The 72,089-nt window shown below is 33.7% G+C and overlaps 1 protein-coding gene across 5 annotated transcripts; it reads right to left on the reverse strand.

The window, feature by feature from the left end:
* Positions 1–3,836: 3,836 nt before the first annotated feature.
* LOC141668148 (ABSCISIC ACID-INSENSITIVE 5-like protein 4) lies at positions 3,837–6,284 on the reverse strand. 5 transcript variants are annotated; one of them, XM_074474853.1, is made up of 5 exons: positions 6,082–6,282; positions 5,093–5,963; positions 4,541–4,612; positions 4,341–4,424; positions 3,837–4,264 (listed from the first exon to the last, which is right to left on the reverse strand). In XM_074474853.1, the coding sequence occupies exons 2-4, from the start codon at positions 5,927–5,929 to the stop codon at positions 4,389–4,391; spliced, it is 945 nt and encodes a 314-aa protein (XP_074330954.1). In that variant the 5' UTR covers positions 5,930–5,963; positions 6,082–6,282; the 3' UTR covers positions 3,837–4,264; positions 4,341–4,388. The 5 variants fall into 5 exon arrangements, with proteins under 5 accessions (XP_074330954.1, XP_074330950.1, XP_074330951.1 ...); XM_074474849.1 differs by having other exon boundaries at positions 3,839–4,276; positions 4,398–4,424; positions 6,082–6,284; XM_074474850.1 differs by having other exon boundaries at positions 3,839–4,264; positions 4,398–4,424; positions 6,082–6,283.
* Positions 6,285–72,089: the final 65,805 nt, after the last annotated feature.

Raw genomic sequence — 72,089 nt, forward strand, 5'->3', positions numbered from 1 at the left:
ATCGAAAATCTAAAACTATCAACAATATTATCAAGAAAATATAAAATTATCTACAACATATTATTACTTTCAAAATTATTATTTGTGAGACATAGAGATGAAGTTAAATATATAATATTTAATCTATGTTTTTAAGTAAGATAATAAATATATAATCTTAAATCTATATTATTAAGTAGGATAGTTGAGATTATGTATTATTTATTTGAGAAATAGTAATTGATTAATTGATTAAGTTGTATGGGTGCATAAAATCTATGAAAAAATATTGATTTAGAGTGAATAGTAATTAAAGCCATTGATTCAATTGATGAATTGATAAATTTATGAAGCAAACGGGTCCATATGCTCTTACATGGAATGAAATGCACAGAGTTTTTACACGCGTTACCCATATAATTCCCAATTCAGAGTTCTAACTTTTACACAAAACTCTTAATTTTCATCGTATACCTTTTTTCATAACCTTTTGTTGTTGGACGACGCCTAAAGTTGAATGGCCAAACATATCCCATGCACATAGAAGTTAGAACTTATTGGTTTGTACCCGGACTGTAAACACCATTAAACTCGGGTTCGAGTTTGACTAAACTTATTTCCGGAGCTTGAAATTTGAGTCGACAATGTTCGAAAAGCTCGAACCAACACTACTATGTACAAAACAAGTCTCAATAATCAAGATCGGCTACACTAAATTGTTAGTGTTTGTACCCTAAAAACAACACTATTATGTTTTATCTATGACATATGGATTATTAATGTTCATGTTCCATCACTTATTCTTTTAATAATTTATTAAGTCTTAATTTACTGCGACATAAATATTAGATTAATAAATGTCCTTGGAATATGATATGAATTATATATTTCTAAGTACGTGACATAGACGTGAGATTATGTAAATAGTATCAATATTACCAAATATCCCTAGTCGAGAATTATTATTAAGGGACAATAATAATGCATTAAAACTAGTGTGTTTGTTTACTGATGATTACATCTCATTGATCATAGGTATAAAGATACTAAAGTCGAAAACACAAGCAGATGTAAACATACATGGTGTTCAATAGACCCAATGTAAGATTCTACATGTCTGTTATGTCATAAGTATTCTCACAGTGATAATGATGTAATGTTCCTTCGACTTGAAATCATTATGATTAATATACTTTGATTACATCAAAAGTTGCCTTTGACCGGGTAATGATAAAAGTGGACTTCGGGTATAAATTAGGAATCGTGTGAGAAATATGAATGATTTAGAAAAGATTTAACCCTCATAATTTTGGAGAAATCTTATTGGCCTTTTATGTGAGCTAGATTATGAAATGCGTGGCGCCGTGCTCAAATGTTGGTTTGAAATGATAGTCTACTTATTGATCAAGGAAACTTGGATTAAACCATGAAGATGATGATACATAACATGCCTCAAGTTTAATCTATAATATTTGGTTAAAAGTATTATATTACATTATACATTATTCACGAAAGGTTTATCGATCACCGATTTAATTATTATTACATGGGTAACAATGATTTATTACTAGATGCCGCTCATTATTTACGATTTCAAATTAGATTTAAAATTGTTGCCAACGTAATAATAACCTAAAGGGTCACACAAAGAATGATTGGAGAATTATTTTATTTAAATTTGGATTTAAATTAAATGTAAGTAATTCGAATAATTTATTTTTAATTAAGTAAGAATTAATTAATTAAATAAATAAGAAATTCGAATTTACTATTAAATCCGAAATTGAGTTATTGAGTGATTAAGTAAGACTTAATTAATAATAACTAGGATTTTCGGATTTATTAAAACTCTAAATTAGTTTAGGGTTAGAAGTTTTTTCTCTTGCCTATATAATATTTTTTTAAGTCTCAACTAGGGTTGTGCGTTTTTATAGTAACTTGAGAGAGAAAGAGAGAGAGAAAAGGCGGCTTCTGATTTACGAGTTCTAGTACACACTCATCCTTCGTTCGATCATTCGTGTGGATACCTTCAAGCCGTAGATCGTTTCGCGACAGGATACATGGTGATTGTTGAAAGCTTGGACCTCCATTATACAACAGAAATCGTAAAACTTTTTAAGGTAAATATCTTAACCACGAATTCAATATCGTCTTTTCGCATTGATCCTGCGTCGAGTTTCGATTTTTCTGGTTTTTACAATTTAAAACATTGTTTCCATTGCGTTTTATGCCTCGAAACCCAACATAAATTTGTAAAATGCATAACCCTTCATCTCAAAATAAGTCGCTTGGACTTTGGGCTCATGTTTTATGGTGTACAAAAAAGTGACTTCCACATATTATTTATACAATTTTCTTTTTCTAATAAAATTATTACATTTAAATTTTTATTCATTAAAAGATGAAATTAAGAAAAAATGGGTATATGATATTTTTTTGCACCTTAAAGTACGTGCGCTGTAATTAAAGCAACACTTGTTTTGAAGAACAGAGTATTAATTATATCTATAACCCTTATTAATAATGAAAACCCCTTGTTTAAACGGTACCTTGGTTGGGAGGCTTACAATGTAAATGACTTAGAGAGCAAACCAAACCTCTGATTTTGCAAAGAAGTGGTGCCAGATTGATCAAAGTCTAATACAAATTTATATAAATGAAACGATCATTACAAAAAGTCAAAAACTACGGCGATAATTATACTGAACATTACAAAAAGTCAAAAACTACGACGATAATTATACTGAACAGTTAAACAATTTACTTCATAAATATCATATACTATGTTAGTCAACAGTTATTGATTAAATACATTAGAGATAACATGACATAAATGAATGAAAATGTCACAATAATGTTTAGTTGATAAACATGAATTATGCGTGGAACCAAAATAAAGTGTGAAAAGTGAGACATGTTTTTCTTAAGTAAGTAGAGGTCTAGTGAAATTAGATAAAAATAAAATTTCTTATGCGGTCTAAATTGTGAAGTAAATTTTTATGTTGCTAGACCATTCCCTGCTAGAACTTTAATCATTTTAATATTTCTTATACAAAACATTTTTTGTACAAATTGATCTAACAAATCACAGCACACAATGCGACATTTCAAATAACCGGGTCATACTTTTTTAAATATAATAAACTATAACAACCTTAAATTGTAGAGTTAATATCACTTTGCATTCCTTCGGTTTCAGCATAATCCGGATTGGGTCGAGAACTTTAATTATATGCAATGTGCATCCCTTAGATTTTCATATCCTTACAATGACTTACCCTCGACACGATTTTTCGTTAATTTTGATCGGTTGACTATGGGTAAAATGGAGATATTAGGTATAAAAAATTTAAAAAATATATTAAAAATTCAAAATAAATGTAAAATAAAAAGTAAAAATTATAGTTTATTTTTTTATAGTGTGAGTATATATATACAAATTTTTATAACGTGCGTAATAATTATAAATATATCAAAATATGATTTAACTTTAATATGTTAAAGATGAAATAATTAAATAGAAAGACTAAAAAACTATTATTAATTTTTAAAAAGTGCTAAAATCGATTTAAAACTTCATTCAATTTTTTTTAAAAATCATTATATTTTTTTCTAATATTTCCAATTTATTATTATTTTATTTAAATATTTTATATGTATTATTTCCGTTTTACCCCTAGTCAACCTGGTCAAAATTGACAGAAAGTTGACTAAAGGTTGGTTATTGTAAAAGTATAGAAATATAAGAGATGCATTTTGCATATAACTAAAGTTCTTAACCTGCATTAAGTTAACTCAAGGGATACAAAGTGAAATTAAGCCTAAATTATATGACAATAACAGCACATACTCAACAAAGTACACCTTTCTTACTTAACATTTGTTTATTTTATCCACACAATAGTAACACATTGCATGACATTTATTTATTTTACAATCCTCTAAAAGATGTGCAGCTAGACATGTCACACCAACACAATTTACCTTATTGTCATATTAATTTCATAACAGAAATGCACTAGAAAAACACATCCTAACGAGCACCAAATTGAAAGATAACTACAGTCTACATGCTTTCTCAGTTTACGGAGAACCACAAATCCATGCACAGCAATACGATGAGCGAAATACGACATTGCACTAGAACATGAGTCCACAGCAGCAGAACAGATTTTATTAGGGGAATATTGGCTTCGGTCTTGGTTCAGTACAACGAGCTCCAGCTCCTTTTGAGCCCCTTCTTTCCGCCTTTTCCCTTGCTAGCTTTCATGACCTCGTCCATTTCCTGCACGAAGTTCTGCAAATGTGAAATTGATTCATGAAAATGTGAAGGTATACATTTCCATTGAATGCAAAATTACGATGTATCTGTGTATTGCAATTTGTTCTATGAAGTGATTAGTGTGTGCTCAACATACTTGCTGCTTCATCCTCTTCATCTCTTGCTGTTTACAAATGTATTAAACATATTAATCTATTAGGCATTAGTCAACAAGAGAACTATAAATAAACATATAGATTAGTTTTGAAGAAACAAAGTTGTAGCCACGGTCTTGCATACCATTTTTTGTTGCAGGCGTGCCTTCTCTGCTTTTAGCGCGTGCAGTTGGGCTTCTAAATCACGAGTATACGCCTAGCCAACCAGAAATTATGTAAAATAACTTTAGAAACAGACTTGGTCTAGACCTTTTCCAGACCATGGTTTAAATCTAAAATATTTAAATTGCGAAACGTAATACTTAAATAGAGAAAAAACAATTTTTTTTACAACCCCTTCACAAAGCATTATTTCGGGTGAAGGACAAGTTTAGACTATTTCTATATAAAATTAACAAAAATGACCATTTTCTGAAAAGTTGATCAACTTTAGCCCATGGATACCCACCTGAGTATCCCATATATGATAGCCAATTACCAGTGGAATATCTTATACAATTTGGGATACCCAACTAACGGTGGAGTATTCAATCGGCTAAAATTGGCCATTTTTTCAGAATGGTTATTTTGGTTAATTTTTTTTAAAAAATCCGTTATTTTTATCAGTTTTTCCATTACTTTGCATCTTCTATGTTATTCTTTACGGTAAATTTATCTCAGTGAAAACATAGCGTACCTCTTTCCTAGCCCTTGACCTGGCGGCAAATTCTCTGTTTTTGATCACGCGACGCTGCTGCTTTCTCGACACCTCTTTGGATTCCGGATGACTGGACTTGTCCGCTAAATTGACATTTATATCAAGATTATTCACACTGTCGGAATTGTTTCCCCCGATACTGTCAGAGGAAACTGGAGTATCGGCTGACCCCTGCCTAAATCCACCTTCACGTGGTTGGTATCCACTATGTTTTCTTGCAATTGCAGCTGATGCTGCATCTTTGTCGCTTTTTTCCAGCAGTGTCTGATAAGCTGGCACATTTCTACCCCCTCCTGAAGCAATGACAGGCCTGACCATACAACCAGGTGTCCCAGATCCAACTGTTGTATTATTGTTGTTTTGGTATGACACACATGACTGCTGCAGAGGAGAAGAATAATCAGGTGCCCGCACCACACCAGCCATGATAAGAAAATCCTCGAGGTTCATCTCTTCGTTTGAAGGGATGAACTGTGGATTAATATTGGCTGTGGCTGCAGCTGTGGGGACTGTGGCTGCTCCCATGGGGGCAGCAGCGCCGAGGGCAATATCGGGGCTGGGGAGAAGTGTTTGTTCAAAAGCTTGAATTTCTTCTTCTGTCCAAACGTTGTTAAGGAGTTCATCTATGTTCATTGATCCAGAGATCCCCATGTCATCAGAGATTGTGTGTTGAAACACATCAAGGAGGGACAAGATTGACCTTTGGCGATCTAGTGATGGGAGGACATGGCTGTCAGGATGTTGTGGGTTTGTTGAATGAACAGATGAGTCAATTTCTCCTCGCGATAGAAAGTCTGAGTTGTCTGTCCTCACCATTCTGGGAGAGAGATCATCAGAACGTAACCAGTATCTGCAGCGTCACAAGGAAAGTAAAACTGAGCAATTACTTTAAGGATAATAGATATGTACAACTAGCATAAGGATTATAATAAAAATAACTACTAGGTTGGGGAGAGAGCAAACCAAACCTCTGAATTTGCAAAAAGAATGACCAAGTTAATTTGCAAGACTGATTAAAGTTGAATGCGGATTCATAGAGATGAGATGATCACTATAAAATGCAAAAAATTAATGCGGGAGTTCAACCGTGGACGGCTAAACCGTTTGCTTCATAAATATTTTATACCATCTGAGGCTATACTTATTTATTATATGCTTTAGAGATAGCATCGGCATAGATAAAGTGAAACTGTCGCGTTGACGTTCGGTTGATAAACATGACTTGTATAAAGAACTGAAATAAAGCGTGGAAAGTGACGAGGTTTGTTTGCTTTTTTGCGAAGGTAAGCAGAGGTTTATCGAAGTTAGATATAAACAAAATTGCTTTGTGGTTTGTAGGAATGATAATCATTTCGTATCGTGTACTTTCGTATGCATAATATTTTTCGCCAAATAAGAAAATCCACTAAATTGTTTTTTTTCGGGTTTTTAACCGATCGAATTGCCCCTAACGATTTTTTTCGGTTCGGTTAACCCAGGGCCGGCCCTTTGTATTTGGGTGCCCTAGGCGGGATTCAAAAATGGTGCCCCATATTCATAACCAAAAAATCACAATAAGATATATTCATTGTATAAAGAAAACTTACTTGAATCTAAAGTAGCAAGTGAATATAATGAATTTCTTGTATGCAAAATATCCAAGTTTTCAACCTCCTGCAATAATCTCCTGCAAGCCACTGATGTAGTATCATGAATATAGAACAGTCATCATTACTAGTACACAACAATGTCAAAATAAAGTTATAAAAATGAGTTTACCTTTATTGATTTTGAAACTTTTTTCTAGGTTTTTGAGATGTGAATCTCTCTATGATTTTGCTATAATCTAGAGAACTCGCCAGCTCACTTTCAATAGACAATAAAACCAATCCATTAAGTCTATCTTGAGACATCGAAGAGCGGAGATAAGATTTGATCAGTTTCAATCTAGAAAATGTCCTTTCCGCCTCTACCACTGTAAGAGGAATTGTCACAATGATTCTATAAGCTATCCAAGCATTTGGATAATTTATTTGTTTTGAACTAGAACTTAAATAATTAAGCACATCTATTGCCTTTGTTATCTCATCGGGTATTACCATTCGAAGTACTAGTAACTTGTTAAACAACTCTGCGCCAACAATGTCATATCGCATATCATGTCTAAGAAATCCCTCAAGCTTCATGCAACAAGATTTTAACCCCTCATCATCACCAGATAAATGCTTCTTCAGGTTAAATAAAAACCCAAATTTTTCCTTATAATCTTGAAATTGTTTAAACCGTTCTTTGAGTTGAAAAGCACCTTGATCAACAATATACAAGAAATAATTTCTTTCTCAGTCTCTTCTACATTATTCTCGACAAGCCCATCTTTTAAATTTTGAGTTTCTGGCTCCTCAGTTTCAGTCTCCTGCTCAAATTCAGTATATGTAGCTTCATTCTCAGATTCTTTTCTAATATCTGTATTCTCAATAGGAACCCCAATATCACCACTATTAGTTGTTTTTTTCCCAAAAAACTTGTCAAGAGAGCCCATTTGCAATTTCTCTGCTTCCAGCGCTTTCAATTTCTTTTGTCTTTTTTGATGCCCCGATAACTGGTTACGCTTCATTTTCAAATTATCTAGTCATCAAACAAAATAATGCAATTAATTTTAGTCACCAATCCCAAATCAGTAAATCACAAAAGATATACTACTTTTTACAAAAACAAATCTCAATTATTCTCTTATTATTCACATCAAATCATTAAATTGAAAAATAATAATAAACAAATAGTAAATTACAATATTATTAAAAAATTAATTAGAATAGAAATCTTTAAATCATACCTGTGTTATAATTGCTGAATTGCAAAGCACAGATGATCCGATCTTCACGATGAGTCGATGACTTCCAGTGTTTTGATAATTGATATTCAGAATGAACAGAGAACAATCAGTGTTCTGTATTTTATTCGGTAGCTAAGCAGAGGGAAGGAGAGGGTTTTGTACTTTTGTTATATGACTTCATCTGGCCATCTGGGGTAATGGGTATAGACGCGCATAGTCCAAAAACTCAATTTCTCCAAACCTTTCACATTTTTACTTTATTTTGTTTATTAAATAAATTTATTAATTATATTTTTAAAGTAAATTAAAGTAAATTATATTTTAATTTTAAAATAAAGTTATCACAAAGATAATAATATATTTTAAAATTTTAATATATCCCCCAATCACATATATGTTAATGTATTCTAATTAAAATTTGTATTTAAAATATAAAAAAATAAAAAAAACAAATAATATAAAAAATAAATACACATATGTTATTGAAATATTTTGGTGCCCCTGTGCGTGGTGGTGCCCTAGGCGGCCGCCTTGGTCGCCTTACCCAAGGGCCGACCCTGGGTTAACAGTTTATCGGTTTTGATTTTTTTTTCAGTTTTTTTCTCACCCCTACTAATTTGTGAATTAAAATTTTATGTTGCTAGTACGGATCATGCTAAAACTTTGATTTTCAGTAGGGAGGCTTTCAATGTGAATGACTGAAATTTCAAATTTGAATTGAAGGATTATAATGAAAATAATTATGGAGAGAGAAAACCAAACCTCGGATTTTGCAAAGAGCTGTCCAAGTTAATTATTTGCTAGACAAATCAGAGTCGAATGCTGATTATATAAACTAAAACCTCTATAAATTAATAGAGTTGGGACCGAGGAATTTATTAATTTAGAATTATTTTAATTTAGAGAGGTATTACTTAATTGTAAATTAATATTGATTAATTTAAAGATTGATTTTAATATTAAAAAATTATATTTTAATTATATAAATTAAATAGAATTATGTCATCCTGAGTTTCTAAAAATTATAACTTATTATTTTATCGAAATTGTTTTTTGAACGGGTTCAAGTCGGGACCGGAGAAAATCATTATTTTATAGAGATTTTTAATTTTATGAAGGTTTTACTATAGATGAAATGGTTAGCAGGAATGGTCAAAAATTACTGCAGCAATTGTACAACCGTGGATGGCTATACCACCACTTCATAAATATCATATACTATTTTAGGCGATAGTTATTTATTATATACTTTAGAGATAGCATGACATAAATGAGTGAAACCGCCTCAATGACGTTTAGTCGATATACATGGATTGTATATTGAAAACAATAGTGTTAAAGTGAGGTGCGTTCGCTTTCATGCAAAGATTAGTAGAAGTCTCTCGAATTCAGTTATAAACAAAATTCCTTTATAGTTTGTAGACAGGACAATTTTTTCGTGTTCTGTACTTTCGTATCACTGTATTTGTAACAACCCGCAATTTCGGACTATTAAATCTAAAATCGAAACTAATGCAAAAATACAATGATTAATCCAAAATTCTATTACAAAGGTACTATTACGAGTCAATTTATTCCAAAACTTAGGTCCACGAACTCCAATGCTATCCAAATCGAATCTCACACCGAACCTGAAATTGTAAGTAATGAATTATACAGCCTAGCAAGAAAAATTGACTAACTATTTAACTGAAAAATAATGGGTGTTTTAATAAAACGTTTTTTCTCAAAACAATAATAACTTTGTAAAATATTTTCTAAAATAAATCCAACCCAAAGTTTTATATTTTAAAATTCCGAATTTAAAACAGAACAAAGAAGATTTTATAACAGATTAGAACAGAGTAAAACAAAACGAAACAATAATTTTTATAAATACCACAGTCTTGATCTACGACCACACTTGCCAGTAGTCGGCATCTAATTCATATTCTTATTCTTTATACCACACTTTGCCAGTGGTTGACATCTAAAGTTCAATAATTACGCGCCCTTAATAGGTATCTAAAGTTGCACACTTGTGCGCCTACTAAGGGTATCTAAGACTAGTTCACTATAGCATAAATTACGAACAGGTTCGAAATGGTAGAGACTGGATTTCAAAAGATTCTCGTATCTTATTTCTTATACAGTTCAAAACAGAATTCTTATATCTTATACGAAATTCAAAAATCAGAGTATCAAAACTTTTCCGAAAATAAAAGTAAGTCAAAAAGTACTTACCTTAAAACCTGGTCAGATCTGAATATTGCCTTTTTGACCCTCTAAACGACGTTTTCTTGAGAAACATGAAACACGAAAGTTGTAGAGAACGCAAAAACCTTTCCGAAAAGTTCATAATCAACGAATTCTTACTTATGATGAATTAAATATGAATTTTATAAGACTGCTGATTTATGAGAGAAAAAGGCCTACGAATTTTAATAATTAAAACGAGTAAGATGAATATGGTGTATTTATAACGATATAAAATCCTGTTTCTTAACCACCAAGTTATTTGTATTAAATTCTGATCCAAATTTTAGGCCCATTAATCTAACCCAATTTTAAATCCTAGTCCTAATCTAATTTTAGTACCTTTTTCTACTATTCTATTATTAATCAAATTCTAAAAATTACAGGATATTGCAGTATCAAACACATAATATGATTTATTGCTGAAATTAGACCTGGCTATTCGTTCATTTCGTATACTTGCATGTCGCGTACTTTCCTGTTTCGTGCACGTAATGCCAAACCAAAACCCAAACCATCAAAGATTCGCTTCATTTCATTTCATTTCATTTGCCTTCATTTCCTCTATGTTTCGCTTCAAGTTCATGTAATATTTGAATGAAATAGAAATACTAATAAATAAATAAAAATATTTAAATATGAAATTTTTACTGGTAGAGTTTTAAATCAATATGTCATAAAGAATCAATTGTGGTCAAGTCTAGTGAAACTTAAAATTTGAAACTATTTTGTATTTAACTTATGTAAATATTATATTTACAATATGAATTCATAAAATTTAAATATTATTTATTTCGTGTATCTTCATTTCGTGTCGTGTACTTCAAGGTAGACAATAAATTCATGTGTATAATTTTGTGAACCACAAAGGTCAGCCCAAACTCATTATTTTCGTGTCTTGTACGGAATTGCCCACTAAATACTTGAACCAAATGTAGGGTGTTTTTACACTTCTACTCATCCCATCCTTTTAAACATCATACTCATAGAGCATACTCAACTAAATGCTTAATTGGTTAAGCTATAATGGTCATAACCTTAACTAAGACTAATGCTATCAAAAACACTTATTTACATTAGAATGAAGAATTGAGACATTAAATTGCATTTCAATTTCTTTCTACTTGTTAGTTACAAACTAATACACTAAGCATAAATTTAAAATTAAATCACATTGTAAAAAATTGGAATGATGGCTAGTAGGCAAGAACAATACGAGATAAATATAATTATATATAAGAATGCATGCATATGGATTAATGATGTTAGAATAGGCCTTGAATCAGTATATACCCTGAACGCTGGGACTTCGGAGGTCTTGATTTTTTTTTTAGTTTTTTTTCTCACCCCTACTAAATTTTGAACTAAATTTTTATGTTGCTAATACGGATCACGCTAAAACTTTGATCTTCAGTTGGGAAGCTTTCAATGCGAATGACTGACATTTCAAATTTGAATTGAAGGATTGTAATAAAAATAACTGTTAGGTTAGGGAGAGAGCAAATCAAATATCTGATTTTGCAAAGAACTGGCTAAGTTAATTATTTTCCAAACAGATCAAAGTCGAATGCTGATTTATATACCGTAAAACCTATATAAATTAATATAGTTAGAACAAAGAAATTTTATTTATTTAGAGAGGTATTAATTAATCATAAATTAATAACAATTGATTTAGTAGGAGTTTTTAATACAAAAAATTACATTTCAATTATACAAATTAAACAGAATTATATTATCCGGAAATTCTAACAGTTATTATTTTATTATTTGATCAAAATTGATCTTTTTTTGAACTGCTCCAAGTCAGGACCGGAGAAAATTATTATTTTAGAGAGAATATTAATTTATTAGGGTTTTAGTGTAGATGAAGTGGTCACTACGGAAGATCAAAAAATTACTCAATTGTTTCATAAATATATTTTATGCTGCAACAATTACTCAATTGTGGATGACTAAATCGCATGCTTCATAAATATCGTATACTATCTTTGATGATAGTTATTTTTTATATATTTTATAGATAGATTGACATAAAAGAAGTGAAATGGCCTCAACGACGTTTAGTCGATAAACATGAATTGTATATGGAACCAATATAAAGTGTGAAAAGTGATGCGCCTTAGTTTTTGTGCAAAGATTAAGAGAAGTCTCCGGAAGGCATATATAAACAAAATTTCTTAATGGTTTGTAGACATGGAAATCATTTCGCGTACTTTCGTATTAGCTGTATCAAACACATAATATGGCTTGTTACTGAAACTAGACCTGACAATTCTTTCATTTCATATACTTTCGTATTGTGTACTTTCGTGTTTCGTGTAGATAATGCCAAATCAAATCCCAACGCATTAAAGATTTGTTCCGTTTCGTGTTCGTGTACCTTTATTTCGTTTAAGTTTCCTGTCGTGTTCATGAAAATTTTGAATAAAATAGAAATTAAGATAAATAAATAAAAATATTTAAATATTACATTTTTACTAGTCGAGTTTTTAAATCAATATGGCATAAATAATCAATTTTGGTCAAAACTTGTGAAAATTAAATTTCAAACTATTTTGTATTTATTTTATGTAAATATTATATTCAAAAAATTATTTAAAAACATGTATTTATGTAATTTTAAATAGGTATTCACTTTGTGTATTTTCGTTTCGTGTCGTGTACCTAAAGGTAAACTCATAACGGATAATAAATTTATCAGTATAATTTATGTTCATATACTTTCATGTTCGTGAACCACAAAGGTCAACCAGAATCAGTTATTTTCGTGTCTTGTACGAAATTGCCAACTCTACCTGAAATAATTTAACCAAATGTAGGGTCTTTTACACCTCTACACGTCCCGTCTTTTTACACATATACTCGATGAGCACACTTAACTAAATGCTTAATTGGTTAAGCTTTAGAACCTTGACTAAGAATAATGCTATCAATAGAACTGAGTCACATTAGAATAAAGAAGTTGGACATTAAATTGCATTTCAATTTCTCTCCACTTGTTAGTTACAAACAAATACCGTGAAACATAAATTTAAAATTAAATCACATTGTAGAATGAAGAGTGCATGTATATGAATTAATAAAATACTAATTAGCAACTAAGCTCGCCTTTATTAAGCTCAAATCATAATCCCAAGAATTGAAATATTTTGGCTGTAAAATATATTTAAATTGTTAGATATTTTCGTTAAATTAACACATATATTAAAGAAGTAGAATATGAAACTGCCGATAGTAGTAGGTTGTAATGGATAAATGCGACGAAGGCACGACCGGAGATATCACATAGTAGCTAAGTTATCTGTAAGAAAAGTGGGCCCCAATTTGATTTATCTTGTGACGACGACATTTTGGTACAAAAAGGACGACATTTTGGTAAAAAAGGTATAGGATAATTTAATTAGCGAAAAAAGGTACAAGAGAATTTGAGTAGGAATATGTCATACGTCGGCATCACCAGTAGCATTCTTATCTTATTCGTATAGAATTTTTTTTTATTCACCTATAAATATATTATTTTTCAGATTTTATTTCTTCATATAAATTGTTTATAATAATTAAATCTATAGTATGATAGATAAGTATGTGTTGTAAGTTTGTAACAAAAGGAATGAAACAAAAAGCAAAATCGTGAGGGCCACATCAACTAAATCTTTTCACTAGGTTCTACAGAAATTTTTCAAAAATATTTATAATAAATTTTGAACTGCGTGAGTTCAAGAAATGATATGAAAGTGAAAACATTTTTTTCTAAATTCGTCAATGATCAATTGACTATACATTCTATAACTTAAAGTTTATTATTGTAAGATTGGATAGGGAGACCGAAAAATTGTGTTGACGAATATAATAGTTTAATTTTTATTCGATTATATATTATAATACTATGATTTTATTACTTACGCATAAACATAATTATTATTTTATTTTATTAAAGAAGTGCTATTGAGCCCTGATCTTAAACACAACTATAAATATATAAGAAGTAATATTTAAAATTACTATTCACTCAAATTATATTGTGCGAAGTGAAATGTTAACAAGTTAATTTGTGAAATTTTGTTGAATTACAAATCTTGTTTGTTGAGATCCGAACAAAATTATTAATATTATTATTTCATTACTTATGTATAGACAAAATTATTGTTTATTTTGGAAGAAGTGTTGGTCATCTTAAACACAACTATGAATATTTTATAAGTATAATATTAAAAAACTTTCATTCACTCAATTTACAAACGTGCGAGGTGAATGGTTATCAAACTGCAACGTAAAATTTCTTTGAATTGCAAATTCTATTATACATGTACGAGGTAAAATTTCATTGTATTGGAAATCCTATTTTTTGAAATGTGAAATTAATTGCGTAAATTATACTCGTTGAAATCTGAACAATACCTCATGATATATAAATTATATTTTAAGCATCTTACACCAAAATCAAATGGAAGGATTTAACATTAATTTAAAGACAATGACCTTAAAGATTTAAATAAATTTGGATATCACTTTATCAAATTGATATAACTAAAGTATTTGCAAAACCAAGCAAAACCTCTTATCAAAGTCTAATGGTGATTTATATGAATGAAAATGTCACTACTAACGTCTAAACCATCTGCTTCCTAAATATCGTATATTATCTTAGACGATAGTTATTTATTATATACTTTGGAGATAACATGACGCAAATTTAGCAAAACTATCAAAATGACGTTTAGTTGATAAACATGAATTATATATGAAACCAACATAAAGTGCAGAAAGTGAGGCGGCGTATCTTGTTTGCATACAAAGGTTAGTATAGGCAAGTTAAATATATAAACAAAATTCCTTTATAATTTCTAGACATGATAATTATTTCGTATCTTGTACCATTGTTAAAAATGATAGAGAATGACATGAAAATTTAGAGCATACAATAGTACCTTTATTACGTAGCATTTATTTGTATTACAATTCTCACAATGTAAGAGATTTGCAGTGTACACATTCTACCTCATTGTTATTTTAATTTCATAACAGAAATATACTGAAAAAATATCCAAACGAGCACCAATTGAAATACAACTACATGCTTTCTCTGTTCACGTAAAACGGCGTAACAATGATATAATCGAAATATGAAATACGACATTGTGCTATAGCAGTCTATAGGGGCGAAATAGATTTTATTAGGGGAGTATTGGTGTCGTCCTTGCTTAGTACAAACAGCTCCAGCTCCTTTTCAGTCCTTTCCCTTCGTTTTTTTGCCTTGTGAGCTTTCATAAACTCCTCCATGTACTGAAGGAAAACGTTTTCATTGTCCGCAAAATTACAATGTATGTGTGTACTGTAATTTGTTATATGAAGTGATTAGTGTATGGTCAACATACCTTCTGCTTCATCCTCTTTGTCGCTATTTGCTTACGTATGCATTAATCAATAAGAGAAGTAAAATAATTATACCAATTCGTTTTACAGAACTAAAGTTGTAGCCGGAGTCTTACTTGCCAAAACATGTTGCAGTCCTGCATTCTCTTCTTTTATAACCTGTAGTTCTGCTTCCAAATCACATTTATGAGCCTTGCCAATATGAAATTATGAAAACAAACATTTAAAATAGACTTGGCCTAGCCCTTTTAAATACCGCGGTTTTAATCTAAACATTTCTTATTTTTATGAACATTTATGTTGGAGTTAATCTTGAATATTTGATTACCTTATTTAGTCCAGCTGTTTGTTTAAGTAATTGATTTGGTCATTATGTTTCAGAGAGATTTTAGGAGTGCCAGCAAATAATGATAGGAGTGGAGTAATATTAAGAAGGTGGTGTGATTCTGTTTTCCCGATCTGTTGCCACAATGTGTGGTGTTTATTTTCTTTATAAGCTTCAATAAAATATTGAGAAAGAGTTGTTGCTCGAAGTACTTTGTCTTGTGTTTAGTTTTACATATTTACTCATCTGGTGTCAAATAATTACAATATTGTGGTATCCGAGCCATATAGGTTGCAGTAGTACGTATGTCAAAAACACAGACAATGGATATGGGAAAGAGCAAAGGAGGATCAATGGGCTTGAGTTACCCTATGTTGACCAGGACGAACTATACCGTTTGGGCAATGAAAATGAAGGTGCTTATGCAAGCACATGGTGTTTGGGAGGCGATAGAACAAACAGATCCAAAGGCACAAACCGATCAAAAGGCATGTGCAGAAGAACGGGTTGACAAAGTGGCTCTTGCAATGATCTATCAAAGCATTCCAGAGGAAATGCTACTTTCTCTGTCAGATAAAAAAAAGGCAAAAGATGCCTGGGAAGTATTGAGAATTATGAGTCAAGGCGCAGACAAAGCTAAGACGGCCAAGGTTCAGACTTTGAAGGCAGAATTCGAGACTCTTAGTATGAAAGAAACAGAGTTATTGGATGATTTCTGTATGAAACTTAATGGACTGGTGACAAACATTCGAGCCCTTGGAGAAGATGTGAAGGAAACTTACGTGGTTAAGAAATTGCTTCGTGCAGTCCCACAAAAATTCTTACAAATAGCGTCCATAATGGAACAATTTGGGAATTTAGAAACAATGAAGGTAGAGGAGGTAATTGGTTCACTAAAAGCACATGAAGAAAGGATAAAGGGAAGTACATAAAATGTGAATAGTCAACTGCTACTCACAGAGGAAGAATGGATTGCAAAAGAAAAAAATGAAGGTAAATTACTTCTTACCAGGGAGAATTGGCAAAAACGTATGAATCGAGGAAGTGCTGAAGGAAGCCATAACATGAGAGGTCGTGGTGGGAGAGATAAGAGCAGGATCAGATGCTATAATTGTCACATGTATGGACACTATGCTGTTGAGTGTCGAAGACCAAAGCGTGACAAAGAAGGGAGGCAAGAAGCTCTTATGTCAAGGACTGAAGATGATGAATCAGCACTCTTGCTGGCAAACTATAGAAAATAATTGATGTTGAATGAAGATAATGTGACACCAAAGCTGTTGACAGATGGGAAGACGAAGAATACAAATTCAAATGTGTGGTATCTGGACAACGGGGCAAGTAATCATATGACCGGGGAGAGAGAAAAATTCATGGAACTAAACGAGAAGATAACAGGAACAGTAAGGTTTAGAGATGGTTCCGCTGTGGAAATTAAGGGAAAGGGACTGATAACCTTTAAGTGCAAAAATGGTGAAGAACGGATGCTACGTAAGGTATTTTACATTCCTTCTCTATGTAGTAACATAATTAGTTTGGGTCAACTCTCAGAAGAAGGTAATAAGGTTGTTTTGAAGGGTAACTATCTATGGGTGTATGAGAAACAAGGGGAATTGCTTATGAAAGTACAACGATCTCCAAATAGATTATATAAACTGATTGTTGAAACCATAAAGTCAAAATGTTTGTTGACCAAGTCAGATGAGGTAACAAATTTATGGCACACTCGTTTAGGACATGTAAATCATATGTCTATGACACTAATACAAAAGCACAAGATGGTATATGGTCTGTATAATATGTCAATGCCAAAACAAGTTTGTAAAGGGTGTTTGATATCAAAATAGACAAGAAAGGCTTTTCCGCAGAAGTCAAGCTATAGTGCAACAAAAGTTCTACAGTTGGTACATGGTGACTTGTGCGGACCTATAGAACCCACTACGCCCGGAGGAAATAAATATTTTTTTCTCTTGGTGGATGATTTTAGTCGGGTAATGTGGGTATACATGCTAAAAAATAAGGACGAGGCGTTTGATGCTTTTAAGAGGTTTAGAGCCAAAGTTGAAGATGGTGGAGAAAAGAAGATAAGAGTTTTTCGTAGTGACCGTGGAGGGGAATTTACATCAAATGCATTCAAGGCTTATTGCGAGGACTCAGGAATCGAGAGACAGTACACAGCTCCTTATATACCCCAACAAAATGGGGTGGTAGAGTGTAGAAACAGGACAGTTGTGGAGATGGCACGTTGCTATTTGAAAGAAAAGGAAATGCCATCATTATTTTGGGGTGAGGTTGCTCGACATGCGGTGTATGTGTTGAATCAATTACCAACTCGAGCATTGTCAAGTGAGACACCCTATGAAGCTTGGATGGGCAAAAAACCAAATTTGGGGCATTTACGTATTTTTGGTTGCTTGACTTATATGAAAGTTCCAAGAGTTAATACAAAGAAATTGGATGACAGGAGTATTCAAGTAATTAATCTTGGAAGTGAACCAGGCACCAAGGCGTATAGACTATATGACCCTGTGGGGAAGCGTATATATGTGAGCAGAGATGTCGTTTTCGAAGAAACGAAGGGATGGTCATGGGCACAACAAGAAAAATGATAATTCATGCAATTCAAGTTCATTCTCAGTGCCAGAAATACTCGAGAGAGATGGAAATGAAGTTGTTGTCGAAGAACTATCGGATGTTGAAGAAACATGGGGAGATGAAGTCACAACACCTTCACGCACACAAGGAAGGAATGAGAGCAGCACTGAAAGTTCACCATTATCACAGACGTCAGGGACAAGTTTAAGTTCAGACATATATGATGGGAGCACAGCACCACGCAAGTTCAGGCCTCTCTCAGAGATTTATGCTGATGCGAAAGAAGTAAAAATAGATGAAGAACTACTGATGATAGAAGGTGAAGAACCACATAATTATGAACAAGCTGTAAAAGTAAAAGATTGGAGGATAGCTCTGGATGAAGAAATTAAATCCATAGAAAAGAACGGCACTTGGAAATTGACTAAATTACCAGATGGGCGCAAGGTAATTGATCTGAAGTGGGTTTTTTAACTGAAAAAGGATGCAAGGGGGAAAGTTATGAAACACAAGGCTCGTTTGGTTGCAAAGGGGTATGTACAAGAACACGGAGTCGACTATGATGAAGTTTATGCTCTAGTCACCAAGTTAGAAACAATTCGATTATTGTTGGCATTAGAAGCTAAGAACGACTGGCAAGTCCATCATCTTGATGTGAAGACAGCGTTCCTAAATGAAGACATTAATGAGGAAGTATACGTTGCACAACCAAAGGGATACATCAAAGAAGGATAGGAAGAATTGGTGTATAGACTTTATAAAGTGTTGTATGGCCTAAAGCAGGCACCACGTGCGTGGTACGCAACATTAAACTGCTGCTTGGAAAATCTTGGATTCAAAAGGTGTCCCTCAGAACATGGTGTGTACACTCGATGAAATAAGGATGAAGTTATGATAATATGTGTGTATGTCGATGACATACTGGTGACAGGCACTGACTTGTCAAGCATTGAGATTTTTAAGAAGCAGATGAGTCAGGTATTTGAAATGAGTGATATGGGATCATTGGCATATTACCTGGGAATAGAAGTAAAGCAAGAAGATGGCGTATCAAATTAAAACAAACAAGCTATGCTAAGAAAATTCTGGCACAAGCAGGTTTGACAAATTGTAATCCAACAAAGTTTCCTATGGATCCTAAGGAGCAATTAACGAAGGATGAGAGTGGCAAAATAGTTGACAGCACCAAGTACAGGAGCTTAGTGGGTGGCTTACGATATCTGGTGCATACCAGACCAGACATAGCATTTTCAGTAGGGATGGTGAGCAGGCATATGGAGCACCTAACAATGTTGCATTTAAACGCAGTGAAGAGGATATTAAGGTATGTGAAAGGTACATTGGAGCTAGGTCTTTCTTACTCAAAAACAAGTGGAAACAATATCTTAACAGGTTTTTCAGACAGTGATTTTGCTGGTCATGTTGAGGATAGACGAAGTACAGGGGGAATGGCCTTCTACTTGAATGAAAGTTTGATAACATGGGTCTCTCAGAAGCAAAAATACGTAGCATTGTCATCCTGCGAGGCGGAATTTATGGCTGCAACTGCAGCAGCATGTCAAAGCATATGGTTGCGGAATGTTCTACAATAGGTGACAAATGAGAAGATAGGACCAGTGACTCTTTACATTGACAACAAATCGGCCATAGACCTTGTTAAGAATCCTGTGTTTCATGGACGAAGCAAACACATTGATATTCGTTATCATTTCATTCGTCAATGCATTGAGCGTGGTGAAATTGAAGTAAGGCATGTTCCTGTTGAGAGTCAGCGTGCAGTTATTTTGACCAAAGCTTTGTCAACTGTAAAATTTGAGAAAATGAGAAAGCTCCCGGGAGTTAATAATGTTGCAAGTCCAATTCAAGATTAAGGGGGAGAATGTTGGAGTTAATCTTGAATATTTGATTACCTTATTTAGTTCAGCTGTTTGTTTAAGTAATTGATTTGGTCATTATGTTTCAGAGAGATTTTATGAGTGCCAGCAAATAATGATAGGAGTGGAGTAATATTAAGAAGGTGGTGTGATTCTTTTTTCCCGATCTGTTGCCACAATGTGTGGTGTTTATTTTCTTTATAAGCTTTATTTTTCTGTTCAATAAAATATTGAGAAAGAGTTGTTGCTCGAAGTACTTTGTCCTGTGTTTAGTTTTACATATTTACTCATCTGGTGTCAAATAATTACAATGATTTCTTCTCACATAAAAATTTAAACAAAAGTAAATTTTTCTGAAACCACCTAAGTATTAAGTATCACTTTGCATCTTCCACATTATTCGTTCACGGTATAATCATTTCACGGGAAATTGACCGTACCTGCCTCCTTGCCCTTGACCTGGCTGCAGATTCTCTGTTTCTGATCATACAGGGCTGTTTCCTTGCCGCCACCTTCTCCAACTGACCACTGCACATGTCTGCTGCATTACCATTCTTGTCAAATTTAGGGGAAACTAAACTAGCAGAACTTCTCACCATACAGAACTTCTCGTGGTTGGTATCCACTGGCCATTCTTTCTGGCAGTGGCTGATAAACCGGCACATTTCCTACACCTCCTGAAGCAATAACAACTGCACAACCAGGTGTACATGACTGCTGCAGAGGAGGTGAACGATCATGTGCCCGCACCACACCAGCCATAATTAGAAAATCCTCGAGGTTCATCTCTTTCTTTGTTGCCTGATTCTGGGCAGAGTTAACTTCCTAAAAATTAGCAGTATCATTCACTGATGATGTTTCTATCTCGCCTTCAGGAAACTATAGATTAGTATTGGCTGTGGCTGCAGCTGTGGGGATTGTGGCTGCTCCCATGGGGGCAGCAGTGCTAAGGGAAATATCGGGGCTTGGGAGAAGTTGTTTAGGAGTTCACCAATGTTCATTGATCCGGAGCTTCGAATATCATCAGAGAATGTGTGTTGAAACACCTCAAGGAGGAAAAAGATTGATGACGATCTAGAAATGAGAGGGCATGGCTCTCAGGATGTTGTGGGTTTATCGATTGAAGAGATGATTAAAGACATTCATCATCATATAATTATTAATATAAGCAACGAGGAATGAAACCGAATTGGAGATAAAATAAGATAATAAATATGTACATCTAGTATAAGCAATATTCAGATGCACTGAAAATACAAAGACCACTTATCAACCATGGATTATGTACAATAGTTGGGAGACTTCTATTGTGAGTGTCCTACATTTCAAATTGGAATTAAAGGATTGTAATAAAAAGAAGTACTAGGTTGGGGAGAGAGCAAACCAAATCTCTGATTTTGCAAAAAGAATGACCAAGTTAATTTGCGAGACTGATTAAAGTTGAATGCTGATTCATAGCGATGAAATGGTCACTACAAAATGTAAAAACTTAATGGGCATTTTAATTGTGGACGGCTAAACGTTTGCTTCATAAATATTTTATACTATCTCAGTGTATACTTATTTATCATATGCTTTGGTATTTGCACAGATAAAGTTAAACTGCCGCGTTGACGTTCAGTTGATAAACATGAATGGTATAACGAATAAAAATAAAGCGCGGAAAATGACAAGACTTGTTTTGCTTTCATACAAAGGTAAATAGAGGCATACGATAGTTAGATATAAACAAAATTACTTTGCAATTTGTAGGCATGATAATCATTTTGTGTTGTTTACTTTTGTACTCATAATATTCTTTGGCAAATAAAAAAATCAATTTTTTTATTTGCTTCAACTTAACTGCACAACAACATTTATTTTAATTAAAATTTTCACAATTATTCATTTTTGTATAATATTGGAGGACACAAAAATAATTTTAGCTTTCGGCCTTAAATATTCTAGGGTCGCCCCGATGCCAAGTACTTTTTAGGGAATATCTTTTTTATATATTTGAAGGAATAAAGAAATATTAAAATATATAGGCACAAAAATTATCTTTGTTAAGAACATGTCTTAAATTATTGTTATATAAAACTATCGAAAAAATTAAAATTCTAGTAGCAACAGAATTAAAAAAAATTAAGGGCACACCTCCTTCTTTTAGGCCTTGTTTGGATTGAGGGGTGAGCAGGTTAGGTTGGGCTAGGTTGGGCTAGGCTAGGGTAGGTTGGGTTAGACTCGGTTGAACCCTTACCTCATTTGGATGTAGCTGCGGAGTTAGTAGGGGTTGAACCCTTGACATGTTTGGTTTGGAGTTGTAGTTGGAGAAAGGTTGGTTGTTATCATGTATAAATTATATATTGAAAAACTAGTGAATGTTTTTAAATTTAATCTAAAAATTTTAACTAAATTTTATAATATTTTTAAAAAATTTAAAAAAAATTAAAAAGAAAAAAATGAAAAAACTTTAATAGAGAGAGAGTGAGAAAGAGAGAGAGAATGAAAGAGAGAGGATGAATAAAAAAAAGGTAAGTTGCCAAGACCCGAAATTGAGGTGTTGAAAAGTTCAATTTTTGTATTGCAAATTAACTCCTTTCAACCCTTGATGAACCCTCACAAAACCCAACCCCTGTTTCGACAACTTTCCCAAACATGGTTCTCATGAGCCCGACCCAACCCAGCCCAATCCCCATCCAAATACAGCCTTAATTAAGAAATACAAAGTGTAGATACAGTATGTATAAATAGGAATACATAGATAGTTTGGTTATTTGGTATAAATGTTACAAATGTCTCATTTTTTTATATATTTTTATAATCCTCTTAAGTTAAAAAACATTTGTAACTTAGGGACTTAGAATATCTCTTGACCGGCCTCTTATACGATAGTTAAAGTTCAACTTGATTATTTTTAAGCTAAATTAAAAAATGTCACGAGTAAACTTCAAATGCTCATTAATAGATAACTCAGCTTAATCACCAGCTTCTCGAGTGAAACCACTGACAAAACAAATGAATCTTTATACAGTAAATTAATACTCGATAAATTAATAATCTCGTTAAATTAATAATTTCTTGTAACCCCGAGCCGGACCCTTTATGCTAAATTAATAATTCGCTAAATTTATAAGATAACATTTTTTTATTAATGCATATAAGTCCCATGTAATATATAAATTAATAATTACATATTACATCAAAATTATAAATTTCTAGGATGCACTTTAATAGTAAGCCTCAATTGTAACCTGTTTCCTTTTAAAATTGATGTCGACTTGTACTTTATTTTGAATCTTTTTTAATGCATTATGGAGATCTGGCGTACTATGTTCATATTGCAAGAGGAAATTACGTAATGTAATTGTTGCTTTAAGGACATCTTTTTGTGAGACTGACTCCAACTGTGTATAATCATCTTCATTAACTTCATTTTCTTTCTTATTTCCGAACACCGCTAATAATTTGTTCATCATCCCATAATTTAATTAAATTCATAAATATTTCTTAATGTTATTTTAAGTATTCAATAGATGAAAATAAATTATTATTATGAGAATTGTATATGTTACAAAATTTTAAATAATATATTTTGATAAATTAATAAATTATTAATATATCGATAAATTAATAAATTATTATCGATATATTAATATTTTAATTAATTATTATTTTTTCATGGTACCAAAGGTATTATATTATCGAGGTTATACTATATTAAGATTTTCAAAAGTTTTGTGTAAATGGTGCTATTTGTGGAAAAGCACAAGGTCTGCAACAAATGGTAATGAACGGTCTGGAGATAGTCCCGAGATACACAATTAGAGTAAAGTAATATATTTAAGCAGCTAAATATATTAGCAGAGATAAATATTAATAAATAATATTCACATTTGTTAAAGCGTAAAAATCTGTTTGGATCTTTCTCTAACAGTTTAAGATTTTAGATGGATTGGTTACTTAATTTGGTATCAGAGCTCGATTTAAGAAGGGCAGGTTACGTTTCTTACCTTTTCCTCATAATATTATATTTTTTCTTAATCTTCATGCCCAAACTTTATGTATCTATTATATCTTAATGAGCACTAGTGAAGAGACCCAAAAATTTCTACTAAGAATGACATTTTTGTAAATATTTTGACCCATATTATTGAAATTTGACCAGTGGGTCGACCCATTTTCCTAAATCAACTAATCCTATACAAAAATGCATAGATTCATGTACTATCCACATCTTAAATGGTATTTATAGTTATTAAAAAATCACTTTTCAATATTAAAAGAGATGAAACATATTATGAAAATAGATTTATTATTATACCAAATCAATTATAGATCCACAATTCATGCTTACAATAATTCAAATTCAAAAATCATTACTACTTTCCTTGATAATCAATATCTTCTTCTTTCTTTGATATATGCCATATCAATCAGAATCAAATTCAAAAATCAGAATCAATCTTGAATAATTTTCAATTGCTTTGCTATTGAATATCTGACATCTATTTCAAAATTAAATTCATAATTTCATTCTAATCTTCTCCTCAGTATCATTTGTATATGTACAGAAGCCATGTATTTTTTTAAATCGTTAGCATTACTCATTTAATTAGTATGTTACTCAGATTTGTATACACCAAATTATAATTACAATTTCAATTTCATCTATACGATTTTTATCATCTGTATTTGATTTTGTTTATTCTATATGTATCTAATTTGTTTATAATATAGATTTTTATTGATTAATATTTGATACTTATTGATTTATATTTATATGGAAGAAAGTCAAAGACAGTTGCTCTTAAAGCTGAGGAGGAATCTCCTAAAGTGGTTGTCTCAAAGAGGGGCAAATGAAAGGCTTGTTGGATTTTTAATCGCAGCGGATGCATGGTAAAACACTTTTACACATATAAAATCCAAATAAAAGCATATAAATCGTGATTAAAACATATGAATCGATTACTAACCTTTAATAGCGATCCAAAATCAACGATCGGAGATCCTTAGCAGCTGCTCCTCAAACGTGAAGCACTCCACCGGTATCCACCAAGAAAACGACGTTAAGGAGGAGGAGGAGGTGGAGAGAATTAGGTTTTTCTAAAATTTTTTTTTGGGTTCGGATTAGAATAAAAATAGGGTTTATAATAGTATATTTATAGGCAAAATTTTTAGCTGAAATTTTCCCATAAAATATTATTATTATTAACCCACTTATTATTCTCATTAATAATTAAAACACCTTTTAATTATTAATCCTTTTTCTAAACACTTTAGAAATAATTCTCTCTCTTGATTTAATTTCTAAAAATTAAATTCTTAATTAATAATATTAAGAACTTTTCTTAATTAATTTATAATCACTTAAATCTCATTTAATCAATTATTAAATTTGCCAATTAATTATTTATTTCATAAATAAATAATTATCACCCATTATTAATTAATTCCTCCACCATTAAATCATTCTCTTTTTATGGTGTGACCCTGTAGGTTCAATATTAAGCCGGTAGTAGAAATAAATAATAATAAAACTATTTTATCATTATTTATATATATTCTCTAATTTATTAAATATGATTAATTAATTAATCATATTTATTCTACATCGTGAGGGATACTTCTCAGCATATCGTGACTATCCGGATAATATGAATTCACTGCTTAGAATACCAAGAACCTATTCAGTGAATAGTTACCGTATAATAAACTCCTTCTACCCTACAATGTCCTGATTAAATACAAGGCATGGATCTCGTGTCAAGCCTATCTAATTTAATCACTTGCTTACCATTGACTATGCTTAGTTCTATGGAAATTAGAAACTCCTTTCTAATTTCATTCACTCTGGCCAGAGATTCCTGAACTAGCATAAGTGGATCAGCCTTGAACATTCGCTTCCTTCACTGGAAGGGGTAGATCCTTTATTGATCATACACTATCTTCGTGCACAAATTCCTATACCCAGTAGAGCCCTAATAATTGTCCCTGAAGACTAAGAACTAAACCAAAGCATAGTTCAGTGTACACAAGATGACTATGATGACCTCAAGTCTAAGGATACTTGTACAACTATCACTATGTGAACAACTGCTGACACGTGAGTGAACTCCATCAGTTGTTCAGCTGTGCGAGTCATGTTCAGTGAACTTATTCTATAATATGCACCTACATACTAGCTATAGTGTCACCACACAAATGTCTATGAGAACAGACATCCTTCATAATGAAGCAAGCATAGTATGTACCGATCTTTACGGATTATTAATTACCAGTTAGTAATCCTATGACCAGGAACTATTTAAGTTTAGAGTTATCATCTTTTGGGTCTCACTATTATGATCTCATCATAATCCATAAAAGCTTTACTCTAAACTATGGTATATCTTATTTAAACACTTAAATAGATAGAGCCCTTAATAAAAACAAAACAAGTCTTTTATTAATATCAATGAAATCAAAACAGATTACATAAAAAGTTATTCTAAATCCTAATACATGATTGGACTTAAGACATATTCCTTTCAATCTCCCACTTGTACTAAAGCCATTCACTCTGGTATCTAATACCCATCTTGTCTTTATGACGATCAAAGTGACTTTCATAAAATAGCTTTGTGAGTGGGTCTACTATGTTATTATGTGTGTCAACTCTAATTCAATACAACACAAGAAATGTTATCGCGCTCCCACTAACCCTTTTGTAGACACATGGTTCATCTACGTTTTTCATAAAATCAAACTCTTTGATTGTCTCATCAAAACGGATGTTCCATCTACGAGAAGCTTGCTTTAAACCACATATGGTTCACAGCAGCTTACACACTAGGTTTTCATTTCTCTTGGAAAGAAAACCATCTGGCTAATTGCCAGATCTCATAGTCGTAGTAAGCAGCAATCGCAAGCAAAATCCGAACTGATTTTAAGAGGGCTACAGGTAAAAGGTTTCATCAAAGTCAATCCATTGCCTTTGTTTGAATCCTTTTCCCAAAAGCCTGGCCTTAAAGGTCTCCACCTGGCCATCTGCTCTAATCATTCTTTTGTATCCCGTATACATAGATTTCATTCCGGATTTCATGGCACTATGCCATTTCTCTGAGTCAACACTACTTATAGCCTCATTATAGGTCACAGGGTCGTCATCATCAATGATCGACAACTCATTGTCATTCTCAATGACAAGGCCATATTACCTCTCAGGTTGGCGAGACACTCTCCCTGACCTACGAATGGGCTGTTCCACAGAAGGTTGTTCAGTCAGAACAGGTGTTTCCACTTGATCCGTAGTAGTTTGTGCTTCTTGAACTTCATCAAGTTCAATTTTGCTCCCACTGTTTCCTTCAAGGATAAACTCCTTTTCCAAGAAGGTAGCATGTCTGGAGACAAATACCCGATGATCGGTGTAAAAGTAATACCCTAAAATCTCTTTAGGATATCCCACAAAACTACATTTTACGGATCGATATTCCAGCTTATCTGGTTCAACTTTCTTGACATAAGCTGGACATCCCCAAATCTTAACGTGTTTAAGACTCGGTTTCCTTTCTTTCCATATCTCATATGGAGTTTGAGGAACAGATTTGGAAGGCACCTTATTCAGTAAATATGCTGAGGTTTCCAATGCATAACCCCATAGGAATACTGGAAGATTTACATAGCTCATCATGGACCGAACTATGTCTAACAAAGTTCGATTTCTCCTTTCAGATACCAATCTGGAGGCGTCCACTGGGAGACTATACCATTTACTTTGAGATAATCCAGAAACTCTCCATTCAAGTATTCACCACCTCGATCTAATCGAAGAATTATAATACTATGTTTGGTTTGTTTCTCCACTTCATACTTATACTCTTTGAAGTTTTCAAAGGCTTCAGACTTGTGTTTCATCGAATACACATATCCGAATCTAGATCTATCATCTATGAAAGTAATGAAGTACGAAAATCCTCCCATGGCTTGCGTAGACATTGGTCCACATACATCTGTGTGTACCAATCCGAGCAAATCTGCAGCCCTCTCTCCATGTCCACTAAATGGAGATTTGGTCCTTTTACCCAATAGACAAGACTCGCATGTAGGATATGATTCAAAATCAAATGGGTCTAGTAACCCTTCCTTATGCAATGTCCGAAGTCTATTTTCACTAATATGACCTAGCCTACAGTGCCATAAATAGGTCAGATTTTCATCATCTCGTTTTCTTTTATTAGTTTGTTCAATCTGAAGTAAATCATGCTCTACGTCACATACATACAGACCATTATTTAAAATTACAACGTCCATAAAGAACATTATCTCTAAGGATAGAACATTCATTATTCTCAATAATAAATGAAAATCCAGCCAAGTCTAACATGGGAATAGAAATAATATTCCTCACAATCGAGGGAACAAAATAAAAATTATTTAAAACAATAGTCTTGCCCGTAGGCATATGTAAATGAAATGATTCTACATCTTTAGCAGCAACTCTTGCTCCATTTCCCATCAGTAGAATCACCTCCTCTTCCTCAAGAGTCCTACTTCTCCTTAGTCCCTGCAACAAATTGCAGATATGAGAACCACAGGCGGTATCTAATACCCAAGTAGAAATTTGATTTAATGACATATTCACTTCCATCATGAACATACCTGAATCAGAAGCGGTAGTCTCACTAACCTTCTTCTTCTTCAATTCTGCAAGGTAAACCTTGCAGTTCCTCTTCCAGTGCCCCACCTTGTTACAGTGAAAGCAAACAACTTTGCTCTTGGGGTCTTCAGCTTTTGGTGGAATCGGCGTTTTCTCACCTACTTTCTTCTTCTTGGAAGGGTTCCTCTTCCTTTTTTTAGGATTGGAACCTTCACCAATTAGAAGAACAGAACTCTTCTTAGGGGGAAAATTCGATTCCGCAGTCTTCAACATGTTGTGGAGTTCAGGCAGGCTGATATCCAACTTATTCATATGAAAGTTCACAACAAACTACGAGAACGAACTCGGAAGCGATTGCAAGACCAAGTCTTGGCTCAGCTCCCCATCCATGGCAAAACCAAGTTGTCCAAGACGTTCAATCAAATTGATCATCTTAAGTACATGGTCATTCACAGATGATCCCTCAGACATCCTACAACCGAACAGCTCCTTCGATATCTCATATCGAGCTGTCCTCCCTGCCACATCATACAACTCTTATAGATGCATGAGGATAGTGTGAGCATCCATATGCTCATGTTACTTCTATAGCTCAATGTTCATGGAAGCTAGAATGATGCATTGAGCAACATTTACATCATCTACCTAGTTACGATACACAACATGTTCATCATTATGTGCATCACTAGCAGGTTCAGCAGGCTTAGGTGAGTCAATCACGTATTCTAGCTTCTCAATCCTGAGAACAATTCTCAAGTTTCGAAGCCAGTCAGCATAATTAGGACCAGTCAACTTGTGAGCATCCAGTATGCTCCTGAGTGATAGTGCAGAAGACATAATGTATATTGTAAATCTGTAAATGATAAACACATAACAACACTTAGCAAATATTCGATTTCATTTTAAAACACTATATGAATCGGGTCTTTATTCATAAGTGGCTCCCACTAGTTTATCTAATTTATTCAACCCCCTACGTGAAAAATTAAGCATTCATAATGCTAGTGGGAATAGGGATCCTACATTCCATTACACAACCCCGGCTGTGGCATGAACCGCCATGTAATCTTCAATAGGCAGACAACTCTTGTCAATTACATCTTATGTTATTCCCTAATCAAACTTTAGCCTCTTGAATACTTGAGTCACGGCTGTGGCACGACAAACTCAATATTCTAAGTCAAGTCTAACCCAACATTCCGTACATTTGAATCAGTCTCCAACGGCCCACGGCTGTGGCACGTACCGACCTTTAGATTCTAATTCAACGTACACATCTCTATGTAATAGACAAGTATTTCTTATTTCGAAATCAAAGCCCTCGGCTGTAGCACGAACCGACAATGATTTTAAAATAAGAACTACTTTCTATCATGTTGGAAGGCTATGACCGACACAAGCCCGTTGTATCATTGGCCAATTACTACTTGATATTATTTAATTTTAGAGGGATTATATTACGTTACAATCATAATCATATTATAAAGAGATTCTTCCTTTTAAATTAAATATTTCAAATCAATAATCAATAATCAGATGATTCCCAGATCGGGTGGAGCATTGTCAAGAGGCGACACTTAATAACCCTTTCTTATAGATAGAAATCTGTTGTTGACAGAATCATCCTTTCTCTCATATTGAAAATTCATATTCAATTACGTGTTTCATAAACACAAGAATCTCATGATTGTATTCATAATATTATTATTAAGGTTATGAAACACTTTCACTATACTAGGTTGTCTAACAAACGCCTTATGTTCATTTAAGTTCACCTAAATCTATCATCACATGATAAACTAAGCATATATCACATATATAAACATGAATAAACATCAAGGTAGACATGTTACATCATCTAGCATATTAGTCTAAGCATTATACATCTCTATGTATCACATGAAGCATTTAAACGCAATTAAAACAGTTAAAAACAGCTTTAAAACACTTTTGGAAATAAAAACAGTTCAAAACTTTTATATAAACTAAAATTTGATCACTCCATTAGATCCGTCTCGGAAAAACGAATCCAACGATATATTGCACGCCTAAAATGGAGTTACGAAACTCCCAGAAAATCAAATTTAATGTGGACAGACGGGCTGTAACGCATTACAGGAACGTGTTACTAGCCCTGTAACGCATTCTGGTAATCCGTTACAACCATTTTAAGCCATTAAAAGGTGTAACGCATTCCGTGAATGTGCCACAGTGTGTAACGCATTCCCGGAATGCGCCACACCCTCCCGCGCGCGCGTGCGCTACACGCGCCTGCAGCAGCCGCCGTTGCCTGACAACTTTTCTCGAACGCCGTGCCTATCCTTTTTGTTTGTCTCCGTGCTATCAGCATCAGTACAGCAGTCCACAGCAGATGCAGATATATACATACATACTAACAATTTATATATATATATATGATTATTTAATTACGAATTTAATTACAAGATCTTTAAAAATTCATAATAAAAAATCTATACATCATAAAATTATAAAAAAATACCCAGACGATCTACAACACTTGTAGAACCCAGATCAACATTCAAAATTATTCTGAGAAACGATTTCTCATCAGACATAATTAATCCATAATATAACTTGTAAAAATCATAATTAATTCATACAAGCACATAAAATTCTGAAATTTTTACCACAGATCTATATGCATACAACCTATGCTCTGATACCAATGTTGGATTTTTAATCACAGCGGAGGTATGGTAAAACACTTTTACACATATAAAATCCAAATAAAAGCATATAAATCGTGATTAAAACATATGAATCGATTACTAACCTTTAATAGCGATCCAAAAGCAACGATCGGAGATCCTTAGCAGCTGCTCCTCAAACGTGAAGCACTCCACCAGTATCCACCAAGAAAACGATGTTAAGGAGGAGGAGGAGGTGGAGAGAATTAGGTTTTTCTAAAATTTTTTTTGGGTTCGGGTTAAAATAAAAATAGGGTTTATAATAGTATATTTATAGGCAAAATTTTCAGCTGAAATTTTCCCATAAAATAATATTATTATTAACCCATTTATTATTCTCATTAATAATTAAAACACCTTTTAATTATTAATCCTTTTTCTAAACACTTTAGAAATAATTCTCTCTCTTGATTTAATTTCCAAAAATTAAATTCTTAATTAATAATATTAAGAACTTTTCTTAATTAATTTATAATCACTTAAATCTCATTTAATCAATTATTAAATTTGCCAATTAATTATTTATTTCATAAATAAATAATTATCAGCCATTATTAATTAATTCCTTCACCATTAAATCATTCTCTTTTTATGGTGTGACCCTGTAGGTTCAATATTAAGCCGGTAGTAGAAATAAATACTAATAAAACTATTTTATTATTATTTATATAAATTCTCTAATTTATTAAATATGATTAATTAATTAATCATATTTATTCTACATCGTGAGGGATACTTCTCAGCATATCGCGACTATCCGGATAATATGAATTCACTGCTTAGAATACCAAGAACCTATTCAGTGAATAGTTACCGTACAATAAACTCCTTCTACCCTACAATGTCCTAATTAAATACAAGGCATGGATCTCGTGTCAAGCCTATCTAATTTAATCACTTGCTTACCATTTATTATGCTTAGTTCTATGCAAATTAGAAACTCCTTTCTAATTTCATTCACTCTGGCCAGAGATTCCTGAACTAGCATAAGTGGATCAGCCTTGAACATTCGCTTCCTTCACTGGAAGGGGTAGATCCTTTATTGATCATACACTATCTTCGTGTACAAATTCCTATACCCAGTAGAGCCCTAATAATTGTCCCTGGAGACTAAGAACTAAACCAAAGCATAGTTCAGTGTACACAAGATGACTATGATGACCTCAAGTCTAAGGATACTTGTACAACTATCACTATGTGAACAACTGCTGACACGTGAGTGAACTCCATCAGTTGTTCAGCTGTGCGAGTCATGTTCAGTGAACTTATTCTATAATAAGCACCTACATACTAGCTATAGTGTCACCACACAAATGTCTATGAGAACAGACATCCTTCATAATGAAGCAAGCATAGTATGTACCGATCTTTACGGATTATTAATTACCAGTTAGTAATCCTATGACCAGGAACTATTTAAGTTTAGAGTTATCATCTTTTAGGTCTCACTATTATGATCTCATCATAGTCCATAAAAGCTTTACTCTAAACTATGGTATATCTTATTTAAACACTTAAATAGATAGAGCCCGTAATAAAAACAAAACAAGTCTTTTATTAATATCAATGAAATAAAAACAAATTACATAAAAAGTTATTCCTAAATCCTAATACATGATTGGACTTAGGACATATTCCTTTCAAGGCTCTCATCATACAATCTGATTCAAAGTCATCAAATTCTGATGATGATGATTCAAAATTTGAAAATTTATCTGAAGTTGATGTTGATGCAGAGATGATGCAACTGTGTGCTCTTATGGTGAAGGGTATCACAAATATAGCTTGTAAGAAATTCAGAAATGGCAAGAAGTTTTCCAGGAAAGGTGGAAGTCCTGAAAAGAAAGGGTTTAGAAAGTCTGAAGGCAAAGGAGGAAAGTCTGACAGAGGAGACAACTCAAATGTCAAATGTTACAATTGTGGTGAAAGAGGCCACATCTCTCCTGACTGCAAGAAAGGAAAAAGTGATAAAGGACATGCACTTATCACAAAGAAGAAAAACTGGGCAGACACTTCAGATTCTGAAGATTAGGTGAACTATGCCTTGATGGCAAATGCTGATAGTTGTACTGATGCTGCTGAATTAAAGGTACCTCAATCAACTCTTGCTTTTCATACTGATGATATTTCTGAGCTAAGATTATATCTGAAAACCATGTTCATTAGTTTTAGAGATCAGACTTTAACAAATGAAAGATTAACATCTGAAAGTCTTACTTTTAGAAACAGAAATAACTATTTAAAAAAAGAGTTAGTTATGTTCCATCAAAGTCAGAAAGAAAGAGATGAGGCTTTGTATGTTATAGATGAAGTGCTAAAATTGAATAAATCTCTTAAATCAGAACTGGAAAAGGAAAAGGAGATAATAAAAACTTGGACTAACTCTGGAAGAACAACTCAGAAAATCTTAGAAAATGGAAATTAAAAAGAAGGTCTAGGTTACCTAGATGATAAGGAAGAAAAGGAAACTGTGTCATCTAAACCAAACTTTACCAAGAAAGCTGAAAAGCCTAAAGTTAATCCTATTAAATTTGTAGCAAAAACTGATGTGTCAAAGTCTGAAAAGATGAATGATTCTAAAACAGAAGTCAAAGAAAAGTCAACTTCTGACAAATTGAAACAGGACAAACCAGCTTCAATAAACATAGGGTTAATGACAAAGAAGCAGCTTAAACATAAGCTGAAAGAGATTAGAAATATGAACAAGGTAAAGGAAGCTAGGAAAAATAGGAATGGAAAAGAAGGTGTGAATAAAAGCAATAATTATATGCCTGTTCCTAATGCTCCTAGAAAGAAATGCTATAACTGTGGAAACTCTAACCATCTTGCTTCTTTTTGCAGGAAAAATAAAGATATAAACTCTTTGCCTCCTAGATCAGGAGTTAAGAGTCAGTCTATTAGGTTTAAACCACAAAATCCTTATTTTCATTGTGGTAGTTTGTGGCATTCTATTTATACTTGTAAGGAATATCATAGTTTATACTATGATTATTATCAAATAAAACCTTCTTTGAAGAAAGTTAGTGTAATTCCTTCTATTGTAAATTCTGATATGAAGTCGGATATAAAGTATGATAAGAAGCAAGTTAGCATAAACTCTGAAATTAAATCCGCTACAAATGCTAACAAACTTAAAAAGGCCAAAGGATCCAAGCAAGTCTGGATCCTTAAAACTAACCAATAGTGGTCTTTGTGATTGCAGGGCAACAGGAAAAACATCCTAGTTGTGGATAGTGGATGTTCAGGACATATGACTGGAAATAAAGCCCTGCTATCCGACTTTGTGGAGAAAGCTGGCCCAGGAGTTTCTTATGGAGATGGCAACATGGGAAAGACTCTGGGATATGGCAATATCAATCTTGGTATGTCATAATTAAATAAGTAGCTCTTGTCTCAGGACTTAAACACAATCTTCTATGTGTGAGTCAAATCTGTGATAGAGGTTATCATATGGATTCCTTTGAAGAACACTGTAAAGTTGTAAGTAATTCTACAGGCAAAGTAGTTCTGAAAGGTTACAAACATGGTAACATATATGAAGCCGGACTTTCAACAAACTCTGATGGTTCTGCAATCTGTCTGTTAAGTAGAGCATCAATTGAAGAAAGATGGAATTGGCACAAGAGACTCTCTCATTTAAATTTCAACAACATAAATGAGCTAGTAAAGAAAGATCTTGTGAGAGGACTGCCAAAATCAGTATTTGCTCCTGATGGTCTTTGTGACTCATGTTAAAAGGCAAAACAAAGAAAATCTTCATTCAAGAGCAAAATTGAATCCTCAATTCTTGAGCCTTATCACTTACTGCATGTTGATCTATTTGGTCAAGTCAATGTCATGTATATTGCAAAGAAGAAATATGCTATGGTTATAGTGGATGAGTTCACAAGATACACTTGGGTGTATTTCTTGCACAAGAAGAATGAAACTGCATCTACTCTAGCTAATCATGTCAGACAGCTGGATAAATTGGTCAAAGATTCTGTTAAAATAATAAGAAGTGATAATGGCACTGAGTTCAAAAATTCAATCATGGAAGAGTTCTGCAAAGAGCATGGAATAAAGCAGGATTTTTCTGCACCTGGAACTCCACAGCAAAATGGAGTTGTAGAAAGAGAGAACATGACTCTCATTCAAGCTGCACGAACTATGCTTGATGAAGCAAAGCTACCAACCTACATTTGGGCTGAAGCTGTGCAGACTGCTGGTTTTACACAGAATGCTACACTCATAAACAAGCATGGAAAAACACCATATGAGATGGTGAAGAAAAAGAAGCCAAATCTGAAATATTTTAATGTATTTGGATGTAAGTGTTTTGTTCTTAAGACTCATCCCGAACAGCTGTCAAAATTTGATCTAAAAGCTGATGAAGGAATTTTTGTTGGATATCCACTTTCCACAAAAGTCTTCAGAGTCTACAATTTAAGAACTAGGGTTGTCATGGAATCTATCAATGTATCTTTTGATGATAAAAATATTACTGGATTTGAAGATTTCAATGATCATGATCAGCTGAGATTTGAAAATGAAGATTTAAATTCTGATTCTGTAAATTCAGATGACCTAAATCCTGATCCTGTAAGTTCTGACGGGATAAATTCTGATGTCATTGAAACTGTGGTAACTACTCCAAGGGAAAATGCACCTGTTCAGGGGGAGCAATCTAATGATCCTACCACATCTCAAGACTCTCAAGAAGAATCAGAACCTATCAATGGTTCTTCAAGTTCTGATTCATCAAGTTCTGATGAGCCAAACTCTGATAATTCTAGAACCTCTGATTCTTCAATTCCTGAAGAATCCAACTCAAATTCTGAAATTTCAGAGACCATAACTATAGGGGGAGCATCAGAAAATGCTGATGGAGACATCATGGATTATGGGGGAGGATCCAGTTCTAGAGATCAACTTCCATCTGCAAGGAAGTGGACTAAATCACACACACCTGACTTGATAATTGGAGATCCTGAAACAGGTGTCAGAACTAGAACAACAATATTAAATGAATGTCGCTATCATTCCTTTCTATCTCAGACTGAACCAAAGAAAGTGGAATAAGCTCTTCAAGATGCTGATTGGGTGCAAGCAATGCAGGAAGAGTTAAATGAATTTGAAAGAAAAAAAGTCTGGACCCTAGTGCCAAGACCAAAGAACAGATCTATTATTAGCACAAAATGGGTGTTCGGAAACAAAAATGATAGTGATGGACTAATTACAAGAAACACAGCAAGTCTGGTTGCTAAAGGTTACTCTAAACTGGAGGGTACTGACAATGATAAAACATTTGCTCCAATTACTAGATTGGAAGCCATAAGAATCTTTTTGGCTTATGCTACTAACAAGAAGTTCAAAGTCTTTCAAATGGATGTGAAAAGTGCTTTTCTCAATGGACAATTACAAGAAGAGGTATATGTTGAACAACCTCCAGGCTTTGTAGATCCAAACTTTCCAAATCATGTCTACAGGCTTGACAAAACACTTTATGGCCTTAAGAAAGCTCCAAGAGCATGGTATGAGACTTTAGCTCAATTCCTTCTGGAAAGTGGATTTAACAGAGGCACAATTGATAAAACTCTGTTCTACCTCAACCATGGAAATGACTTACTTTTGGTACAAATATATGTTGATGATATCATCTTTGGTTCTACAAATGCCAAACTCTGTGAAAGGTTTGCAAAGCTAATGCAGTCAAGATATCAAATAAGTATGATGGGAGAACTTAGCTATTTTCTGGGACTTCAAGTCAAGCAAAATGAAGAAGGTACTTTCATAAATCAATCTAAGTACACCATAAATTTACTAAAGAAATTTGGAATGCAAGACTGTTCAACTGCATCCACTCCCATGGCCACTGCAACCAAGTTAGATAAAGATACTGGAGCATCAGTAGATATTACTAACTACAGAGGTATGATTGGCTCTTTACTCTATTTAACTGCAAGTAGACCTGATATCATGTATGCTACCTGTCTTTGTGCAAGATTTCAGGCTGATCCAAGAGAACCTTATCTAATAGCTGTGAAAAGAATTTTTAAGTACCTCAAGGGTATAGCTGATCTAGGATTGTGGTATCCTAGAGAATCAGATTTTAAGCTAATAGGTTACTCAGATGCAGATTTTGCAGGATGTAAAACAGACGGGAAAAGCATTAGTGGAAGCTGCCAATTTCTTGGAGGAAGATTGGTTTCTTGGTTTAGCAAGAAATAGAAATCAATTTCCACATCAACTGCAGAAGCAGAATATATTGCTGCAGGAAGCTGTTGTGCATAGATTCTTTGGATGAAGAATCAGTTACTGGACTATGGGTTAGAATTTTCTAAAATATCTATTTACTGTGATAATCAAAGTGCTATTGCTATGACAGGTAATCTAGTTCAACACTCAATGACAAAACACATCAGCATTAGGTACCATTTCATAAGGGAACATGTGATGGAAGGTACAATGGAATTGCATTTTGTCCCAACAGATCAACAACTAGTAGACATCTTCACAAAACCACTATATGAAGCTACTTTTACAAGACTGGTAAATGAACTTGGAATGGTTTCAGGTTCTTTCTCAAAATCTGCTTAGTGTTTGTTCTCATGTATCAGAATTTATGATCAGTGTTTACAGATTATCTTATCTCCATGTAATATGTGCTTAAATTGTAATATATTAAATACTGATTATTATCTGATATGATTCTATATACTCTGATAGTGTTTTGGATGTCCTGTGACTATTCAATCCAATAAAGATTATTTGTTAGATGCTGACTTAGTAGTCTTTAACAAACTGTGTATCCCATGTTTGAGTTAGTTAATTTTGTGGAAATCCATAACACAAGCAAAATCTGATTTTGATCTTAGTCAAATTTACTTTGTGTATCTTATTACTAAGTCACAAACTATATTTTTGCTTCTTATCTGTCAAATTCTGATGTCAGTAAATCTTAAGGATGAATTACATGCTTGATAAGCCTCACTTATCTGAAGAAAACAAAAGAAAAGAAAAATTAAAGTCAGGTACTCCTTTGAAATCTAGAGTAAATATGTGAAAGGGACGATCCAAGTGCATTGCTGGTGTTAAGTTATATGCATTAGAAAAGAAAATAAATTTTTCTTGGTAACTTTTCACATTCTCTGATTACTGGAGTAATACTCCGATAATAGCATAAATTCTGATAGAAGTTGTGACTCATTTATACTGAGAAGCCACTGTAAAAAGAATATCAAAAGATGCATAAAATGAGCACAAATAGTTGAGGTGGACTCTTGCATAAACTTATTCTATAGTAGACTTCAAAATTAAAGACAGATTTTAAGCACTTTTCTTAGTTATGCCTTATTTCTAAGATATACTGAAGTTTATCAAACTTTAATCATTTTCTGATGATTTGCAAATGCACACACTCTCACTCCATATGAATGATGAAAATTACTGTGGTGATTAAGTTGTTTTTGACAAACAGTTAAGTATTATTTACATAAATTCTGAGGACAAGTTCTGATGAAAGTTCTAATGATTAAACTCTGAAGAAACCAGTCAGTACTTTTGTGAAGACTCACAAATACCGTCATTCACTTTTTGAGTACAAAAGCCATGTTCTGATGACCGTTAAATTTTGATAATAGTCAAGTTCTGATGCAAATCCTGATGGAAACTCTGATGCTTACGTGGCATTATTTAAATTACTTGGTTTATTTTTAGTATTTACTGTAACGGTTATATTTTGTCAGAAAATAATTATGTGAGATAAAAATGGTGATAATCATTTGGTTAATGGGTTGCGTGTTGGTTTTTGCATATGCATGTGTGCAATAATTACTGCTTATTTCCCGTGCCCACTAACTACTGCTTTGACTATTTACTGGATGACAGGTGTAAAATGTCTGTTTTACTTCCAAAAAGAGCCGTTGAGTGGAAAGAGTATAAATATTAGAGACAAAAGATTACCCAAATCTTTTACTTTCTCTCTTACTTAATCTCTTATTTCTTTTACTCTCTCTCTCTCTCTCTCTCTCTCTCCCTCTCTCTCTCTCTCTCTCTCTCTCTTTTACTCCCTATTTTCTGACGGACTTTCTTACAGGCATTTTAACAAATATCTTGTGAACACACATTTTCTCACTTATTTCTTTATAGAAATGGTACCCAAAGATCTAATCTATGATGGAGCCAAGTTTGTTCCTAATAACTACATGACTATTCTTTCGAAGGACGAGGCTCCTTCAGAACTTCATTTCGTCTAAGACTTTCTTGCTCGAAGTGAAATAGGCTATGCACTGACCCAACCCCAGGCTCTCTCAGGCAAGCAGATTCTGGAGTTTTGGCGGTCTGGTGTTTATGATGATGGTGGAAAAGCTGGGTCCCCAAGTATTATCTTTACAACAGGGGAAGATGAGCATATGGTGACCCTGTCAACTGTTCGACAAGCACTACATTTGCCAGAAAATTGCACCTTCAGTTCACCAGTTGAGGAGCCAGCCCTTCAACAGATGATGGTAAATCTAGGCTATATGAAAAGTCTTTGACAAAGCCTGAACAATTGAAGAGACCCCACATCAGGAGGGAGTGGAGTTTTTTCTTTTACTGTATTGCAAAAACTTTTACCAACAAGTGCTCAAACTTTGATGCTATACCCATAATGAGTCAGTAAATCGGGTATGCCCTTTTGAATCAAACACATTTTGATTATGCAAGTGCTGTTTTAGGGTTTATTTATGATAGGATGAAAGAAGATAGCAATATAGTCTATTTTGCTAGATTTTGTCAACTTATCTATACTTTCTATTGTCCAGATACACCACACACCTTTAGTGAGTTGATTGAACCCTTTAAGCTACATAAAAGGGATTTTACTGACTTATTATCTACTGATAATTAGAAGAATGTACTAAGACCCCTCCAAATTCCTCAGTCAGTCAAACAGTTCTTAGTAAATTCTAATCCTCTCACATACAGTACCATATATCCTGATATAGCACCAGCAAAATCTCAACCTCCATCAGCACCTACAACCAATACTCAACCAGCTCAATCTTCTCAACCACAACCATCTGTTACAACATCTAGACCCAAACCTTCAAGAGCAAAATCTGTTCCTAAATCTCCAACAAGGAGAAGAAGGATGATTCTTAGGGATAAGTCTGATGAAAAGGAGCTAGTCCAGGTTCATGCATCAGAACCTGTGACAGTGGAAGCTGAAAAATAAATTTTTCTGAAGGAGGTAGCAGCTAAAAAAGATATTTTTCAGAAGGAAACTGAAGCTGAGAATTCTGGTATTTTAAAGAGGAAAAGAACTTCAAGTTTTGATGCTGCTCATGCAACACCTTCACAACAAAGGTCCAGATCAAAGAAAATGAGAGCAAGAAGGCATATGGCACAACCTCACTCTGAGGATGCTCAAGAAGCTGAGGAAGGGGATCAGGAATCTCTGATCTCAACAGGACCAATAGTCATTGAAGCTTTGCCACCTCCACCTCAAGCTAAAGACACTATTTCAGACACAGTGATCACACCTCATGTCTCTCCAATAAAAGAAAATGTTCAAGTTGAAGATTAAGGATTTAGTCCTAAAATTGACCTTCATAGGCTGATCATTCCATCTGTCCTGTTTCTGGAAGCACCACAAGGACAAGTGACAATTCCACCTATTTCTTCACTAAATACTGAAGTTCCTCATACTCCAATTCTGGATGTGGAAACAGATGAAGTTGTACCAGAATCTCCAGCAGCCACACACACACTTGTGTTGTCAGAAGATGATGAGTTTCTTGCAAGTTCAGGAGAGTCAGCTCCAGTAAACACACCAGCTCAAACTCTTGGAAAGGAGGCACTGATTAAAAAGTTTGTTGAACAAGATGCTCCTGTTCCATGGGAAGAAACTCATAGAGAAATTGAATGGACCAAGAAGTGGAATGAATCTGATTTCATTCCAAGCTCAAAAGTTCTATCAGATCATATTGCAAAAGCTGATGAGTTAATGACAAATTCTGACTTTAAAGCTCAACTTAAAGTCACAGCTCTTAGTACCAAAAGCCTTCAAGGTCAACACTCCATTACTCATGCCAAGGTTGATAAGCTACAGGAAAATGCTGATAAGCTGGACCTGATGATCAAGCTGGACAAGAACAGGTTTATCAGACCTATTCATGAGAAAGTAGAGGCTATTGAGAAAGTTCAAGAAAAGCAACAGGCCCAACTGATTGAGGTCCTGCAGAATCAAGCCTCTCAACAAGCTCAACTGAATGAAATTCAATCCTCAGTAGAACTTCTTCTATCTTTACTCCTACCAAATGATGCCAAAAAGGGGGAGAAGGTGGTGAAGTCCAAATGGTCAACTAGTCAAGTAGTGAAGAAGAAGGATGATAAAGAAGATGACCATGGAAACTCTAGCAAGGGCAAGGGTCAAGGTCAAGGGAAAAGCAGCAAAGTTTCTTCAAGGAAACTAATTTCTGATTCTAACAAATCTTCTACACAGAAGAGGACAAGTTCTAAAGCTGTAAATGCTCAAGTTATGAAAGCAAGTTCAGATGATCAAAGTCTGATGACAAAGCATGATATTCTGATTCAAGCGGAAAGTTAAGATTCTCAGAAGTTTTTGCAAACTCTGAAGCTCAAGGGAAGGGAGACTACAGTCTATTATAAAGATCTCAAGAGTCAGACACTTGATGAAGAAATTGCTAGAAGATTATTTCTCAAGCATAATCCTGGAATGTATTTATAGACTTTAAAGGAGGAAGAAGCTAGATTTGCAGCCGAGAAGACAAATCTCAAGTCTAAAGCTTCCAATGCTAAGAAACCTCCAAGGCCTAAGGCAAAATGCATTGTGATCAAGGAAAACTCCGAGGCTTTAAAGTCCAAGACAAGGTCACAAGTTGAAATTGATCCCAAAGATAAAGGGAAAGGAAAGATTGATGAACCAACAAAGACACATGAGATGAATATTCCTCAAATCCTAATGAAACCAGTGTGCAAAATGGTTCAAGTTTTTGATGATACAGTTGCTAAAGATGAAACTGTTGAAACTCTGAAAAGAAGGAAGATAACTGAAGAGTCTAAGACAACCTCTGACATAGCTCAAGTTGTTCAGAGTGAAGAACAACAAGCTACAGAAGAAATAATAAATTCTGATCAAGTCATCAATCTTTGACAGTGCTCAAGTTGATTTGAACAAATTGACAGTTACTGATAAGAGATAACTCCTATGGAAGAATGTTAATCCATCAGATCCTAAGAAAAGTCAATTGTTATCTGATTTCATGACTGTTGGATTGAAAGCCAGAGAAGCAAGAGACAGAGCTGGATTAGGTTCTGAAGAAGCCAAAATTAAGACAGGAGTTGAAGTGCTTACAAGAGATCCATTTTTTTTAACTGACAAACCTCTTGAAGAAGTTACACAGAAACACCTTGATAAGGTTATATCTGTTCAAGTGGTACTGGATGCTCATGATAAAAGTAATGTCAAAGAAAAGCTGATTCTGTTTCTTGAAGATGGAAGAACTTACAGAATGCCAGAATCAGATGTGCTGAACAAATCTCTGAAAGAACTTCAATACTTTTATTATCTTTTGGAGATAAATTATGAGAGTACTAGGAGATGGTCAAATTTCATAATGAAGACCATAAGGGATAAAGCAAGAATTTCTGGATCAAGAGTTAAAGAATTCATTCCAAATATAGTTGAAGATGATGGAAGTGAAATTTCAATGAAGAAGGATTCTTCCAAACTTGAGGTTATTTTGAAAGAGAAATGCCTGTGCTATAATAAAGACTCATCCCATCCAAGAGTAATCAAACTTGGTGATGGATTGGAAAGAAATCACATCTCAGCACTTAGGACTGCAATCTACTAGATTGGAAGTCAAAATGAAGATATGAAACAAGTCAAAGCTAAATTAGCTCAAGTCCTGAGGAATACAGAAGAGAAGCTGATATCAAACTTTGTCAAGAATCACTTTGGATTCAGATTGACTCAATAAGATTGGTAAAAGCTACAAGGACTGTAAGTTGTAGTTAGTTGTCTAAATAAACTCTCATTGCATCTGTACTTAAATGTTTTTGACAACATCAAATCTATTAACTTGTATATTTTTCATAATTTACAAGTTGGGGGAGATTGTTAGATATATTTGAGATATCATGTCTAATATGTTGTGTTTAGTTTCAGAACTTAATATCAGGATTTACTGGAAATCAAAACTTACTGAAGTCAAAACTTATATAAACACATCTTAGGGTTTACACTATATGTGTTATCATTCACGAGAAAGAATATACATAGTAACCTAGCAGCTCTTAGTGATATTGTTCATCACTGAGAGAGAACAACTTTTCTATTGTAACAGAGTTTATTATATTGAATATACTTGATTACTGTTACATACTTGTATTCAAAATTGATTTGATTGTATAAACACTATATTCAACCCCCTTCTATAGTGTTGTGTGACCTAACAAGTGGTATCAGAGCCTCTATGTTGATTTACAAATAGGAAGATCCACTTTACAATCATGTCTGAAGAAACATAAACCCCACCTAAGCCCACCAAAACTCAAGATACTCAAAACAATCAAACTCACAGTCAATATGAGAGTATTAGGGTTCCCATACTGAGAGCATCTGAGTATCCTATATGGAAGGTAAATATGGCTATGTTTCTGGAAGCCACAGATCCAGAATACCTTGATAGAACTAATGATGGACCATATAAGCCTAACAAGCTTTCTGTTGCAGTTGCTGATCAACCAGCAAAGATGATACCAAAGGAGAAAAGTGAGTACACAACTGAAGACATCTCATCTATTGCCAATGATGCAAGGGTAAGGCATCTGCTGCATAGTGCAATTGACAATGTCATGTCAAACAGGGTAATTGGTTGCAAGACTGCAAAGAAGATATGGGATGCTTTGGAGATAAGATGCCAGGGAACTGATGCAATAAAAAAGAACAGGAAGACTATACTCGCTCAAGAGTATGAGCACTTTGACTCAAAAGCTGATGAGTCATTAACTGATTTATATGACAGGTTTGCCAAACTCTTGAATGATCTGTCACTGGTGGACAAGGAATATGATCTTTAAGATTCAAATCTAAAGTTCCTTTTAGCTCTTCTTGAAAATTGGGATTTGAAGTCTACTACCATAAGAGACAACTATGACCTTGTTGAAACTACTCTTGATGAAATTTATGGTATGATCAAGACTCATGAACTTGAGATGGATCAAAGGAGCAAAAGGCATGGAAGAAAGTCAAAGACAGTTGCTCTTAAAGCTGAGGAGGAATCTCCACTACTAGAAAAACGTCAATAGACATCGGCTAAAAACCGATGTCTATGAATAAAAAAATCCGATGTCTTCGTGGGTGATGTTAAAGACCCCCCATTTAACATCAGTTTTAAACTAATGTGAAATGGGACATATAATATCGGTTTTTAATATGAAATCGATATCTATTTCTTGATGTTAAATTTCTAATGCACATCTATCATTTATATATTACTATAATATGATATTTTTATCAATTTAAAGATATGTGGGATAAGCAATAATTTTGCCTCTGACCGGTATAATTTAGTTAAAACTGATGTTATTAATACTTTTTACATCGGTTTTCATAATAAAATGATGTTACTAATAGTTTTAACATCATTTTTTTAAAAACTAATTTTTATAGTAGATGAAACTGATGTCTATCAGTATAATTAACATCACTATTTTGTAAGCAAACGTTGTCTAATGTACTCTTTATCATCGGTTTTTTAATCTAAAGCATTTGTCTGTTGTGGTATTTAACATAAGTTTTTTCTTAATCTTCATGCCCAAACTTTATGTATCTATTATATCTTAATGAGCACTAGTGAAGAGACCCAAAAATTTCTACTAAGAATGACATTTTTGTAAATATTTTGACCCATATTATTGAAATTTGACCAGTGGGTCGACCCATTTTCCTAAATCAACTAATCCTATACAAAAATGCATAGATTCATGTACTATCCACATCTTAAATGGTATTTATAGTTATTAAAAAATCACTTTTCAATATTAAAAAGATGAAACATATTATGAAAATAGATTTATTATTATACCAAATCAATTATAGATCCACAATTCATGCTTACAGTAATTCAAATTCAAAAATCATTACTACTTTCCTTGATAATCATTATCTTCTTCTTTCTTTGTTATATGCCATATCAATCAGAATCAAATTCAAAAATCAAAATCAATCTTGAATAATTTTCAATTGCTTTGCTATTGAATATCTGACATCTATTTCAAAATTAAATTCATAATTTCATTCTAATCTTCTTCTCATTATCATTTATATATGTATAGAAGCCATGTATTTTCTTAAATCGTTAGCATTACTCATTTAATTAGTATGTTACTCAGATTTGTATATACCAAATTATAATTACAATTTCAATTTCATCTATACAATTTTTATCATCTGTATTTGATTTTATTTATTATATATGTATCTAATTTGTTTATTATATAGATTTTTATTGATTAATGTTTGATACTTATTGATTTATATTTATATGGAAGAAAGTCAAAGACAGTTGCTCTTAAAGCTGAGGAGGAATCTCCTAAAGTGGTTGTCTCAAAGAGGGGCAAAGGAAAGGCTCTTATCATATAGTCTTATTCAAAGTCATCAAATTCTGATGATGATGATTCAAAATTTGAAAATTTATCTGAAGTTGATGTTGATGCAGAGATGATGCAACTGTGTGCTCTTATGGTAAAGGGTATCACAAATATAGCCTGTAAGAAATTCAGAAAGGGCAAGAAGTTTTCCAGGAAAGGTGGAAGTCCTGAAAAGAAAGGGTTCAGAAAGTCTGAAGGCAAATGAGGAAAGTCTGACAGAGGAGACAACTCAAATGTCAAATGCTACAATTATGGTGAAAGAGGCCACATCTCTTCTGACTGCAAGAAAGGAAAAAGTGATAAAGGACATGCACTTATAACAAAGAAGAAAAACTAGGTAGACACTTCAGATTCTGAAGATTAGGTGAACTATGCCTTGATGGCAAATGCTGATAGCTGTACTGATGCTGCTGAATTAAAGGTACCTCAATCAACTCTTGCTTTTCATACTGATGATATTTTTGAGCTAAGATTATATCTGAAAACCATATTCATTAGTTTTAGAGATCAGACTTTAAGAAATGAAAGATTAACATCTGAAAGTCTTGCTCTTAGAAACAGAAATAACTATTTAAAAAAAGAGTTAGTTATATTCCATAAAACTCAGAAAGAAAGAGATGAGGCTTTGTATGTTATAGATGAAGTGCTAAAATTGAATAAATCTCTTAAATCAGAACTGGAAAAGGAAAAGGAGATAATCAAAACTTGGACTAACTCTGGAAGAACAACTCAGAAAATCTTAGAAAATGGAAATTAAAAAGAAGGTCTAGGTTACCTAGATGATAAGGAAGAAAAGGAAACTGTGTCATCTAAACCAAACTTTACCAAGAAAGCTGAAAAGCCTAAAGTTAATCCTATTAAATTTGTAGCAAAAACTGATGTGTCAAAGTCTGAAAAGATGAATGATTCTAAAACAAAAGTCAAAGAAAAGTCAACTTTTGACAAATTGAAACAGGACAAACCAACTTCAATAAACATATGTTTAATGATAAAGAAGCAGCTTAAGAATAAGCTGAAAGAGATTAGAAATGTGAACAAGGTAAAGGAAGCTAAGAAAAATAGGAATGGAAAAGAAGGTGTGAATAAAAGCAATAATTATATGCCTGTTCCTAATGCTCCAAGAAAGAAATGCTATAACTGTGGAAACTCTAACCATCTTGCTTTTTTTGCAGGAAAAATAAAGATATAAACTCTTTGCCTCCTAGATCAGGAGTTAAGAGTCAGTCTGTTAGGTTTAAACCACAAAATCCTTATTTTCATTGTGGTAGTTTGTGGCATTCTATTTATACTTGTAAGGAATATCATAGTTTATACTATGATTATTATCAAATAAAACCTTCTTTGAAGAAAGTTAGTGTAATTCCTTCTAGTGTAAATTCTGATGCGAAGTCTGATATAAAGTATGATAAGAAGCAAGTTTGCATAAAATCTGAAATTAAATCCGCTACAAATGCTAACAAACTTAAAAAGGCCAAATGATCCAAACAAGTCTGGATCCTTAAAACTAACCAATAGTGGTCTTTGTGATTGCAGGGCAACAGGAAAAATATCCTAGTTCTGGACAGTGGATGTTCAGGACATATGACTTGAAATAAAGCCCTGCTATCCGACTTTGTGGAGAAAGCTGGCCCAGGAGTTTCTTATGGAGATGGCAACATGGGAAAGACTCTGGGATATGGCAATATCAATCTTGGGAATGTCATAATTAAATAAGTAGCTCTTGTCTCAGGACTTAAACACAATCTTCTATGTATGAGTCAAATCTGTGATAGAGGTTATCATATGGATTCCTTTGAAGAACACTGTGAAGTTGTAAGTAATTCTACAGGCAAAGTAGTTCTGAAAGGTTACAAACATGGTAACATATATGAAGCCGAACTTTCAACAAACTCTGATGGTTCTGCAATCTGTCTGTTAAGTAGAGCATCAATTGAAGAAAGATGGAATTGGCACAAGAGACTCTCTCATTTAAATTTCAACAACATAAATGAGCTAGTAAAGAAAGATCTTGTGAGAGGACTGCCAAAATCAGTATTTGCTCCTGATGGTCTTTGTGACTCATGTCAAAAGGCAAAACAAAGAAAATCTTCATTCAAGAGCAAAATTGAATCCTCAATTCTTGAGCCTTATCACTTACGGCATGTTGATCTATTTGGTCAAGTCAATGTCATGTATATTGCAAAGAAGAAATATGCTATGGTTATAGTGGATGAGTTCACAAGATACAATTGGGTGTATTTCTTGCACAAGAAGAATGAAACTGCATCTACTCTAGCTGATCATGTCAGACAGCTGGATAAATTGGTCAAAGATTCTGTTAAAATAATAAGAAGTGATAATGGCACTGAGTTGAAAAATTCAATCATGGAAGAGTTCTGCAAAGAGCATAGAATAAAGCAGGATTTTTCTGCACCTGGAACTCCACAGCAAAATGGAGTTGTTGAAAGAAAGAACATGACTCTCATTCAAGCTGCACGAACTATGCTTGATGAAGCAAAGCTACCAACCTACTTTTGGGCGGAAGCTGTGCAGACTGCTTATTTTACACAGAATGCTACGCTCATAAACAAGCATGGAAAAACACCATATGAGATAGTGAATAAAAAGAAGCCAAATCTGAAATATTTTCATGTATTTGGATGTAAGTGTTTTGTTCCTAAGACTCATCCCGAACAGCTGTCAAAATTTGATCTAAAAGCTGAAGAAGGAATTTTTGTTGGATATCCACTTTCCACAAAATCCTTCAGAGTCTACAATTTAAGAACAAGGGTTGTCATGGAATCTATCAATGTATCTTTTGATGATAAAAATATTACTGGACTTGAAGATTTCAATGATCATGATCAGCTGAGATTTGAAAATGAAGATTTAAATTCTGATTCTGTAAATTCTGATGACCTAAATCCTGATCCTGTAAGTTCTGACGGGATAAATTCTGATGTCATTGAAACTGTGGTAACTACACCAAGGGAAAATGCACCTGTTTAGGGGGAGCAATGTAATGATCCTACCACATCTCAAGACTCTCAAGAAGCATCAGAACCTGTCAATGGTTCTTCAAGTTCTGATTTATCAAATTCTGATGAGCCAAACTGTGATAATTCTGGAACCTCTGATTCTTCAATTCCTGAAGAATCCAACTCAAATTCTGAAATTTCAGAGAGCATAACTTCAGGGGGAGCATCAGAAAATGCCGATGGAGACATCATGGATTATGGGGGAGGATCCAGTTCTAGAGATCAACTTCCATCTGCAAGGAAGTGGACTAAATCACACACACCTGACTTGATAATTGGAGATCCTGAAGCAGGTGTCAGAACTAGAACAACAATATTAAATGAATGTCTCTATCATTCCTTTCTATCTCAGACTGAACCAAAGAAAGTGGAAGAAGCTCTTCAAGATGCTGATTGGGTGCAAGTAATGCAGGAAGAGTTAAATGAATTTGAAAGAAATAAAGTCTGGACCCTAGTGCCAAGACCAAAGAACAGATCCATTGTTAGCACAAAATGGGTGTTCGGAAACAAACACTACAAGAAAAAGATCAATAGACATCATTTTCTGGCCGATGTCTATGTTAATTCGTAACCGATGTTGATGTCGGTGATGTCTATTCTAGACATCGGTCAAACACCGATGTCTTTTACCCCATTAGACATCGATTTTGACAGATTGACCGGTGTCCATGCATTCATTTTTTACAAAAAAAGATTGAAATAAAAAAGTTTCTAAACAAATTACACGCATTATATGTCATTAAACATATCATACACTAGGTATTTATCCACATACACATCATATTTTTAGTTTAAAGTGATGTATAATATGCTGTTAGACATCGGTTTCTTGCGAGATATATGATGTCTATTTAGTTGTTAGACATCAGTTTTTAAACAATAAAAGTGATGCATATTTGTTTCTTAGACATCAGTTTTTAAACAATAAAAGTGATGCATATTTGTTTCTTAGACATCAATATTTAGAAAATAAAAGTGATGTATGCTAAAGTTTTAGACATCAATTTTTCTATTGTAAAGGTGATGTATATTTATTTCTTAAACATCAATGTTTAGAAAACAAAATCTTATGTATTTGTTACTACTGGGCACAAATCAAATTAGAAATTGGAATATATAAGCACCACACCATTAACAAAATATATTCAACTAACTATCATCTAACAAAATCATTTATCATTGTCAATGTGCAATATACTTAAAAAGCAGAATGTCAAAAACATTTTAAATATATACATCAATTGATATACTTTGTGCAGATTGGTGTGCTGCTTTATCTTCACCCGAAAATTACTTGTAGTTGGAAACCATTTGGCATGGACGGTAAAATGCAACCCTTTGGCTTCCATTTGTACTGTTGAAATTCTTGATTAGGCCTATAATTGTGAGAATGATTAAATTTTCCATCAATAAGTGAACAAGAACCAGGCTAAATATACAGTCTACAAATCATCTTTCACCAACTCTGCATAAAAAAAATCACAATTCATCAGCCATTACTAACCATCCTTTTTTATGCATTTCTCAATATTCAATTTCTTATCTGCACCTGAAAAAGGCTCCTTCCTCTGTTCCTCTATTTCTTTGACATAGAAGAAGTAAAATTCCTAACCATCGCTTTTTCTGCAATTCTTTTATTTTCATTACTACCAGCAAGTCCATGTGAATTGGCAGTTTGATTTGCTTTTTTGGACTTGGCCTCAAGTATTTGCTCTGATTGTGATTTAATGTACATAAATTAGTGTACATATTATTTATTGAGGTTATTCATAATGTCAATAATTGCATCCGAAAATTAAAAAAAATTATGAAAAGAACACCTGACAAACGGTGAGAAAAGCTGTGCAAGAAGGCACAGGAATAACAGAGAATAAAACATTATGCCAAGTTCTACTGAGTAGCAAATGACCAGATAAGCTCAAACCAGCACAAACGTCTCTACAAATGTCAAAAATTTCTGTTAAACACCACTACATTAAAACAAAGATAAGAATAGTAAAACACCATCTACATTAAAAAAATATACATGAGAAGTCAGTGACATACCATAAATTCATCTAGACACAATAAATATATACAAGTGAACAGCTAACTAACAACTTATCATCTATAGACCCCGATAAAACTAAATATATCAAACAATCACGGCAGACTTGCTTCATGCAATGCATAGGCATAGACTCATATGTTTATATAAATACAAAGAACATGTGCAAAACTTAGTGAGCAGACCATAAATATGTCTGAATCCCGCATATATAATTAAAAGAGCATATATATGTATTGAATAAAGTAAACCTTCTACAGAAAGAGAACTGTACTGGTGATCACAGTCATCCTGGTTGAGGGAGATTTGTCGAAGTGCTTCCATCTGTCTATAACTAACACAGGTAGGACGCAGATATATTACGTCAAAATTAGCAGAGAACTTTGCATCTTCACTAGGCCCGTCCCTGTACCCAGCTACATTTGACTTCCGTCCAGCAATAGTAGTTACTCCTGCATCCAGATTTATGCTTTAACATTAACATTTCCCTTCAAAGGTAACTGGAAGGAGGAGGGATGCTTTATTTTTGTTCAAACAATATATTCACACAGAGTTACAACAACCAGGTCCATTTATAACCACCAATGTTTAAGAAATCCAATGACAGATGGTGTTCCTCTAGCACCTCAATTAAGTTCAGCTTATATCTACTTTCTAGAAACCATACGGTGTTCCTCTACAACCTCTATAGTATTGGACATATTTTATTATCTTAGGTTCTATCATAGTTATTCACCACACAACTTTACTTCTACGATTAATAGCCTATCACTAGATACCATCAAGATTCAGAAAGAACATATACGTTAATGGATGTCAAAGCAAGATAAAAAAGATTATAATAATACAGTAGATCTGCAATAAAAGGAATGTCACCAGGAAAAGAAAAAAAAGAGTGTAATAATCATTTATCTTCATTAGAAAGTAACAGTGACAAACTTGCATCTCCTATCTTTCTAATGGCAAGGTTGGCTGTATCAGCTACATATACATTGCCTTTGTCATCCATGGTCACCCATATTTCTGTAATACATTATTTAAAATTATTGTCGTAGCCAGAGACTTTAGGGTGGTGTTTCTTATGGTATTCAAGCCATTACTATAGCTCATCTCCAAGATGTATATATTATAGCTTTTCTTAGTTCTGAAATAAATACACAGGAAATATTATGTACAGGAGACCTTACTTGAGATTGAATAAGTGACCAAGTCCCGACCTAATACAATACTATAAAAATGTTCTTACCTGCAAGTAGTTGTAAAAAATCAACATAAATTGGTGAAAATGGATCCCCTTTTTCCTCTAATTTGAGGATCTGGTAGCCGCTTTAGAATTTCCAAAACATTATTCTCATACACGTAAGTGAAATGATTATTATTTCATAACATTTTCAAAGTATTTAAAAGGGGAATCATTAATAACAAATTTATTGCCGCTGTTCAGAAAACAAATCCATCAACTATATATGATTGAGACCTTTCCCCGATGAGTATGATTATTGTGGCAGGAAACGTGACTATAACCACCAAGTCCTGAAATTGGACTATAGTGTAAACCGATCTGTATATATAGTGGCAGGAATGATTGCAAACATACAAAATATGATTTACAACATCTTAGGGTAGTTTTAGTTCCTCAGAATCAAAACTTATGAAAAATTTTACCTTCCTGATTTTTCAGAAGCTGTATACCTATATAGATGACAAACATCGGATGATTTGACAAGTTCATCATAAAGTCTTTGAAATGCATTCAAATTTCCTATCAGACAAAGGTAACAAAAGGCACTTTATTAAAGAAAAATAATTAAAATAAAATTTGTGGGAATGAGTTTAATTCATACATACCACCAATCTCCTTCCTGCAACAACTTTCACTTCTTGCAAATCAAATAAATCCCCAACCGAAAGTAAGAAAAAGTAAATAAAAAATTAGGGTTTTGAGTTTAAAAAATACCCAATTTAAAAATTAATCCAACTAGTAATTCAAATTAAAGATCAATTTTGTAGCTTACCTACGTAGAAATCCAAGCTTTGTGTCTTCGAAGAAATTGAATTGTGCTTCTAGTCGAACGAATCTGGTGAGTGAGAACGAACAAATCAAATATAGTTGACCTCCTTAAAGTAAATTAGTGGAAGTAGAGAGAGTGTAGTGGTGAGATTTAGGGGTTTCAGATAAGGGTGAAAAGGTGTCGAGAGATGAGTGAGTCATGAAGAGTGGAGGTGAGAGTTGAGAGATCAGGGTTCTTGGTGAGAGAGTCCAGAGAAAGGATTTAGTCAGACAGAAAGTTGAGAGAAAGTGAGATTTGTTTTCTAGGTTTTAGTTTGTAGTTTATTTGTTGAAAGAGGGGGAAACAAAAATTTGTGGGGGAAGAAAATTTGGTAATAAGTGGGAAAATTTTTAACTAAGGGGGGAAAATATTGCAGGGGCGCGAGATTAATTTTTTTAGGAGAACTTAAGACATCGGTTTAAAGAGAATTGATGTTATAAAAATAGAAAGACATCACATTTACGCGAGATGATGTTAATAAAGCTTTTAACATCAGTGGCATGAGTGACCGATGTCTAATATGTGATGTCTATTCACCTTTTTCTTGTAGTGAAAAATGATAGTGATGGACTAATTACAAGAAACACAGCAAGTCTGGTTGTTAAAGGTTACTCTCAACAGGAGGGTATTGACTATGATAAAACATTTGCTCCAATTGCTAGATTGGAAGCCATAAGAATCTTTTTGGCTTATGCTACTCACAAGAAGTTCAAAGTCTTTCAAATGGATGTGAAAAGTGCTTTTCTCAATGGACAATTGGAAGAAGAGGTATATGTTGAACAACCTCCAGGCTTTGTAGATCCAAACTTTCCAAATCATGTCTACAGGCTTGACAAAACACTTTATGGCCTTAAGCAAGCTCCAAGAGCATGGTATGAGACTTTAACTCAATTCCTTCTGGAAAGTGGATTTAACAGAGGCACAGTTGATAAAAATCTGTTCTACCTCAATCATGGAAATGACTTACTTTTGGTACAGATATATGTTGATGATATCATCTTTGGTTCTACAAATGCCAAACTATGTGAAAGGTTTGCAAAGCTAATGCAGTCAAGATATCAAATGAGTATGATGGGAGAACTTAGCTATTTTCTGGGACTTCAAGTCAAGCAAAATGAAGAAGGTACTTTTATAAATCAATCTAAGTACACCATAAATTTACTAAAGAAATTTGGAATGCAAGACTGTTCAACAGCATCCACTCCCATGGCCACTGCAACCAAGTTAGATAAAGATACTGGAGCATCAGTAGATATTACTAACTATAGAGGTATGATTGGCTCTTTACTCTATTTAACTGCAAGTAGACCTGATATCATGTATGCTACCTGTCTTTGTGCAAGATTTCAGGCTGATCCAAGAGAACCTTATCTAATAGCTGTGAAAAGAATTTTTAAGTACCTCAAGGTTACAACTGATCTAGGATTGTGGTATCCTAGAGAATAAGAATTTAAGATAATAGGTTACTCAGATGCAGATTTTGTAGGATGTAAAATAGACGGGAAAAGCATTAGTGGAAGCTTCCAATTTCTTGGAGGAAGATTGGTTTCTTGGTTTAGCAAGAAACAGAAATCAATTTCCACATCAACTGCAGAAGCAGAATATATTGCTGCAGGAAGCTGTTGTGCATAGATTTTTGGATGAAGAATCAGTTACTGGACTATCGGTTAGAATTTTCTAAAATACCTATTTACTGTGATAATCAAAGTGCTATTGCTATGATAGGTAATCCAGTTCAACACTCAATGAAAAAGCACATCAGCATTAGGTACCATTTCATAAGGGAACATGTGATGGAAGGTACAATGGAATTGCATTTTGTCCCAACAGATCAACAACTAGCGGACATCTTCATAAAACCACTATATGAAGCTACTTTTACAAGACTGGTAAATGAACTTGGAATGGTTTCAGGTTCTTTCTCAAAATCTGCTTAGTGTTTGTTCTCATGTATCAGAATTTATGATCAGTGTTTACAGATTATCTTATCTCCATGTAATATGTGCTTAAATTGTAATATATTAAATACTGATTGTTATCTGATGTGATTCTATATACTCAGATAGTGTTTTGGATGTCCTGTGACTATTCAATCCAATAAAGATTATTTTTTTGATGATGATTTAGTAGTCTTTAACAAACTGTGTATCCCATATTTGAGTTAGTTGATTATGTGGAAATCCATAACACAAGCAAACTCTGATTTTGATCTTAGTCAAATTTACTTTGTGTATCTTATTACTAAGTCACAAACTATATATTTGCTTCTTATCTGTCAAATTCTGATGTCAGTCAATCTTAAGGATGAACTGCATGCTTGATAAGCCTCACTTATCTGAAGAAAACAAAAGAAAAGAAAAATTAAAGTCAGGTACTCCTTTGAGATCTAGAGTAAATATGTGAAAGGGAAGACCCAAGTGCATTGCTGGTATTAAGTTATATGCATTAGAAAAGAAAATAAATTTTTCTTGGTGACTTTTCACATTCTCTGATTACTGGAGAAATACTTCGATAATAGCATAAATTCTGATAGCAGTTGTGATTCATTTATACTGAGAAGCCACTGTAAAAAGAATGTCAAAAGATGCATAAAATGAGCACAAATAGTTGAGGTGGACTCTTGCATAAACTTATTCTATAGTAGACTTCAAAATTAAAGACAGATTTTAAGCACCTTTCTTAGTTATGCCTTATTTCTAAGATATACTGAAGTTTATCAAATTTTAATCATTTTCTGATGATTTGCAAATGCACACACTCTCACTCCATATGAATGATGAAAATTACTGTGGTGATTAAGTTGTTTTTGACAAACAGTTAAGTATTATTTGCATAAATTCTGAGGACAAGTTCTGATGAAAGTTCTGATGATTAAACTATGAAGAAACCAGTTAGTACTTGTGTGAAGACTCACAGATACAGTCATTCACTTTTTGAGTACAGAAGCCATGTTCTGATGACCGTTAAATTTTGATAATAGTCAAGTTCTGATGCAAATCCTGATGGAAACTCTGATGCTTATGTGGCATTATTTAAATTACTTGGTTTATTTTTAGTATTTACTGTAATGGTTATATTTTGTCAGAAAATAATTATGTGAGATAAAAACAGTGATAATCATTTGGTTAATGGGTTGCGTGTTGGTTTTTGCATATGCATGTGTGCAATAATTACTGCTTATTTCCCATGCCCACTAACTTCTGCTTTGACTATTTACTGGATGATAGGTGTAAAGTGTCTGTTTTACTTCCAAGAAGAGCCGTTGAGTGGAAAGAGTATAAATATTAGAGATAAAAGATTACCCAAATCTTTTACTTTCTCTCTTACTTAATCTCTTATTTCTTTTACTCTCTCTCTCTCTCTCTCTCTCTCTCTTTTACTCTCTATTTTCTGAAGGACTTTCTTATAGGCATTTTAACAAATATCTTGTGAACACACATTTTCTCACTTATTTCTTTATAGAAATGGCACCCAAAGATCTAATCTATGATGGAGCCAAGTTTGTTCCTAATAACTACATGACTATTCTTTCTAAGGACGAGGCTCCTTCAAAACTTCATTTCGTCCAAGACTTTCTTGCTCGAAGTGAAATAGGCTATGCACTGACCCAACCCCAGGCTCTCTCAGGCAAGCAGATTCTGGAGTTTTGGTGGTCTGGTGTTTATGATGATGGTGGAAAAGCTGGGTCCCCAAGTATTATCTTTACAACAGGGGAGGATGAGCATGTGGTGACCCTGTCAACTGTTCGACAAGCACTACATTTGCCAGAAAATTGCACCTTCAGTTCACCAGTTGAGGAGCCAGCTCTTCAACAGATGATGGTAAATCCAATCTATATGAAAAGTCTTTGACAAAGCTCGGACAATTGAAGAGACCCCACATCAGGAGGGAGTGGAGTTTTTTCTTTGACTGTATTACAAAAACTTTTTCCAACAAGTGCTCAAACTTTGATGCTATACCCATAATGAGTCAGTAAATCGGGTATGCCCTTTTGAATCAAACACATTTTGATTATGCAAGTGCTGTTTTAGGGTTTATTGGTGATAGGATGAAAGAAGATAGCAATATAGTCTATTTTGCTAGATTTTGTCAACTTATATATACTTTCTATTGTCCTGATACACCACACACCTTTAGTGAGTTGATTGAACCCTTTAAGCTACACAAAAGGGATTTCACTGACTTATTATCTACTGATAATTAGAAGAATTTACTAAGACCCCTCCAAATTCTTTAGTCAGTCAAACAGTTCTTAGTAAATTCTGTTCCTCTCACATACAGTACCATATATCCTGATATAGCACCAGCACAATCTCAACCTCCATCAGCACCTACAACCAATACTCAACCAGCTCAATCTTCTCAACCACAACCATCTGCTACAACATCTAGACACAAACCTTCTAGAGCAAAATCTGTTCCTAAATCTCCAACAAGGAGAATAAGGATGATTCTTAGGGATAAGTCTGATGAAAAGGAGCAAGTCCAGGTTCATGCATCAGAACCTGTGACAGTAGAAGCTGAAATATAAATTTTTCTGAAGGAGGTAGGAGCTAAAAAAGATATTTTTCAGAAGGAAACTGAAGCTGAGAATTCTGGTATTTTAAAGAGGAAAAGAACTTTAAGTTTTGATGCTGCTAATGCAACACCTTCACAACAAAGGTCCAGATCAAAGAAAATGAGAGCAGGAAGACATATGGCACAACCTCACTCTGAGGATGCTCAAGAAGCTGAGGAAGGGGATCAAGAATCTCTGATCTCAACAGGACCAATAGTCATTGAAGCTTTGCCACCTCCACCTCAAGCTAAAGACACTATTTCAGACACAGTGATCACACCTCCTGTCTCTCCAATAAAAGAAAATGTTCAAGTTGAAGATTCAGGATTTAGTCCTGAAATTGACCTTCATAGGCTGATCATTCCATCTGTCCTGTTTCTAGAATCACCACAAGGACAAGTGACAACTCCACCTGTTTCTTCACTAAATGCCGAAGTTCCTCATACTCCAATTCTGGATGTGGAAACAGATGAAGTTGTACCAGAATCTCCAACAGCCACACACACACTTGTGTTGTCAGAAGATGATGAGTTTCTTGTAAGTTCAGGAGAGTCAGCTCCAGTAAACACACCAGCTCAAACTCTTGGAAAGGAGGCACTGATTAAAATGTTTGTTGAACAAGATGCTCCTGTTCCATAAGAAGAAACTCATAGAGGAGTTGAATGGACCAAGAAGTGGAATGAATCTGATTTCATTCTAAGCTCAAAAGTTCTATCAGATCATATTGTAAAAGCTGATGAGTTAATGACAAATTCTGACGATAAAGCTCAACTTAAAGTCACAGCTCTTAGTACTAAAAGCCTTCAAGGTCAACACTCCATTACTCATGCCAAGGTTGATAAGCTACAGGAAAATGCTGATAAGCTGGACAAGAACATGTTTATCAGACCTATTCATGAGAAAGTAAAGGCTATTGAGAAAGTTCAAGAAAAGCAACAGGCCCAACTGATTGAGGTCCTGCAGAATCAAGCCTCTCAACATGCTCAACTGAATGAAATTCAATCCTCAGTAGAACATCTTCTATCTTTACTCCTACCAGATGATGCCAAAAAAGGGGAGAATGTGGTGAAGTCCAAATGGTCAACTAGTCAAGTACTGAAGAAGAAGGATGATAAAGAAGATGAGCATGGAAACTCTAGCAAGGGCAAGGGTCAAGGTCAAGGGAAAAGCAACAAAGTTTCTTCAAGGAAACTAATTTCTGATTCTAACAAATCTTCTACACAGAAGAGGACAAGTTCTAAAGCTGTAAATGCTCAAGTTATGAAAGCAAGTTCTGATGATCAAAGTCTGATAACAAAGCATGATATTCTGATTCAAGCTGAAAGTTAAAATTCTCAGAAGTTTTTGTAAACTCTGAAGCTCAAGGGAAGGGAGACTACAGTCTATTATAAAGATCTCAAGATTCAGACACTTGATGAAGAAATTGCTAGAAGATTATTTCTCAAGCATAATCCTGGAATGTATTTAGAGACTTTAAAGGAGGAAGAAGCTAGATTTGCAGCCGAGAAGACAAATCTCAAGTCTAAAGCTTCCAATGCTAAGAAACCTCCAAGGCCTAAGGCAAAAGGCATTGTGATCAAGGAAAGCTCCGAGGCTTTAAAGTCCAAGACAAGGTCACAAGTTGAAATTGATCCCAAGGATAAAGGGAAAGGAAAGATTGATGAACCAACAAAGACACAGGAGATGAATATTCCTCAAATCCTAATGAAACCAGTGTGCAAAATGGTTCAAGTTTTTGATGATACAGTTGCTAAAGATGAAACTATTGAAACTCTGAAAAGAAGGAAGATAACTGAAGAGTCTAAGACAACGTCTGACATAGCTCAAGTTCTTCAGAGTGAAGAACAACAAGCTACAGAAGAAACAATAAATTCTGATCAAGTCATCAAGACATCAATCTTTGACAGTGCTCAAGTTAATTTGAACAAATTGACAGTTACTGATAAGAGAAAACTCCTATGGAAGAATGTTAATCCATCAGATCCAAAGAAAAGTCAATTGTTATCTGATTTCATGACCGTTGGATTGAAAGCCAGAGAAGCAAGAGACAGAGCTGGATTAGGTTCTGAAGAAGCCAAAATTAAGACAGGAGTTGAAGTGCTTACAAGAGATCCATTTTTGTTAATTGACAAACCTCTTGAAGAAGTTACACAGAAACACCTTGATAAGGTTATATCTGTTCAAGTGGTACTGGATGCTCATGATAAAAGTAATGTCAAAGAAAAGCTGATTCTATTTCTTGAAGATGGAAGAACTTACAGAATGTCAGAATCAGATGTGCTGAACAAATCTCTAAAAGAACTTCAATTCTTTTATTATCTTTTGGAGATAAATTCTGAGATTACTAGGAGATGGTCAAATTTCATAATGAAGACCATAAGGGATAAAACAAGAATTTCTGGATCAAGAGTTAAAGAATTCATTCCAAATATAGTTGAAGATGATGGATGTGAAATTTCAAAGAAGAAGGATTCTTCCAAACTTGAGGTTATTTTGAAAGAGAAATGCCTGTGCTATAATAAAGACTCATCCCATCCAAGAGTAATCAAACTTGGTGATGGATTGGAAAAAAATCACATCTCAGCACTTAGGACTGCAATCTACTAGATTGGAAGTCAAAATGAAGATATGAAACAAGTCAAAGCTACATTAGCTCAAGTCCTGAGGAATATAGAAGAGAAGCTGATATCAAACTTTGTCAAGAATCACTTTGGATTCAGATTGACTCAATAAGATTGGTAAAAGCGACAAGGACTGTAAGTTGTAGTTATTTGTCTAAATAAACTCTCATTGCATTTGTACTTAAATGTTTTTGACAACATCAAATCTATTAACTTGTATATTTTTTATAATTTACAAGTTGGGGGAGATTGTTAGATATATTTGAGATGTCATGTCTAATATGTTGTGTTTAGTTTCAGAACTTAATATCAGGACTTACTGAAAATCAGAACTTACTGAAGTCAAAACTTATATCAGAACTTAAGGCCGTCAGGATTTATATCAGGACTTAAGTGCGGGTACTTCAGATAAGGAAAGCAGCTGATTTACAGGAAAGGATCGTGACTAAAACAATAGAAGATATGCATGAATATTTGGACATTTAGAAGACTTGTAGAAGATAATATCTGATTGATATATTTTAGGAGACAAAATTATATTCCATATCAATTAGAAGATATCTTGTAACTGTGTACTATATAAACACATCTTAGGGTTTACACTATATGTGTTATCATTCACGAGGAAGAATATACATTGTAACCTAGTAGCTCTTAGTGATATTGTTCATCATTGAGAGAGAACTGTTCTATTGTAACGGAGTTTATTATATTGAATATACTTGATTACTGTTACATACTTGTGTTCAAAATTGATTTGATTGTATAAACACTATATTCAACCCCCTTTTATAGTGTTGTGTGACCTAACGAGTGGTATCAGAGCCTCTCTGTTGATTTACAAATAGTAAGATCCAGTTTATAATCATGTCTGAAGAAACATAAACCCCACCTAAGCCCACCAAAACTCAAGATACTCAAAACAATCAAACTCACAGTCGATATGAGAATATTAGGGTTCCCATACTGAGAGCATCTGAGTATCCTATATGGAAGGTAAAGATGGCTATGTTTCTGGAAGCCACAGATCCAGAATACCTTGATAGAACTAATGATGGACCATATAAGCCTACCAAGCTTTCTGTTGCAGTTGCTGATCAACCAGCAAAGATGATACCAAAGGAGAAAAGTGAGTACACAACTGAAGACATCTCATCTATTGCCAAGGATGCAAGGGTAAGGCATCTGCTGCATAGTGCAATTGACAATGTCATGTCAAACAGGGTAATTGGTTGCAAGACTGCAAAGGAGATATGATGTCATGAAATTTATGGTATGCTCAAGACTCATGAACTTGAGATGGATCAAAGGAGCAAAAGGCATGGAAGAAAGTCAAAGACAGTTGCTCTTAAAGCTGAGGAGGAATCTCCACTACTAGAAAAACGTCAATAGACATCGGATAAAAACCGATGTCTATGAATAAAAAAATCCGATATCTTCGTGGATGATGTTAAAGACCCCCCATTTAACATCAGTTTTAAACTGATGTGAAATATGACATATAACATCGGTTTTTAATATGAAATCGTTATCTATTTCTTGATGTTAAATTTCTAATGCACATATATCATTTATATAGTATTATAATCTAATATTTTTATCAATTTAAAGATATGCGGGATAAGCAATAATTTTGCCTCTGACCGGTATAATTTAGTTAAAACTGATGTTATTAATACTTTTTACATCGGTTTTCATAATAAAATGATGTTACTAATTGTTTTAACATCAGTTTTTTTAAAAAACTAATTTCTATAGTAGATGAAACTGATTTCTATCAGTATAATTAATATCACTATTTTGTAAGCAAACGTTGTCTAATGTACTCTTTATCATCGGTTTTTTAATCTAAAGCATTTGTCTGTTGTGGTATTTAACATCAGTTTTTCTGCATGAACTGGTGTATATATACTACTAAAACTGATGTTATTATGTTAAATTAATATCATTTTTCATTGAAATAAATGTTACTCATTTTAAAAATATAGATGCCAAAAAATTGTCAAAGGAAAAAACTATTAAAATTAAACTCTAATTATCATTACTAAATCAAACCAATCAAGTCTTACAACAATGAAAAAACCAAAAACTTGTAATTCTCACGCCAATAATATCATTCATACATTGCTCAAATGAATGTAGTCTGGTCACTGGTTCTTCAAGTATCAATGCAGTTGAGTTGGGTCATTGAGTCCTAAAAACATGGGCATCTGTCTTCTCTAGAGTGTTATTATTCTGCGCATGTCAAGGTTAAAAATTAATTCATCTTAATGATGAACACTTGGAAATTGTATATAAAAGGATAGAAAAAATTCAAAAAGAAAAGATACCAAGTATAACAACAACTTAGGATATGCATAACAAATAAAAATTTACTATCAAATTATTTTTGGAAAATGAACTTACATGAAGCATACACTCAACAGCTTTTTCTATTACGAGCAAATATCTGAATGGTTGGTCCGGGGATTACCCTTGATCCTTCTTTGAAACACCATTCAGTTCTATTCTTCGTCTTTATGCTCAGTGGATGTCGACTTTCAGTTTTGAAACTTTTAATAACATATGTTGTTAACTGCTCCTTTCGAAAACAAGCTTCTAATAATCTGGTAGTCAGTCTTAGGTCGTCATTCTACAGTTTTAAAGAAGAAACATGAAGGTTATTAGCATCCTTATTCCAGGGTTACCTGCGAAACAAGAACTAATTAACTATAGATAAAAAAAAACTGAGGGATACATAAGGATCGCTACTTAAGCAATCGCTTTAAAGGTAAAATTTTCAACATATTTTTCTACTATATAGGAATTCTAAAACAATATATGCATACTTAACATTAAAGATAAGCACTCACAGAGATTACACTATGGTATTTATATCTGATTATCAAATGAATGTTAGCTATGTAAATTAACCTTGAACTAACCTTATAAATTATATGACCAAAATTAGGACAACTAACCTTGAACTGCATGTTATTGCCAAGAGTAACATAACTAGGGGAATGGCGATCTATGGTGCTGGCTCCAATGGTAGAACTTGACTATGTGTTTATATATACTGACTATGTGCAAGTGGTGTAAAACATAGGTGGTGTCCAAGAACTTGACTATGTGTTTATATATATACTGAATATAATATACTACTAAAGAAGTTAGGCTTACCGAAGGAGTTAACTAACCTAAACATTTTGAGTTTTGTTTAGTTTCTTTCATTTTTTAGTATTAGTGTTACAGCTCTTGCAAAGTAAGGAAAAGCTTGTAACTTTTGCAGATGATGAAGGATGGACACCACTTCATTATGCGGTGAAGGAGCAATTAGTTTCAGTATTTCAAGCCATCATAAAATCCTTGAACAATGAATTTGTGTACAGCCAATCAACACCATTTCATGCAGCTGCCAAATATGGATATGACTCTTGTATTACAGAACTGATGAAATCGTGGCCGAAGTCGTCTTTGGCCTACATAGCTATTAATAAAACTTTTCAAGATTATACAAAAAAATTTAGTAGTACATATGAAAAAGCTTCTGGAATAGAAAGATCAGGATGGCAATACACCTCTCCACCTACTCCGGTTATCTCTTTCCTACCGAGGCACGAATGAATGTTACGTTCCAGAGCTCATAAATCATAAAGGACTAGATCTAATGGCAAAGAAGAACAAAAGATGGACTCCTCGAGATTTGTTGTATTTAGAAGATGGAATTACTGATGAATAGGTTCTTAAAAAAATAGGTTTAAATTAGCTTACAACAACTAATCTTATTGATATCTAATCCCTGTTTAAGGTAAAAAATTTAATATAAAGTAGGTACTGTTTTGTTTTTGTTTTTAATACACGTAGAACCTAATTTAGAACCTCCATCTTGGTAAATATGGTGTTTTAGTACGTAGTTAATTGTAAGTTAACTCTTTAGTCTCTACAAGTGAGGCCTCAAGGGCATTTAAGGTTGTCAGTGCTGGGGGTTTTAGTATATATAGTAGTATATAATTTCTATTCATGTTTGGTTTTAGCTAATATAAAAAAAGTCTTTTCAATTTATTTCTTAACATTGAAGATAAACATTTGTTAAATTTGTAAGCTTTACTTATAGGTACAAATTAAAGTTACACTTGACCATGCCCAGACTAATCAGCACCGGAAGTTTTGGGAGGTCTTGTTTTTGGCAGAAAGGCACAGGCACAGAGAAGGATAGGGATATCTTTTAAAGTATAGTACTTCCAAATAGACGACAAACAAAAGATGGTCTACTCAATAAATGTAGAAATGAAATGATGGACAATAGTGATGCAAAGATGAGAAAAAGAGAGTAGAAACGTACAATGACAAGACCAACACCCAAATAGTAGTTGTTGCACTTATGACTACAGTTACTTTTACGGTGGGAATTATTAATCTTGTACTTTGCATTATTAAGCATTCAAATGTTCTCATTTTTCTAAAAAGGTGCAATGTATAACCGCTAATCACTGAGCATGATAGCAGGTATTAATTTTAACAAATCAAATGAAAAAACCCATCTTATAGGAGGAAATGGAAGATTAATAATACATAGTATGGCACAGTCCTTCCTGTCTATAGCGCAGAGATCCATATAGAGACTACAACTAAATAACGTTGGATAATGTTACCATACATGTTGCAGTGAAAGCCTGGATCAACATCGTTTTGAATCCGCTGCTTCTTTTGCTGTTCTTTGAGATTCCAAAGCTTCTTCTTCCCTCTTCTTTTCAACTTCAAGTTTAGCGAGCACCTATAGGATATTATACAACTAATAAGCATCTACAATTCCAAAATATATGCGGTCCCATTGCTAGAAGCTCCAGTAACCTACATTTGTCATGGTGTTATATTTATATTAAATTTTTGGAAGATACCTCTGCTTCTTCAAGAGCCGCATCATATCTTATTCTTCTTTCTTCAATTTGAGATCTGTGTTCATGTCTCCTTTGTACACCAGTTAAGTACTTATCAAGATCCTCTGCACTAAATGATTATATATCTTCTCAACCAGTATGAATGATACTACTGACTCGACAACATTGATTAAAATTTCTATTATGAGAATTAACAACCAGGAAAGGCAGAATTATTCTGAAATCAAAAGTGTACCCTTTTGTATTCATATATATCAACTACAACCACTAACACAATTTCCAGAACCACCAATAGAGACGCGTATACATAAAATATTCACAAATCCACTATGATTTGCATTGAAAACATATAAAAGGTATTTTGTGCCATAGAAACTAGCATATAAATGCTATACAACTATTACATAAATAAACAAGCAATAGATAGAAGAAAGTCAAATACGAGATCAGAAGCTGAGGTTTGCACTTGAAACCAACGCACTATATTACTGAGATTGGATTGTTAAACCTATCAAAACAGATAGTGAAAAATAAATGAGAAAATTAAACATATAAGAATCACATAAAATATCAAACAACACTAATATATAACTTACAACCCGAGAGTGCAGCTTGTTTAGCAGCAAAACACTCCGAAAGAACACCATTTCTGAAACCAAAATTGCACCATTTCATAAACACAACATCAACACACAAATATAGATCCGATTTGTTCACATTAAAATTTAACAGGGGAAAATGAAGAGAAAAAAACATGGTATTGAATTGCATACAACTAATTGGAAGGCCTTGAGATTCGCTAGTATAGAATCTTAAGTAACAGCTTACATTAGGTGATGATATAGACTCCAAATTACTGCGTTGCAAGACTCCAAATTTTCACTTGATCAAAAGTTAAAATCAAAAACAAAACATTATCCTCACTCCATACCACAAAAAAAACATAACAATAAGTAAAAAAAAATAAAAAATACATTTGACACAACATACACAAGCATATACATTAAAATTGACACCCACATAAGCAATTCAAACAGTTACTCAACTTATTAAAAAATTAATTAAAAATTATCCTGCTCAAATCAAACAAGTACTCAACTAATTAAAAACAATTAGGGTTCCAAATCAACTATTTAAACTAATTAAAATTAACTGATTAAAAAATTAACCCCCTAATTTAAAAATTAGATTTTAAAGGTTACCCAATTCAAGTTTTGGCCTCCTTATGCTTTAAACTCCGATTCTTACCTCTTTAAGACTTTTTCAATCTCCGAAGAAAAGAGAGCAGAGTTGGGGAGAACTGGTTTGGGGAGGGAGGTATTAGATCGACGGAGAGGAGAGAGTCGAGCACAAAGAGCATAGATAGTCGAGTTCTCCAGTCGATGAATTGAATCGAGTTCTTCAGTCAAGAGAGTAGAGAGAGAAGAGAGAGAGCTGGTTTGAGAAGAGATAGAAATGAATGTTTTTTATTTTTGTTATATGTTTTTAGATAAGGGAGGGGGACATTTGGATACTTAAAAAATTTCAAGGAAAAACGGGGGATTTTTAAGAGGGAATGAAATATTTGGCTAAGGGGGGAAATGTGGGAGGCACGCTGAATAATTTTTTTTAAACAGACTTACAACATCAGTTGGGCTAAAAAATCGATGTCTATATTAACAAAAGACATCGGTTGATAAAAAACGATGTCTAAAAAACCTTTTACATCGGCTCCAAGAGCAACCCATGTCTAAGAGGCGATGTCTATTCTACTCTTTCTAGTAGTGCTCCTAAAGTGGTTGTCTCAAAGAGGGGCAAAGGAAAGGCTCTTGTTATTCCCAGTGAACTAACAATGAGATTTACAGAAGGGGGGTTGAATGTAAATCTCAAAACTTTTTCAAGTTTTGAGCAGTTTCTAACGCTAAGTGTTTTAATGAACAAATGTGTGTGAATTGCTTTAAGCTAATACAGACATATATATATTCAAACACAAATGTAAAGAACACAAAAAACTTAAAAACTTTTCTGCTGGATTTGTTGTTCCACCAGAGATGTGTTATTTCAGAAAATTTATGATTCAAAGAATTAAATCACAGCTGTGTCCTAGTACAAACTAGATGATTTTCTCTCTGGACTTTTCTAAACAGCTCTGGAAAATTCACCATCTAATTACTAGCTGCTACTTTGTTTATATATCACCAAGTTTAAAAGTGAAGACAAAACTGTAAAATACAATTAAAAGATTCTTCACATGTTTCTTCTTCATTTCTCTATCCAATGCAATTTAGGTTTAGCTGTGAATCTTTGAATACTTCCTTGTTTGCACCAGAATGGAAATGCTGCTTTTTCTTGATTCCTCCAAGAGGCTACCACATTCCAGTTTGTCTCTGTCAACCCATGTGCCTCTGTCAGCTTATGAATTGTCACTATCAACTGCTATTGAACTTAGCATCCGTTGAAGCTTTCATCCGTTGATGGCTTTATCCATTGAAGCTTTATCCGTTGATGCATTAGCAGTTGAAGCTTTATCCGTTGATGCATTAGCAGTTGAAGCTTTATCCGTTGTAGCACTCATCCGTTGATGGATGTTATCCGTTGAAGCTTTAGACACATCCGTTGAAGCTTTTTTTCTCATCCGTTGAAGGCCTTCAATATCAGTTGATACTACTTCACTTATACAAAATTACAAGGCATGAAATATTTACAGTTAGCCCTCCTATTTGAATATCCACTAGTAGTCAACATGACTTATAATTTCCCACAACATCTAAGAATTACAACTTAAATACAGAGAATGAAATGTGCTACAATACTAAAATTATTTCTAAGTAAAGCTATTCCTTCAACGGATAGCCGTAATGGTCTTATCCGTTGAGGCTACAAACACCAGATTTCTACTTAAGTGTTTTGTTGAACTTATCATCAAACTAATACACATATTCCTAACAATCTCCCCCTATTTATGTCTACTAGAACTGTAGGCATACAAGTAGAAATTCAAAAGTGCTGCAAAAGTATATATACTGAGATAGAATTGAAGAATTACATTATTTCCAAGAGTGCTCCTTTAGCTTGAGCAGATTAATTCCTTTTCCTTTGATCCCTTATTTTCTTCCCTAGCCTTTTAATAACCCCAATTTTTGGGAAATTTTTGAAACCCTTATGAATAGTATTTTTGATGAATGAGAAAACTTTTCATGCCACACTATGTAGGGGTTCTGTTATTGATCTTCTGGGATATTATTAGTACTCTATGTGGTATATAAGTGTATGTAAAGATCGTCAGAATCCAATTTCCGAACACTTGGATTTTTCCCGGAAATCCACTAGATACGGAAAGGATTGAGTATAAGGTAACATGATAAAAATGATTTAAATTAAAGGATTATAATAGAGGATCATAAAAAGGAATATAATGTATTGAGAAAGGTTAAGGGAACCTAAGTAATAAGATCCCGGGTATGATCCCTCAAACGATAAACGAAAACGAAAGTTAAGCGAACCGTATAACAGATCATCGGTCATTAGACAAACAATTAGGAAGTTAATCAAAGGGATTAGAGAGGATGATGTCACCCAACCAATGAGAAAGGGACAAGGAGGGGAGGATGACATCATGAGGATGACACAAGCATGACATGGGAAGGAAGGAGGTGTGGTTGAATGAGAACCACACAAATTCAAGGGCAACAAGGTAATTGACTAAATCAAACACAAAAACAAATCAAACAAGCCAAGCAAAATCATTTTTCATCAAAATCAAAAAGAAACCAAGGCTTGTTCTTGAGAGCTCTCGGCTTTTTACTATTCAAAAGGGCAAGAATTTCAAAATCAAAGATCCAAGCTTCCTAAATTGGTGAGTTAATTCCCTAATCATCTTCATGCTTAGTTAGGGCTATATCATGAGTTAAATGAAGAAGACTATGAATAGTGTTTTCAAGTTTTTAACTTGAAGTTTTTCTTGTTTTCCTTGAAGATCCAAGCATTCCTAAGACCTCTCAAAGCTTCTTAAGGCTTCCTAGCTCCTCCCACCACTTCAAGGAAGGTATACCATCTCCAAACCCTAGATTCCTATGTATTATAAGATGATTTTGATTAGTAGGGTGATATTGTAGCTTGATGTTGTGATTTAGAGTTTGGGATTTGAAATGGTAGTGAAATGGAATGGTAAATGTTGTTGTTTTGATTAAAAGAACTTAAGTATGATTAAAGTTAAGCTTAGGCATAAGTATGAATGTTAAAATTGAATTGGTTGGGGTTGTTATGATGTGATAAGGATGGATGTTGGTTGTATGTTGGATTTGAGGTTGAATTGGGATGGTTTTGAATGGTTTAAAATTGGGAAATCGCGTAAACATAGCCGTCGTAACGTCCGATTTTCTTTAGACTGTTTTTGTGCATAACATTAGGACCCGAGAACCCCCTGCTAGATTATGACCATTGCCATGTTTAGATAGCTCGTGTTATGAGCTTCGTTTTGATTTGTAGTTCGTTCGATTCCGATGCACAGTTTAGGAGAAACGACCGTTTCAAGTAACGGCATTTCGCGAACGAAACTTTTCCCCTCGCCTTACTTTGAAACAAAGGTTAAAGACCAAAAAGGGTTAATTAATGCATGAAACATTTATGGTAAGTGTGTTAGGCAGTTGGTAAGACACTCGCGAAGGAATCGCCTCAAAACTCGTAAAGGTTAAATTATTAAAAATGGTGGAGCCGAGGGTACCCGAGTGACTTAAGCGAGTCAGTAAGCGTAAAGCGAGCGTTAGAGTCTAAGTTGGTTAATGTATAGATTTACAAGTGACTTTGGTTTAATTCCAACTTACTTGTTGATTATAGGTTACCAGACTCATCCCGAGCCATTCGTAACCCCCAGTCGCTCAGGCAAGTTTTCTACCCGTTATACTGTTGTTGTGATGTATATATGTATATGCATTATCTTGCGGTAGATGCATGTTGGTTAATTAGCAAATATTGCGATATATTGTAGCATGTTATATGGTACATATGCATGCCTGTTTCGTATTCTTGCCATATATATAATTGTTGATTCAGTTGATAATACCTACGCTAGAGGATAGCGGTAATTTGCATATACCCTTAGTATAGGGACCCAAAGGTGAAAATATTTTCTAAAACCGGGAGTCGAGGATCCCGAGTAGATTTTGTATATATATATATATATATTTATATATATATATGGTCATAGTTTTCAAACTATTAATCGAATAAGGGTTATTCGATAACTTTATATTAATTATTGAATATTATTTCGAATATTATTCGAGGGCTTATGACTCCTTTATATTAATATTGAATATTACTTGGATATTCATTCGAGGATGTATGACTCCTTTATTTTATGAATAATCTTTATAATATTCATTCGAGGTATTATGACTCCGCTTATTACTTAATAATATTCTTTATTTTATTAAAGAATAAGGTGTCGATAATTAAACTCACTTTTGATTATTCAAATAAAGATAGTACTTTCATATAAGTATATCTTTGGATATTTAATATTCATTTCAAGTATAAGTTTCAAAACTTCTACTTCAATTATTTTTATAAAGATTATTCTTTATGGGAATATTATTTAAATAATAATATTCAGATTTTTTCTAATATATTGGGACTGATTTATTTCATTAAATCAGCATTACTCCAAACACTCTTTAAAGTGTTTTCAAGTCTTTAAAATGATTTTCAAAAGTTAGAGCGGATCCCAAAACTCATTTTTATATTTAAGATCTTCCTTTTAAAAAGGGGATTTAAATACTCGCTCAAAACCGGAGGGATCCGGCTCTGTGGTGTATTTTATATTCGCAACAAGGTTGTTGTCTTGATAAAAGAGTTTTTGATTACTTACCCAACACTCGGGAAGTAAAATTCTTGGAACAAGTTAATCCATTAACAGGCATCGCCGGGGAAATATCGGTGAGTTTTCCTTTCCAACTAGATACGACTTCTTGGTGGAGCCGTATCAACAAGTTTCTACTTGGGGAAAGGGGGGACGAGCTTTACGTTTCAGAGTCATGGATTTCATCTAAACTAGGAGTGGCGTAAGTGGTCGAGTAGCGCCGGCCCAGCCTTATTATATTGGCCCAAATGGCCTGGAAGTTCCGCTAAGGCGGTCCATTCCTTAGGAGTTCAGTGTTCGGTTGACAAGTAAATCCGACAGGTTCTCCTCTACATGTAGAAAATGGTGGGGTTGCACTACTACGACTGATCATCGTAAGTGGTCTTCCTGGCGCGGTAAACTCTCGTAATGAGTTCATCATCTAATTGGATATTTCTGCAACACTACCCAGAGCACTTTGATAGAAAGGCTACGGTTGGGCGATTGTTGAGTGTTGGCAGGGTCAAGTTTTGAAAATGATGTTTGTATCAAATAAAGTATCTCGTAACTTTATTTTATTTTGATGATATTTTAAAGATTTGATCTATTCAAATCTGGTCTTGTAGTCTCATCTATGTGATGAACTTTTGAACTAATTATAACTTGAACGGTGATAATTCAAGTAGTATTTGGAAAAGATATAAGTATATCGGAGTATCTTGTAACTTCATCTTTTAAACTTATATCTAGTAAATGATTATCTTACGAATGACAAAGACTTTCAGAAAAACGTTGAGAC

This window comes from Apium graveolens, chromosome 6 (assembly GCF_009905375.1).
Source record: "Apium graveolens cultivar Ventura chromosome 6, ASM990537v1, whole genome shotgun sequence".
Taxonomy (NCBI): domain Eukaryota; kingdom Viridiplantae; phylum Streptophyta; class Magnoliopsida; order Apiales; family Apiaceae; genus Apium; species Apium graveolens.

Coding starts and splice junctions, on each gene's coding strand:
- LOC141668148 (XM_074474849.1), bottom strand. CDS start 5,929: ATGGTGAGGACAGACAACTCAGACTTTCTATCGCGAGGAGAAATTGAC. Junction 4,613..5,092: donor GGTCAAGGGCTAGGAAAGAG/GTACGCTATGTT, acceptor CTGGTTGGCTAG/GCGTATACTCGTGATTTAGA. Junction 4,425..4,540: donor CACGCCTGCAACAAAAAATG/GTATGCAAGACC, acceptor ATTTGTAAACAG/CAAGAGATGAAGAGGATGAA.